The sequence below is a fragment of the Bubalus kerabau genome, chromosome 13, assembly GCF_029407905.1.
Source record: "Bubalus kerabau isolate K-KA32 ecotype Philippines breed swamp buffalo chromosome 13, PCC_UOA_SB_1v2, whole genome shotgun sequence".
Lineage (NCBI taxonomy): Eukaryota > Metazoa > Chordata > Mammalia > Artiodactyla > Bovidae > Bubalus > Bubalus kerabau.
The window spans coordinates 62110151-62166651 of record NC_073636.1 but is presented as its reverse complement, the minus strand read 5'-3'; the positions used below and the strand labels follow the sequence as shown (position 1 = coordinate 62166651).

The window sequence follows — 56501 nt, the reverse complement described above, 5'->3', positions numbered from 1 at the left end:
AAAGGAATTCTCTTCTTCAAACCCATGTTCAGTAAAAGAACAGATCTCTTCTTCTCTCTGGGGACTGGCTTCTTTCAACTGCAAAGCTGGCACCGGCAGGTCCACCATCAGGGGGGAAATAGATTTTCTTAAAGTGGGCTGAGCTGGGAGGCAGGTTGAAGAGCAATCCTGTGCTTCCGGCAGAGTTGCTATCCTCCCACGAGGCAGATTCCTGAGGATGGGTTAGGCATCTCTCTGGCTGGAGGAGACTTAGGAGGGGCTCATACTTCCCCTCAGGCTGGGGCTCCGGAACCAACTGCCCAGTGGAAAGAGCATGAGGGTAGCCAGGCTCTGGGAAGCTGGGACTGGCAAGGGAGGAGAAATGCCACAGCTCGCCAGGCTGAACAGAGGGGCCCCCAGTCAGGGACAGTGGGTATTGATCCACAGGCATGAGACCAGATCCATTCAAGCTGCAGCTGGCGGCGCCATTTGCAAAAGATACTTCCGGCTGTGGCTTTGTCCACGGAGCAGAGAAACGCCACTGATTTGGAGGCATGTCACTATCATTCCTCAGCAGCACATCTCCGCTCGGGCTGGAAGGGTTCTGTCCCTGGGGGCTCTTGACATTGCCCAGAGCTCTGGAGAAGTGTTCATCCACCACACTGCTAATGTCCCCTTGGAAATAGGTGAAAAGGACACAGCGGGAATTCCATTCAGTTTTAATAGGGCTCTGTGTGTGGACGGTGGTCTTCGTCACGTCTTCCATGGTGACTCAGGGGAGGGCTTAATTCTTGACCATCGGCGGCAGAGACACAGCAAGATGCTATGGCCAGGTGAAGGTGTGTTTTGCTGGCCAGAGCTGCCTGGCCTGCTTTAGAGCAGCTCAGTACTGGTCCGAGCAGGGCCTGGCCTACCATGAACATTCTACTTGCTTTATCACAAGTCTATCCATCTAGCTGTGCATCAATTCCTCTTTAAAAAGTATTTCAGAGTGAATTAGTTCAATCTTTGTTTACAATTTTTTGATATAAAATATATGTACAACAAACTGCATAAGATTAAGTGTTCATTTGCTGAATTTTTGCAAATGGATTGTACATTTATGTAAGTTCAACCCCATTAAAATAGACATTGCCATCAATCCTGAAAGTTCCCCTTTGTCCTATTTTAATTGCCAGCATTCTGTGAGTCAGCATTTCCTCACACAGGGCCAGGTATATAGTAAGTGCTCAATAAATGTTGGTTGAAGGATGAATGTGCACATGGCCTTCTCCCCTGAGGGCAGGATCATGTCTTTTTTTCTTGTACTCCCCACAGAATGGATACACAGTATAGCTCAGATGGTAAAGAATCTGCCTGCAATGCAGGAGACCTGGGTTAGATCCCTGGTTGGGAAGATGCCCTTGACAAGGGAATGCTACCCACTCCAGTATTCTTGCCTGGAGAATTTCAGGGACAGAGGAGCCTGGCAGGTTACAGTCCAAGGGGTCGCAGAAAGTCAGATATGACTGACATACTTTCTTACCTTACTAGATGCTTAATAAAGACCATTGACTGTACTATTTACACATTATGCTAATACTATGCTAAGTCACTTCAGTCGTGTCCGACTCTGTGCGACCCCATAGACGGCAGCCCACCAGGCTTCCCCGTCCCTGGGATTCTCCAGGCAAGAACACTGGAGTGGGTTGCCGTTTCCTTCTCCAATGCATGAAAGTGAAAAGTGAAAGGGAAGTCTCTCAGTCATGTCCGACTCTTAGTGACCCCATGGATTGCAGCCTAACAGGCTTCTCCATCCATGGGATTTTCCAAGCAAGAGTACTGGAGTGGGGTGCCATTGTCTGCTGTGTAACAAATTGCCCCTAAATTTAACAGCTTAAAACATTATAAACTGTTGTCTCATACAGTTTCTGTGGTCAGGAATCTGGAAGCCACTTAGCTTAGTGGCTCTGGCTTGGGGTCTCTCTGAAATAGGCAAGGTAAACCTGGTCTACAGTCAAATGAAGTATTGACTGGGGCTGAAGAGCCATTTCCAGGATGATTCACTCATACAGCTGTTGGCAGGAGGCCCAGAAGCTCACTACGTGAACCCCCCCATAAGGTTGCCTGAGTGTGCATATGACATGGTGGCTGGCTTCCCCTAGAGCAAGTGATTGGAGAGAGGAGGTGATGCATCACGCTGGTCACACAGGTCATCTCCATTCCATGTGGGAGTGGTCCACACAAGAGCAGGAATGCCAGGAGGTGAAACTACTTGGGGGCTTCTTGGAGAAGGAAGTCATTATGAATATGGATTCAGATTCTCTGAGCACTTGCTTTGTGTTGGATGCTGTGTTGGGCTCCAGGAGGGAGTATAAGTCACAACCAGTTCTTCCCATCCCCCTCACAAGATCAAGTTCTGTGTGTGTGTGCATGTGTTGGAGATGGAGATGGGGAGGTCAGGTAGACATTGAAACACATGGGGTTGTAGAGTATGATAAATACTGCAATAACAGGTTTTTACTTGTTTTTCTGTAATTCATATTCATGGCACAAATTTTAAGATACATCATGAAAAGAGAGTTTCTTTTCCTCCATATTTTACAACTGTACATTCCTCCAGCTCAGAGACAACAACTATTACCTATCTTGTATATCCTTCCAGAACTATGTATTCCATGCGGAGACACAAAGACATTCTCTGCCCTCTTTAAAGAAAAGGATAGCACCATCCAAAGTGCATTATTCTGCATCTTGCTTTTCTTTTTTCCAGTTACTTTATCCTGGAAACAATTCCACATCAGTACACAGAGAGCTGGGCTTCCCTGGTAGCTCAGCGGTAAAGAATCTGCCTGCCAATGCAGGAGACGCAAATTTGATGCCTGGGCTGGGAAGGAAATGGGAGGAAATGGCAACCCACTCCAATATTCTTGCCTGGGAAATCCCATGGACAGAGGAACCTGGCAGGCTACAGTCCAGGAGGTCGCAAAGAAGTCAGACATGACTGAGCAACTAAACGACAACACCACTACTACTTCATTCTTATTTGTGGCTGCATGGTATTCAGTTGTCTGCACGAGTCCCAGTTTATTTAATCAGTTCTCTATCACTGAACATTCGATTTGTTTCTAATCTCTTGTCCTTAGAAGCAAAGCTGCAGTGACTTTCCTTGTATATTCATCATTTCCATGTTGTGAGTATGAATGCAGGAGACCTTCCTGGCAGTGAAACCGTTGCATCGGAGGGTTTGTGCATTTAAAATATTGATAGATATTGTTAAGTAGGGTTTATACCAACTCGCCCTCCCACCCAAAACGTGTGAGTGTCTGTTTCCTCATACCTATCCACACTGTAAGTTGTCAGACTTTCCAAACTCTGCCAGTCTAGTAACTGAAAAAAAAAGACTTCTCAATGCAGTTTTAATTTGCATTTTTCTTATTAGAGTGAGGTTGAGCATTGTGTCACAAGTTTCAGAACCAATTATCCTTTCTGTGAACTGAAAAAAATAATTTGCCTATTTTTCTGTTGGGTTATGGGTCCTTATTATTTATTTGAATGTTCTCTTTATACATCAAAGACACTGTCTGCGTGATAAGCTTCAAAAATAATGTTTTGGAACAATTTGCTTCGAGACAGAAATGAGAAGTTTCTACCCCATGAGCTGCCAGGTTCTTCTGTCCATGGGATTTCCCAGGCAAGAATACCGAATGGGTTGCCGTTTCCTTCTCCAGGAGATCTTCCTGACCCAGGGATCAAACCTGGGTCTCCTGCATTGCAGGCAGCTTTTTTACTGTCTGAGCCACCAGGAAAGCCTGAAGTTTCTACAGGTCACATCATTTTCTGTGCATCACTGCAGGGCCACCTAAGGGTTAAGGGAGCAGCCATGCCATGTAGTGTTCTAGAAGGTGATGCTAAGACCCGGTGGTGGGGTTGCGGGGAGAAGGGTGGGCTAGGAGGCAGTTGTGAGCCCTTGTCCTAGATGGAAAGAACTGTCTCAGAAGACAGCAAGCTCTCCAATGCAAGAAGTAGACAAGACAGGCTGGCTTGGCACTAAAACATTTTGCCCTTCATCTGGAATGTCTGCGAATAGACAAGTCAGAAATGGGAGGACACAACAGTGCGTGCATATGTGGTAAGTCGCTTCAGTCATGTCCAACTCTTTGTGACCCCATGGACTGTAGCCCGCCAGGCTCCTCTGTCCATGGGATTCTCCAGGCAAGAATATTGGAGTGGTTTGCCATGCCCTCTCCAGGACACAGCAGTGGGGCTGTCAATTTCTGATCATTTGCTGGTTACTGCATCTGGAACATTAATAGCAATATGAACTCCTTAGAGAGGAAGCCCCATGAGGCCAATGTTCAAGTGCTAAATAAACAGTTGTAAAGAATGAATGAAGGAGGGAATGAGTGAGTCTAATCAAAGGATATGAGATATTACTGTCTCTCAGCTGATAGGAAGCCGTCTTCCCCTCCCTCCTTTGAACCTGCCCTCCCTTCTTCCTTCCTCTTACCGCATCTGAGCCAGTTCTTAGCATCTCTCCTCTGGTCCTTGTCCCAGCCCTCTCCCTAGGGCCCCAGGGCCCAGGTTTTTCTCCCCTCTAAGCAGCTAGATTCATTTTGAGAAAATGCAAGCCCATTAGCTCACTCCCCACTGTCTATACTTCCCAGCCTGCCCTTCTAGGGCCATCTCAGCCTGTCCACTTCTCTGATTTCCTCCTCTACAAGCCCTGCCCCTCACTGCACATACCCCATGTACCTCCCAAATAAATCATGGTCACATTGATTAAGCACTTACTAGATGCTTTTGGGGTTTTCCTGATAGCTCAACTGGTAAAGAATCTGCCTGCAATGCGGGAGACCCCAGTTCGATTCCTGGGTTGGAAAGATCCCCTGGAAGAGGGCAAGGCAAACCACTCCAGTATTCTTGCCTAGAGAATCCCATGGACAGAGGAGCCTGGCGGGCTACAGTCCCTAGGGTCACACAGAGTCAGACAGGACTGAGCGACCAAGCAGCAGCCGCAGGTGCACTTTTACGTGGATTATCTTGTTCACGCCTCACAGCAATCTACGAGACCTATGAGGCCAATTGTATTATTGCCCCATGTTATAGATGAGGAAAAAAAGACCTTTAGGGGCTTACCCCAAGGTCACCCAACTGCAGATGACAGAGTTGGGACTCAAAACCACAAGTCTGACCCTGGAGCCAGAGTGTTTAAGTGTCTCAGAGGGTTCCATATCCCCCTGCCTACACTCATGCTGGGCCCACCTGGAGGGCTCTCCCTGCTCTTGTCAACCTGCCAAAACCCACCTTGTCCTTCAAGGTCTCACTCGTAGGTCACCTCCTCCACGAAGCTTTTTCCAGCTTCCCCAGAAAGAGCCGGTTTTTCACTCTTTGATTTTACAGTTGAGAATTTTGTGTAGTGATCATTTGGGGACCATCAGCCTAGGAGCCCCCAGCAGGCAGAGATTATTCTGTATCTCCCTCTAGTGTCTAGCACAATGCCTGGCACAGAGTGGGGGCTCTCTAAATGACAGTGACTGGATGGCAGTGGTACCAGATCCCATCCCCAACACGCAGTTGCAAAGGATTGCTGGGAGTCTCCAGGGCCCCAGGTGGGAGGGACTTCAGTGGCAGTGCCAGTTGGAGACATTTGTACTGCCTGGCACTCGTCCACGGGGCAGGAGTGTCCTCAGGGGATCCAGCTGGCCGGGGAGTTCCATCCTTACACCACCCCTGCAGGTCTTTGGGAATCAGCTGTCCCTGCCCCAGGGGGGTTTCCTGTCTTGCAGTGCCAGGAACTGAACAATGATGGGAAGTGACCCTGGCAGGATTTCTGAAGGCTACAGGAGGAAGTGTGGCCAGAGTCCCCATGCTCAGAGCCTGGGTCACCCCAGCCCTCAGAAACCAAAGGGTTACATGGCTTTAGTAAGAGGATAGTTCCGGGGTGGCTAGGGACTTCCTCAGGGTATGAGGGGAAGTTGCTCCATCCTCAGAGCTGTGGGGTAAGAGCTGTCTCAGTGCCTCTCAGCAGTCCTGACTCTGTGCCAGGCTAGGACTGTGGCCAATTTCCAAGCCCGATCCTTTTGCAAAGCCCTCAGGCCTTTAAGAGGGACCCCTATCTCTTTGGTCTCTGCCCCTTGTCAATGGACTTCCCCCTCGTGGCTGCCTCATTCAGGAACTTACCAGGACACCTCATGGCCTCAGGTCTAAATACTTCAGCCTCTGATCAATGTATCCCAAAAATAGGTAGACAGGATAGCAGAGCCAGTAGGAGCCTGGGCTCTGGGGTGAGCCAGATATGGGTCCAGATCCCAGCTCGCTGTGGATCTTGGGGGTCATTCACTTCACCACTTTGAGCTCCAGTTCCCTCATCCATAAAATGAAGACAAATAAATTTGAAAATACCGACATTAAAAATTTGTTCAGAGGAAGATACCACATACCAGTGGTTTGCAGTGTGGTCCTTGAATCATCACCATCATCCAAGTACTTGTTAAAAACAGAAGTTCTTGAACTTCCCTGGTGGTACAGTGGATAAGAATCCGCCTGTCAATGCAGGAGACATGGGTTTGATTCCTGGTCTGAGAAGATTCCACATTCCACAGAACAACTAAGCCCTTGCACCTTGAGTACCGAGCCCCAGCTCTGGAGCCCATGAGCCACAACTCCGAGCCTGTGTATTGCAACTACTGAAGCCCGCGAGGCCTGGAGCCTGTGTTCCACAACAACAGAGGGCACTGCAATGAGAAGTCTGTGCACAGCAACGAAGAGGAGCCCCCATTTGCCGCCACTAGAGTAAGCCCATGCCCACCAGCAAAGACCCAGTGCAGCCAAAAATAAATAAATATTTTTAAAAGCCACAAGTTCTTAGGGCATTCCTGGTGATCCAGTGGTTAAGACTTTGCCTTCCAGGGCACAGGGTGTGAGCTCAATCCCTGGTTGAGAGCTAAGATCCCACAGGCCTCGTGGCCAAAAACCCAAAATGTAAATCAGAAACAATATTGTAAAAAAATCCAATAAAGATAAAAAAAAAAATATTAAATAAGTAAATGCTAAAAACACACAAACACACACAAGTACTTGGGCCCCATCTCTGTTCTATTGAGTCAGAAACTCTGGGGTGGGGATCAGCAATCTGTGTTTTACAGAGCCTTCCAGGAGATTCTGATGCATGCTAAGGTTTGGGAACCACTGCCATAAATAAACTTAATAGATGGGCAAGGGGCTAGGAGAAGATGTTTATAACAATATCCAACAAGGGATTAAAATCTAAAAGGTATAAACTACTCCTGCAAATCAACAAGAAAAAGACAGGGAACCCAAATGATAATGGGAAAAAGATATGAGCAGACAATACTGAAGGGGAAGCCTAAATGCCTGACAACTAAAGGAGGAGGTTCTGAATCTCAGGGTCAATAGAGAAACGCAACTTAAAGCAACCTGATGCCACCTTACACCCAAATAGGCAAAAGGTTAGAAAGTCAGATGATGGAAAAGTCGCTGATAACATGGGGAGACAGTATCCTTCACACACTACTGGTGTAGCCATTCTAGCGAATTTTAGCGAAAATGAAAACATATATACCTTATGATCTACTCTTGGGTCTAGAGCCCAAAGAAATTTTCACACAGCCCCACAAGGGTCATGCACAAAGATTTTCATCACAGTGTGGTTTATGGTAAGAGGAAATTAGAAGCAACCTGAGTGTCCATCAGTGGATACTCAGCTTGGAATATTTTGCAGTGGTTGGATGTAATAAGTTAAGTTTTTACACAGGAAGGAAACAACAGAATGAGTTTGTTACATAATACCATTTATATAATGTAAACACACACACAAGACATTATACATTTTATGTCCGGGGACATATATCAACACATAGAGATGGGTACCCATGGTGGGGAGGAGAAGGATTGTGGGGATGTGTGGATGAAGTCTGGGGAATATAAAACGAAGTAAGACATCAGTTCAGTTCAGTCAGTTGTGTCCGACTGTTTGCGATCCCATGGACTGCAGCACGCCAGGCTTCCCTGTCCATCACCAACTCCCGGAGCTTGCTCAAACTCATGTCCATAGAGTCGGTGATCAGAAGGGCCTTTTGTGGGTCAGTTATGACGGGATAGTCATTTGCCATGAACTGAGTATGAATCAGGGAACTTGCTGAATCCAAGCCCTAGTAATAATAATGATGTTACTTTAACAATGGCGATAATAGTACCTACCTCATGGTAAGTATCTTGTGTCTGGCCACGTAAAGTTCTACAGATAAATTTTAGCTCTTCTAGGCAATTCTCTTGCCTCTTCTGAGGGCTTCTTTCAGCCTCTGAGCCTTTCCTGAGGCTGTGCAAGTCCTGTCTTTATGCTGACTTTTCTCCCCCTCCAATTCTGTCTTTGGATTTCTTTGACTACCTGAGATGCGATGGCTGGTCTGCAGAATCTTTTCATTTGAACTTTGAGCATGGATGGAGTCGGGCTGTAATAGAGCTGTGAGGGGCAAGTCCTATTTTCTCCTCCCAAACTGTGAGTTCCCTGAGGGTCTTCCTACATCTCACCCTCACCTCAGTTTGTGTCCCGTTGCACACAGCTAAAGACAGGTAAACTGAGTCAGAAAGTGTTCGATGTGGAAGGGAACAGCATTTATTGATCACTTACCATGTGTTAGACCTAGCACTAAGGTCTTGACCTTCAGTAATCCCTATGACCCCCTTGTGAGGTGGGTGGGGTCAGAAGAAAAAATGGGAGAGGCAGAGAGGCTAGGAAACCTATCAGACAGGGAGCCCAGCCTGTCCTGCTCCAATTGCAAGATCTGAACAAGCAACTTGTTCATAGCCTTAGGGTGGGGGCTGGGACCCAGATCATGCACCTCTGGGTCGACTCTTGGTAGAAAGAAACCTCTATCCCACACTAAAGATCTAAGTCCATCTGCAAAGGGGAGACCCTGCCTCTTAGAGCTTCAGAAAGACCCTTTGCACGATTTAGTATGGCCAGCGTGAGGTAATATCTAAGGGGAATCAGGAGACTCCCTCCAGTTTCTTCTCTGGAACCTCAGTTTCTCAAACTGTAAAATAGGAAAAGAGGTCTTCAGGCTCGGGGAATTCTTTTCTCAACCGGCCAGCAGATGGAGCACACTCCCCATCACTCGCTTGGCCTCCAGAAAGTTGCGGAGTCTCGAGAGTACGTCCAGAGGCCTAACCTTCGGGCTATGGAGACAGAGAAGTTCGCCGCCCTCCCCGACCGGCAGAGGGAGCTACTGAGCCCCGCTTAGGGTCCCGCCCCTGCAGGACATTCTCGTAACTGCAGGGACCCGGGGCAGGGGACCGATAGGGACAGACCCCCGCCCCCGGAGCGCGGAGCCCCGGGTTGGGGTCTGGGGAGGAGATCCTGGGGATGGATCACACACACGCACAGACAAGGGCGCATGAGACTCAGAGGCGGGAGTGCGGAGCCACCCGCTTGCCCGCCCTCTGCATGGATGGCAGCACAGGCTACAGGTAGTTGTCCTCGGCCGCGTCGCCCCCGCCCGGGGAGTCCCGGGCCTCTTCATCCGTGCTTTCGTCATCGTCGGGGGCCAGCGCCTCGATGTCGTGCGTTATGTCTGTCAGCAGCCGGTGGAAGGCCTGCGCCTCCGGCCTCTGGGCGCCGTCATAGCTGCGCACCGCTGACGCCGACGTGGAGCTCATGCTGCGCTTGATGCGGCCGAAGCTGTCGGTGAGAATGCCGCCCTCGCGGATGCCCACGCCCTCCAGGAAGCCTTCGAAGTAGCCGATGTCCTGGTCCGGAATGAAGGGCCTCATCCCTGCGGGTCGAGGGCCAGGGTGATTCCTCGGGGTCAGCCCTTCCCCTCCCACCTTCGCTGGAGGGCGGAGTTCAGATCCCCGGCCCTGCCAGTCGCTGGCTGTGTGGCTTGCACAACTCTCTGAGCTGGAGAATAATGGTACAGTGCCCCGTACACATTTAAATGCTCACTGCATGTTAGCTTATTCTTGTTATCATTATTATTTCGATGGTTATATTCCTATTTATTCGTTATGTGCTGTGCTTAGTCGCTCAGTTGTGTCCCACTCTTTGCGACCCCATGGACTCAGTGCTGCTGCTGCTAAGTCGTTTCAGTCGTGTCCAACTCTGTGCGACCGCATAGACGGCAGCCCACCAGGCCCCGCCATCCCTGGGATTCTCCAGGCAAGAACACTGGAGTGGGTTGCCATTTCCTCCTCCAATGCATGAAAGTGAAAGTGAAGTCGCTCAGTCGTGTCTGACTCTTAGCGACCCCATGGACTGCAGCCTACCAGACTCCTCCGTCCATGGCAGGAGGAGCATTTTCATTTCCTCCGTCCATTTTCTAGGCAAGAATACTGGAGTGGGTTGCCATTGCCTTCTCAGATGGACTCAATAAGTATTCTGAGCCTTACTGTCCTCACCTGTAAAGCTGAGGTAATTGCACCTATTCTCCCAGGCTGTAAAGATTAAATAAGGTTCTTAGCACACACTGGGCAGCCCATTTGACTTCTGTTTTACTTCTGTCACTACTTACTAGCTTTATGACTTATGTACTTTGTTTCTCTAAGCCTCAGTTTTCTCATCTGCAAAATGGAGGCAAGTCATAGTTTCAACTTTCAGTACCGAGCGCCTTCAACCAGATGATCCTTTGGCACATGCTAACAGCCAAGTACATGTTAGCTTATTAAAATGATCATTCCTGGGACTTCCCTGGCAGTCCAGTGGTTAAGGCTTGGCCTTCCAATCAAAGGAGTGCAGATTCAATTCCTGGTCTAGGAGCTAATATCCCATATGCCTCAGGGCCAACAAAACCAAAACATAGAAGAGAAGCAATATTATAACAAGTTGAATAAAAACTTAAAGAAAAAAAGGATGATCATTCCTCTTACTGTTATCATTAGCCCTGTTCACTAGCTCCATGACCTTGGAACAGTTCCTTAGCCTCTCTGAATTTCGGATGCCTCGTGGGGTAAAATGGGAAGTGTCATGCCCTCTTGCAGCTTTGCTGTGAAGGTGAAATGGTAACACCTGTGCTCTCTTTTCTGGCTCTGTGACTGCAGACAAGTCCCTTCCCCTCTCCGCACTTTGGTTTCCTTGTTTGTCTCGTGGTTCTCATGATGTGGCTTTCAGTTCAGTTCAGTTCAGTCGCTCAGTCGTGTCTGACTCTTTGCGACCCCATGAATCGCAGCACGCCAGGCCTCCCTGTCCATCACCAACTCCCGGAGATCACTCAGACTCACGTCCATCGAGTCAGTGATGCCATCCAGCCATCTCATCCTCTGTCGTCCCCTTCTCCTCCTGCCCCCAATCCCTCCCAGCATCAGAGTCTTTTCCAATGAGTCAACTCTTCGCATGAGGTGGCCAAAGTACTGGAGTTTCAGCTTTAGCATCATTCCTTCCAAAGAAATCCCAGGGCTGATCTCCTTCAGAATGGACTGGTTGGATCTCCTTGCAGTCCAAGGGACTCTCCAGAGTCTTCTCCAACACCACAGTTCAAAAGCATCAATTCTTCGGCGTTCAGCCTTCTTCACAGTCCAACTCTCACATCCATACATGACCACAGGAAAAATCATAGCCTTGACTAGACGAACCTTTCTTGGCAAAGTAATGTCTCTGCTTTTCAATATGCTATCTAAGTTGGTCATAACTTTCTTTCCAAGGAGTAAGCGCCTTTTAATTTCATGGCTGCAGTCACCATCTGCAGTGATTTTGGAGCCCAGAAAAATAAAGTCTGACACTGTTTCCACTGTTTCCCCATCTATTTCCCATGAAGTGATGGGACCGGATGCCATGATCTTCATTTTCTGAATGTTGAGCTTTAAGCCAATTTTTTCACTCTCCTCTTTCACTTTCATCAAGAGGCTTTTGAGTTCCTCTTCACTTTCTGCCATAAAGGTGGTGTCATCTGCATATCTGAGGTTATTGATGTTTCTCCCGGCAATCTTGATTCCAGCTTGTGCTTCTTCCAGCCCAGCATTTCTCATGATGTACTCTGCATATAAGTTAAATAAGCAGGGTGACAATATACAGCCTTGACGTACTCCTTTTCCTATTTGGAACCAGTCTGTTGTTCCATGTCCAGTTCTAACTGTTGCTTCCTGACCTGCATATAGGTTTCTCAAGAGGCAGATCAGGTGGTCTGGTATTCCCATCTCTTGAAGAATTTCCCACAGTTTATTGTGATCCACACAGTCAAAGGCTTTGGCATAGTCAATAAAACAGAAATAGATGTTTTTCTGGAACTCTCTTGCTTTTTCCATGATCCAGCGGATGTTGGCAATTTGATCTCTGGTTCCTCTGCCTTTCCTAAAACTTGAACATCTGGAAGTTCACAGTTCACGTATTGCTGAAGCCTGGCTTGGAGAATTTTGAGCATTACTTTACTAGCGTGTGAGATGAGTGCAATCGTGTGGTAGTTTGAGCATTCTTTGGCATTGCCTTTCTTTGGGATTGGAATGAAAACTGACCTTTTCCAGTCCTGTGGCCACTGCTGAGTTTTCCAAATTTTCTGGCATATTGAGTGCAGCACTTTCACAGCATCTTTCAGGATTTGAAATAGCTCAACTGGATTCCATCACCTCCATTAGCTTTGTTCATAGTGATGCTTTCTAAGGCCCACTTGACTTCACATTCCAGGATGTCTGGCTCTAGGTCAGTGATCACACCATCGTGATTATCCAGGTCGTGAAAATCTTTTTTGTACAGTTCTTCTGTGTATTCTTGCCATCTCTTCTTAATATCTTCTGCTTCTGTTAGGTCCATACCATTTCTGTCCTTTATCGAGCCTATCTTTGCGTGAAATGTTCCCTTGGTATCTCTAATTTTCTTGAAGAGATCTCTAGTCTTTCCCATTCTGTTGTTTTCCTCAATTTCTTTGCATTGATCGCTGAGGAAGGCTTTCTTGTCTCTTCTTGCTATTCTTTGGAACTCTGCATTCAAATGCTTATATCTTTCCTTTTCTCCTTTGCTTTTCGCTTCTCTTCTTTTCACAGCTATTTGTAAGGCCTCCCCAGACAGCCATTTTGCTTTTTTGCATTTCTTTTCCATGGGGATGGTCTTGATCCCTGTCTCCTGTACAATGTCATGAACCTCTGTCCATAGTTCATCAGGCACTCTATCAGATCTAGGCCCTTAAATCTATTTCTCACTTCCACTGTATAATCATAAGGGATTTGATTGAGGTCATACCTGAATGGTCTAGTGGTTTTCCCTACTTTCTTCAATTTAAGTCTGAATTTGGCAATAAGGAGTTCATGATCTGAGCCACAGTCAGCTCCCGGTCTTGTTTTTGCTGACTGTATAGAGCTTCTCCATCTTTGACTGCAAAGAATATAATCAATCTGATTTCAGTGTTGACCATCTGGTGATGTCCAAATGTAGAGTCTTCTCTTGTGTTGTTGGAAGACAGTGTTTGTTATGACCAGTGCATTTTCTTGGCAAAACTCTATTAGTCTTTGCCCTGCTTCATTCTGTATTCCAAGGCCAAATTTGCCTGTTACTTCAGGTGTTTCTTGACTTCCTACTTTTGCATTCCAGTCCCCTATAATGAGAAGGACATCTTTTTTGGGTGTTAGTTCTAAAAGGTCTTGTAGGTCTTCATAGAACCATTCAACTTCAGCTTCTTCAGCATTACTGGTTGGGGCATAGACTTAGATTACTGTGATATTGAATGGTTTGCCTTGGAAACGAACAGAGATCATTCTGTCGTTTTTGAGATTGCATCCAAGTACTGCATTTTGTACTCTTTTGTTGACCATGATGGCTACTCCATTTCTTCTGAGGGATTCCTGCCCGCAGTAGTAGATATAATGGTCATCTGAGTTAAATTCACCCATTCCAGTCCATTTCAGTTCGCTGATTCCTAGAATGTCGACATTCACTCTTGCCATCTCTTGTTTGACCACTTCCAATTTGCCTTGATTCATGGACCTGACATTCCAGGTTCCTATGCAATATTGCTCTTTACAGCATCGGACCTTGCTTCTATCACCAGTCACATCCACAGCTGGGTATTGTTTTTGCTTTGGCTCCATCCCTTCATTCTTTCTGGAGTTATTTCTCCACTGATCTCCAGTAGCATATTGGGCACCTACTGACCTGGGGAGTTCCTCTTTCAGTATCGTATCATTTTGCCTTTTCATACTGTTCATGGGGTTCTCAAGGCAAGAATACTGAAGTGGTTTGCCATTCCCTTCTCCAGTGGACCACATTCTGTCAGATCTCTCCACCATGACCTGCCCATCTTGGGTTGCCCCACGGGCATGGCTTAGTTTCATTGAGTCGGACAAGGCTGTGGTCCTAGTGTGATTAGATTGACTAGTTTTCTGTGAGTATGGTTTCAGTGTGTCTGCCCTCTGATGCCCTCTCGCAACACCTACCGTCTTACTTGGGTTTCTTTTACCTTGGGCATGGGGTATCTCTTCACGGCTGCTCCAGCAAAGCGGAGCCGCTGCTCCTTACCTTGGATAAGGGGTATCTCCTCACTGCCGCCCTTCCTGACCTTCAACGTGGGATAGCTCCTCTAGGCCCTCCTGTGCCCGCGCAGCCACGGCTCCTTGGACGTGGGGTTGGTCAAAGGGTAAAGAGTGAATACTCTCAGCCTGGGCAGGGGGCTCACCAAGCAGGAGGAACTTGCGCCGGTCTCCGTAGAGCTTCAGCAGGCCTGCGCAGTAGTCCTGGATGGGCAGCCCCAGCCGGTACTCCCGAAGCAGCAGCGCAAACTGCTGGATCTCTGGGGGCCCCAGCTTAGTCCGCAACTGTGGGTGCACCATTTGAAATTACTCCCCTGCCTAAAAGACCCAGAGCTGGATGTATCCAGCCCAGCCCTCCTCTGAAAAGCTGACCTCCTGGGGGACATCCAGACCCCTTGGGCTGCATCTAAGAGTGGGATGTGGACTCAAGCTGCCTAATTTAAAATCCTGGCCCCTTTACTGACCAGCTCTGTGATCATGAGCAGATGATAACCTCCTTAACCCTTGCTTTCCTCATCCGCAAAGTGAGAATAATGATGGCACTTCCCTCTTGGGTTGTTGAAAGATGAAAGGAGATGATAGATTATAAGTGCTCAGAACAGTGCCCGGTATAAAGCCAACACTCACTGCTAGCTGACATTCATTAAGGTCTTTCATGGCTGACTCCGTTTACTCTCCGAATGTCATGCCCTGCCCTGACCTCTGAGGTCTTACACTTCAGTAATGCCCAGGATTGTTCATGATTCCTGAAATACCTGGCCACCCTGCCTGCCCCAGCTCACCGTGACCATGTAATCCTGTAACTGCTCGAGGCCCAGGCCGCTGTGGTCGCTGCTGCTGCAGTGGGAGCCATGGAAAGAGGGTGTGGACGTTCCGCTGTAACAGGCTTCAAATGTGTCCTGGGAGCTGTTGCTGCAGGAACAGAGGGAAGGGGCCTCACTCCCCCTCTCCAGCTCCTCTCCATGCGGTAGGCTGAAGGTGGGGGGGAACAGCCATCCATGCCCTGGGACTGAGCCCTCCTCCTGGACCCCATTTTGGCCCTCGAGGTCTCCTGTGATCTGGCCCTGCACCACCTCTCAAGCCTTGCCTCACCCTTGCTGCTTAGGCTCAGGCCACCTGTCTTCTTGCTTTTCCTCTAATACTCCAAGTGCCTCCTCACCTCTGGGCCTTTGGCCATGCTATTACCTCGGCCTGGAATGCCTCTCTTTCCCTGTTGTGTGCTCAGCTAACTCTTCCTCATCATTGCATTTTAAAAGTCACCTCCTCGGGAGAGTTCTCCCTGATCCCTCCCGACCGGGTTAGACCCTCTGTCCAATATGATCACAAAGTCTATAAGTCTACCCATGACATGGAGGCGTTTCCAATCCCCCCGCCAAATGTCCCTTCTAGCCACTCTGTCGCTCACATCCTCTGTCACAGCCTCAGTGGCCTCCTGGCTGCTCCTCAGCCTCACCAAGCATATCCTGCCTCAGCCTCCTTGCACTTACTGTTCCCTCTACCTGGAGTGCTCTTCCCCTTTTTATCCATCAGATCTCAGTTCAAGCGTCGTCACCTTGGAGAGGCCCTCCTGACTCCCCAAATGAGGCAGGGTTTTTGCAGCCACTCTCTGAGCTTCCCAGTAGTGTTTCTTACTGTTGATGCTTATTGCTACTAAATAATGATTTCACTGTCCTTTGCCACACTTGCAAAGCATGCATGACCAGGGACCTTGGTTTTCTCTGTTTGCTGAGTACCTCCTCTGTGCCGAGCACAGGTCTCATTCTTGCCATGCTCCCCCTGTATCCCTAGCACACAGCACAGCACACAGGGATGCTGAGGCAGGATCTGCACGGTGAGTCTGAGGAGCAGCCAGAAGGCCACTGTGGCTGCGACAGAGAGTGTGAGGGACAGAGTGGTTAGAGAGGACATTTGGTGGGGGCATCAGAAAAGCCTCTGTGTCATGGGTAGGTACAGAGTAGGTACTCAATAAATATTGCTTAAATAAAAGTCAGCCTTGGGCTCTGCCTCCCGGTCTCTACGTTGTTCCAGAACCATCGTCAATGATTAGCTCTATAGAAGCAGTGTAAGTTTAGTGTGGACTCTAAGCCTACTTGGGTTCAAACCCCAGGCCAACAACTTACTACCTTCTTGACCTTGTGTCAAATTACTTAACTTCTCTATTTTTCAATTTCTCTAGCTATAAAATGGGATGATAAAAATTGGTGTCATTGTGAGAAATATAGGTGTTCGAGTTATGGACTAAGCAATAAATAAACAGTAGTTACTGTAATGTTGCTATGTTGATTTTTAAAATGAAGTGCATTATAAAATAGCCCTTGGCACATAGCAAGTTCAAAAGTTACTCATTGTCACAATTGTTGTCTCTCTAGCATACAGCAGATTGTTTAAGGACCGGCCTAAGGGTACACAGTATTAGGCAAATATATTGCTGCTAAAAAGTTGAGGAGGGACTTACCGGCAGAGACTTACCCTCATCCAGTCAAAGGCCTTAGCAACAGAATTACGGTGACCAACGTGTCTCACTTTTTCTGGGACTTTCCTAGTTTTAGTACTGAAAATTCCATGTCCTGGGGAACACCTAAATCCTGAGCAAACTGGGGTAGTTGGTCACCCAAAATGGAACCCTGGACAATGTTCTCCACTGAGACTTTGTAAAAAACCCTGTTTTCCAGTCCTGCTTATGGCTAGCTGTGCCTATGAGACCATGTTCTGGCTGACAAGATGTAAGCAGAAGCCATCAGGTGGAAATTTTAGCAAAGAATTAAAGACCTGCTGTGATGGTTGGAGCTATTACTACTATTTTGGCCCATGAGGTGATTTGGGGGATGAAAGCAAGTGTTAGGGAGGCTGGAAAGATATGTCTGGGTCCTTGATGACCACAAGGCCATGAACTCCTGGTCTGCTTTATGTAAGAGAGAGGGGGAGGGGGAGGAAACTCTTGTTTAAGCGGCTCTTTTCAGAGTTTTCTATTCCATGAAGCCAAAATGATTTTTTGGTATTGGTTGTGATTTTGGCCTCTGCAGGCCACTGAGTGTCTGGATGACTGGGGAAGAGCAGCAGGGTCCTGTGGACCTAGTTCTGGCCTCTGGCTGCCTTATCTCTCTCTCAGGGGTTCGGATTCTATCAGCTCACTGGAGCCTCAGGCTCAGAGCCCAGTATCTCAGCACAAATCAAAGTGGAGTCACTTTCCCCCATCCTCTCTTGCCCACAGGGTCTCAAGAGTGCCCAGAGGAGCAGTCCTGTTTGTGCAGGGACAGAAGGGACCAGAGTGGGGTCCCTGGCCAGGGCAGTACCCACAAGGAGCTGCAGCAGCTGAAGTCAGCGTCGTAGGCATAGGTCCCGTCAGTGCGGCAGCTCTCACCTGGGGGCAGCAGAGAGAGAGCAGTGAGTGGTGGCAAAGCAGGGACCAATATCCCCGGCTCCCCGAGGCCCCAAGCTCAGCCCCACCCTGGAGTAAAGCTGGCGGCTGGAGCAAGGATGGCCTTGTAAGCAATCGTACAGGAGTTAGCTTACACACTGAGTGAAACGGGCAGCCACTGGAAGATTGTGACCAGGATTCCTGCCCCCACCACCAACACAGAGACAACCTTGGGCAACCCACCTGTTCCTCCTGGCCCTCACCTTCCCCAAGGTTGGGACAACACCATCTTCCTGCCTACTCATGGGGACCTTGGGGAGAGCAAGCCAGGGAACAGTTGCTGTAGGGTTTGTAAGCCATATATGTTTGAGAGAGAGAAAAAAAAAAAAGACCTTTGGAGGGAAGGAGGTCAAAATCATGAGGAGAAAGGAGCACCGGGTACAGAGAATTTGCTCTGTACCTGACCCTGTCACCCCAGTGAATCCAGGTACTGGCCTCCCCCTTGGCTCACTTGGTGGCACTTCCTCAGGATACTCCCCTGACTTTCCAGGTCAGGCTGGTTTCTCATTATACATTTTCATACTAGAGTGTGTGGTTGCATTTTATTTGTGTAACTATTTCTTTTAAAGTAGGTTCTTTTTCTTAAAAAAAAACAAAAACAGGATTTCCCTGGTAGTCCAGTGGTTGGAAATCCACCTGCCGATACAAGGGACATTGGTTCGATCCCTGGTCCAGCAAGATTCCACATGCTGCAGGGCCACTAAGACCATGCACCTTGAAGCCTGTGCTCTGCAACAAGAGACGCCATCACAATGAGAAGTGTGTGCACCACAACTAGAGAGTAGCCCCCGCTTGCTGCAACTACAGGAGGCCCACAAGCAGCAGTAAAGACCAGTATGGCCAAAAGAAATATTTTTATTTATTTATTTGAGTACATCGGGTCTTCCTTGTGGCACACGGGATCTTTAGTTAAAGCATGCGAAATTTCAGTTGCAACATGTGGGATCTAGTTCTCTGGCCAAGGATTGAACCGGAACCCCTGGATTGGGAGCATAAAGTCCTAGCCATTGAATCACCAGGGAAGTCCCTGTGTAACAATTTAATTACTGTCAGCTGATTTCAGCAATGCAAGCCTCCGAGGGAGGACCATGTCTGATTTTAGTCACCAGTGCATCCTGGGGATTAGCAGGATCTAACACTCAGGTGTTCAAGAAATATTCGTTGAATTATCTTATTTATTTCTCCATCATCCCTGGGAGAGTCAATGAACTTTCCCAGATTCTCAACAACCACAGTTCCCACAGATGGGAGTGCCTCCAGGAGGAAAGAGCCCACTCCCTGTTGCTGGAGCTATGCAAACAGGGACCACCCTGAGGGGGCTGTGGCTGAGGAAGTTCACTTTGGGGCCTTGAGGGAAGCATGGAGAGTGAAGCTGTTGCATATGGAAGCTTTAGAATCAGGTGCACTTGGGTTTGAATCCTGACTCTGTCATTTGCCAGCTGTGTGACCTTGAGACATTTATTGACTGCTCTGAGCCTTAATAGCCTCATCCATTAAAACTGGATTTATAAGGCCTCAGTTCTTTCATCCATTCAGAAAATACACCTTGAATGTCTGGCCCTGATCATCCACTAGGAACAGGGGACACAGTGGTAAACAGGACAGATGAGGTTGTTATGAGGATTATAAAACATGTGGCACGTTGGGTCTGTGCTTGGCACATAGCTGGTGCTCAGCAAATCTCTGTTGATTTCATTTGCATTCCAGCCCTTGACAGCATTCAAGGACCAGTCTTGAAATCTTGGTTTTGACCTAGAGTCCTAGTAGGGCTAGATGGCTCAGTAAACAGACAATGCCCCTGGGATGCCAAAATACAAAAGGGAGAGAGAGTTCACCTCTAAAGGGCTTATTATAAAGCTAGGCTTGAGGTCATTATGAAATTGGACATTTTATTTTAGCTATATATTGGGGGTACACTGTAATTGCTGTAGAAGTCAGGACCCCTAAAGGCTTTTGTTGGCCCCAGTCTTGGGACATATAACCCCCTACCCTGCCCCTGACCCCCACCTCCTCTGGCCTTTCAGGATGATTCACAGGAAGGTTGGCCAGGAATTGGAATACTCACTGCGGCTACAGAGCCACGGCCGTTCAGGCGTGGATGTGTAGTGGTAACCGGCCCGGTCCACACACTCAATGCTTTGGTCCCCGTAGATGATCTGGAAGACCTGACAGATGAGGGCGCAGGACTCCTCAGCAGCATCCTTGTCCAGAGAGGAGGACAGAGCTCAGTCCCTCTTCTGTGATCAGGATGCCCCTGCTTCCTGAAAACGCAGTGTGAGCGGGCTCACAGGGGCACACACTCAACTATGGGCGACTTTAGAGCCACTCTAAGGTCATTTTCCATCAAAATTATCTAGCTGTGCTCTGGGTGGCTTCTATAGAAATAGCCACTTACTGGTCTTTCTAGAATCCTGTGAAAACTGTAACTCTCGTGCTCTGAAAAGTACACACAGGTACCCCCAGTTTATGGGAGAATTATGGGCCTTCCTGAAGCTTATGCTAAATTAAATTAAGTTTACACGTAGGAAGCTGAAACCCAGAGACTAAAGTGATTAGCCAGGGCTAGAACCCTGGTATCCTAATACCTAGTAAGAGGAGAAAGAATTACACGTATGAAAATGTTAGGCTCAACATAGTTATTGTGCCATATTTAGATGTGAGCTTCCTGGCACCCAGGGCAAAAATGGAAGCAGGATGAATATATAAACTTCAGTCCCTGATAGAAGGAAGGCATTTAGGTTCTTGGGTAAGACTGTTTTGAGATGGCGAATCTGAAGAGGAATTTGCCTCTTTGGTTTACCTCTTTAAGTAAGAGATATAGAAAGACAACTAATGAAGAGTCCATCTTCATGAAGTCATTTCTCATTTTGTGCTTCTAAAAAAGTCAGCCCAGGGTGTAAATTAAAATGTAACCTCAGGATAGGTATTTTGGGATGAGGGAGTGAAATTATCATTAAACCAGGATTGATCCTTATAATAACCCTATAAGTGGACAGAGGAGAGGGGATCCTTATTTTATGACAGTGGATAAGTGACTCACACAGCAGGCTCATGGCTTTGGTTAATATTGGCACCCAGGTTTTTTGACTCTAACTCCTGTACCCTTCTTGGGACCATGATGCCTCAGATTGGAGGCCAGAGGCTCAGATACTCCCGGAAAAAAAGCCTTATTTATTTACTCATTCTACAAATTATTACTTATTTCCACTGTGTGGCAGGCACTGTGCTGGGTTCTGGAGTCTCAGAGGTGAATTAGGTAAGGCCTAAAGCCCTCCCAGCCTAGTGGAATAAACAGGGCACACTGGTACCTATGCCTGGAATGGACTTTCTTGGCTCTTTGCCCTGCTGCTTCCTTCTCTCTTCCACATTTCAGTTTAAAAGGCACAAACTCACTTTCCCTCTGAAAAATGGATCTCCTTACTCCTTATCATTTCAAGTTGCCTGTTTTTTTCTTGGTCCCTATCACAACATATCCTAATATATTATGAACGAATCCATCTACTCAATATATTTATTGAGCAGCTAGGAAATGGCAACTCACTCCAGTATTCTTGCCTGGAGAATCCCGTGGACAGAGGAGCCTGGTGGGCTATAGTCCATGGGGTTGCAAAGAGTCGGACATGACTGAAGTGACTTAGCATGAACGCATACATATGCCAGGCACTTTTTTAGGTGCCAGGGATAAATGAGAAAGTGTTTCGAGTCAGCTCCATAGCCTGAGTTTACTGGTTACTATCCACCTTTCTTTCTAAAGAGGCACCCTGTCTATTTTGTTCACCACATGGGATTTATACATAGGGGGAGTTCAAGACCCTGGGTCAGAGAAAAAGCTTACAAGTCTCAGGGTTTGAAGGTGTCTGCTAGACAGTGAGCTCGCTAAGGGAGGACACTAATTATGTCTTGTTCATTTCTGTATCCATGGCACCTAGACCAATGCCTAGCAGAAGCTGGTACTCAATGAACATGGTCAAATAAATAAAAGCAAGGGTGAATGTGGAGGATAGAGGGTGGGGCAAGAATGGCGGGAAATCTTTTGCTTTGGGTGATGACCATTGTTACCAAGAACACAGGCTCTGAACTTTTGGGTCCCAGTGTTGAAATCACCGCCTGCTTCCTGTGTGACCTTGCACAAGTTGCTTAGCCTCTGTGTCTGTTTCCTTCTCTGTAGAATAGGAGTGATGGTAATATTTGCCTCTAGGGGTTAACGTGAGAACAAAATGATTAATACTGGTTTCCTGTCTGGCACAGGTCGGGCACTCAATTCGTGCTGGAAATTACTGTCCTCATGATTCTTACTGTGGTAGTGCGGAGACTGACGACTTTGGGGAAAGAGGAGGGCTGGAGGAGAGATTAGATCAAGTCTGGGCCATTTTGAGCTTTCATCCCTCCGGGACAAGTAAGGGGAAGGTGTCCCTGAGGTGTCCCGGAGCTGGAGGGTAGAAGCCTTTTGCCGTTACGGGCACACAGTACCTGAAATCCTGGGGAGTAGGGCCAAAAGAGAGAGATGAAAAGGGGCGGGGGGACGGGGGAGTGGGGGCGGAGGGTTGCGGGGGTGGGGGCGGGGGGGCGGGGACAGAGGGATGGGGAGCGGGAGGGGGCGGTGCGGAGGGATGGGGGCGGGGGTGAAGACGTGCCCTGGAGGCAGGGTGCAGGGACTCAGGGTGCCCTCGGGCTCACCCTGTTGGCCACAGCCAGAATGACCAAGTTGCAGTAAGCGTCGGGGCTGGGGTCCTGCGGGTCGAGCGGGTTGGGGCCCGGGTGACGCCGCTCCCAGCTGCCACCGCCGCCACCCGCCTGCCTCCGCTCCCAGCTGCCGCCTGGCTTTCCTGTGCCGCCGCCGCCGCCGGCGTGCCGCCTCTCCCAGCTGCCGCTGAACGTCTGCCGCCGCTCCCAGCTGCCCGACGCCCGCGCCCCGGCGCGCTGGCGCTCCAGGCTGCCGCCGCCGCCGCCCCCGGCCCGGGCCTCGGCGCCTGCGCCGCCGCCCCACGCCATCCGCCAGTCCAGGCTGCAGATGGTGTGGCGCCGCTCGGTGGTGCCCACCCGCCGCTTCTCGGGCGCCACGCCCGGCGGGCCCGGGTCGCGCCCCGCCCCGCCGGGGCTGGCGTCTACGCCGGCTGGCACCGGGTCCACGCCCAGACCTAGGAGAGGTCGGGTGGCAGTCAGAGCAGGAGATCCAGGCTAAGCGCCCCCTCTCCCGAGGCCAGCTGAGGGTCCTGACCCGCCGCTGCGGGATGGGGATTTGGGAGTGAGTCCCCCGGCCCCTGTGCTCGGGACGCACCCCTGGCTTCAAAGTCAGGAGGCCCGCCCCCGCCCCATTCCAGGTCCCTGCTTTTGGACCCCACCCCTCAGGCTCCACCCCTGCATCTGGCCGTTCCCAACCATCCCACCCCATCCAGACGACCCTCGCCTCGGACACTGCCGTCTGGTCTGAGTAGTGGTCAGGCTATCGCCTCTCTCTTTACTGTTAATCTGACCCTGTTCTTGGTTTCGGGAACCTGTCCTTGGATCCAAGCTTCCCTTCAGCCCCGCCCCTGGCCTCAGGCCCCGCCCCTAGTTTGGCAGGGTCTCACACCTCCCACCTGGTATCTCAGCCGCGAGCTCCGCCCCCCCAGTGTACGGCTCCGCCCCTAAGTGAGACTCCACCTCTTGCCCCAGGTACCCCCACCCCCCAGCCTCAGAGTTTTGCTACCCATTAATCACGCCTTCGGGCCTCAGGATTCTGGCTTCTCCATCATTTCCGAGATGGTGGGCCAGGCCTCCCTCCTTTAAGCCTCAACACTGGGCTCCCTCTTCTTGCAAACAGCCGTGCCCTATCCCTAGTCTCGGGGTAGTTTGGTCAGGCCTTTCCATCACCCCATCCTCCAGCCTCAGGCCCCGCCCCTGCCCCAGGCCACGCCCATTCCTAGGTGTCGGGCCCGTTCTCTACCCCTTCCCCTCCCCACCCTGCCCCGCCAGGCCCCGCCCACCGTACCGGTCTTCAGCACCAGCAGGTGCAGAGCGTCGTCCTGCAGGTAGGAGGCGGCGGCAATCTCGTGCGTGGGGATACGCAAGATAAGCTCCTCGTTGTCGCGCCAGGTGAGCAGCAGGCAGCGGGCCGACAGGCTCAGGATGCTGTCTTGCTCCGCCGTGGTCTTCAGCGGCAGCTCCTTCAGCTGCTGCGGGGTGGGTCGGATCTCCTGAGTCCCGGTGGCCACGGGTGGGAAACGTAGGGGACCAGACCCTGTCCTCCCCTCTCCCGGCGCCTCACCCTGGCCGTGTCCAGCAGCTGCAGGAGCTCGTCCCGGCTGGAGGGGTTCAGTGAGGAGGTGACCCAGGTGAGGTGTCCCAGGAACTGTATAGAAATGGGGTGGGTGTGGGAGGTGGTGGGAGAAGGGCAAAGGTCACCTTGAAGCCGCGGAGGACCCTGACCTCACTGACACCGTAAGGGTAGACTGAGATAGAAATATCTGAATTAATAATAATGGCTTGGTTATAACTGTTATTAAAGCGATCCTAGGAGCCATAGTCCTGCGAGTTTTATGCACTCATTCATCCTTACTTTGAGGATGACAAAACTAAGGCACAGTCAAAATAAATAACCTGCCCAGTATTATCTATAATAGAAAGGGTGGAGCTGGACTCCACACACTAGAACCCACACTCTCACTGCTCGCTTATTTTTGCTAATATAAGCTTATTTTATGAGCATACAGTTATTTAACTATGGCAGAAGCAAAGGTCACTGTAATAGCTTGAAAGAACAGGCCACTTGCAATTTCCCACTTGGCCTGAGTGGCTCCTGTTCATCCCAAGCACCCATGTCAACAGGCCACTGGCCTTCTTTATGATCTTGTTGCAGAAATTAAGTGGGAAGGAAAGAATATTGTATCAAGTTAGTATATAATTTTGTCAGAAAAATAAGTAAATAAATCATTCATTCTTACTTATAGCTTAATGTTATCACACTTAAATGTCATTAAGTGTAAGAATTAACTTTTTTCATTATTTTTAGTCTTATTCTTACAGGTGAATTCTACCAATCATACCATTTCTCTTCTTTTTATTCTCTATAAAGTTTCAGTCCCCAGTTTTTTAAGTGGATTTGTTAGCTTTTCCCTTTATAGGGTTGCCAGATAAAATACAAGATGCCAATTAAATTTGGTTTTCATGTAAACAGCTAATTTTTTAGTTTGTTTTTAAAGTAATTTTAGTCTCATGTAACACTGGGTATATATTAACACTAAAAAATACTCATTGCCTACCTGAAATTCAAATTTTTAATAAAAACTTTATTGAAGTATAATTGATTTACAATGCTTCAGGTTTACAGCCAAGTGATTCGGCTGTATACATATATAATATATATATATATATTCTTTTTCATATTCTTTTCCATCATAGATTATTACAAAATATCAACTATGTTTCCCTGTGTTATACAATAGGTCCTTGTTGTTTATCTATTTTGTATATAATAGTGTGTGTTAATCCCAAACTCCTAATTTATCCCTCCCCCTACCAAAATTTAAATTTGACTGGGTGCCTGTTTTTGCTAAATCTGACACTCCTACCCCCATATCGATCTTTGTTGGGTATGGGTAATGAGGATTCTCCACTGCTCCTTCATGGTGTGCATGAAATAGAAGTAGAGCCCTTGAGTTGGCCCAAGTCCCTGTGACTTGCAGAACTGGCTTCCTTTAATCTGGACACCATCCAAGTAGCAGTAATGTCACTGCAGTAAAATCTCACAAGATGGACTGGCTTTTCAGTGCACAGGGCACCTTCCCATCTGCTTTGCCCTTGGGGTATAGACTTTGAGCCCCGTGTTGAGATGGGAACACTGAGGCTGAGCAGATGGAGGTCACTTGCTGAGGGTTCCCAGCAGAGTGCACGTGCAAGGCTGGGTTGACTCCAGGCCTCTTTCCCCTGAGCCTCCCCTGTGTAAGATAAGGCTGGTCATAGGTTGGTGTGCAGGAGAGGTAAAGTCTTTCCTGATGGGGTCCAGAACACGCCACCCTAAAATATGGCACCTCAGCACATTGACTATTTTAAGCTGAAGGAGTCAGAGGAAACGACAGCAGCAGGAAGGTCATTCAGAATTCCCCTGCATCATCCTTCTTCCCTGAAAGCAGGAAATAAATCTCCCTGGTGAAAGGTACCCTCTTTTCAGAGTACCAGCAGGAAGGGAGACCTCCTTATCACCAGAGACAGGGAACTGAGGGCCGAGAAGTCTGTATAAACAAATCTTGTTCCTCCTTTACCATGTACTACCCCTACTCCGAACCTCTCTGCCTTGTCAGTTCTTCACAGATTTATTGTTTCTTTGTCCAAAATGTATTAAAGTTTCCTGCTCTAGTCACTTCTCAGGGTCTTCCATTCTCTTCCTGAACGTTCTCACGTACATGTGAAAATTTAATAAAATGTGTGTGCTTTTCTCCGGTTAATCTTTGTTCAGTTTAAATTTCAGACCCAGCCAGGGACCCTAAGAGGGTCGAGGGAAACTTTCCCCCTAATTTGTTGTCCCCAGATCCTTCCCACCCCTCCCCCATCATCCCACGCATACCTTGACCTCTTTCTCCAGATAGTCACAGAGCAGAATCTGAGGGTCGATGAGGTAGTCGGGGGGATAGAGGGGCATTGAGTGCAGGGGGCGGCGGCTCACACTGCTCCGACAGGCTGCCCGGCGCGCAGCCTTGGGGAACACCAGCCTCCGGATGGGGGACACAAAGCCCTGGGGGAGGCAAGGGCATGGGGGTAAAAGCAATAATAATAGCCACTGACTTGGTCTTCTCCAGCACCAGCACTTATACGCAGCCTTGTACTTATATTATCTAATTGCATTCTGACAAAAACACTGAAGGGAGGGGCAGGTTACCTCTGTGATTTCCATTTTACAGATGGAGAAACTGAGCCTCAGAGAGAGCTAGTAAGGTTACCAGCTAGTGGCTGTAGAACCAATAGTTCACCCTGGGCAGTTTGGCTCCAAACCTTCATTCTAAATACCCAGGTGAGGGAGTTTGGGGGAGAATGGATACATGTCTGTGTATGGCTGAGTCCCTTCGCTGTTTGCCTGAAACTATCACAACATTGTTAATTGGCTAACCCCAATACAAAGTAAAAAGTTAAAAAAAATAAACACCCAGGTGACAGTAGGAACCTACCTAGGCTGGGGCAAGTACAGAAAAATATTAACATCCAATCTGGCTGAATGGTAGGTGCATAGATATTTATTAAGCTATTTTCTATGCTTTCCTTAATATTAGAAATGATTGATTTCTAACTAATGATACTGTAGTATAATCCAGTGGGCACCTGCATAAAAATGGCCTGGATCTAGATTGAAGGAGCAAATTCTAGGGCCTCAACTCAGCCCAACAGAATTTAAACTCTCAGGAAAGTGTGAGCACTGATCTAGAGCAGTAGTGCTCAGTGTGTGGTTCCTGGGTCTCCTCCACCAGCAGTAGCAGCATCACCAGGGAATTTAAGAGAAATGTACATTCTTGTGCTCCATCCCAGAACTATTGGATCAGAAACTGGGATGAGACCCCCATGATCTGTGTCTTAACAAGCACCCCAGGTGATTCTGATGCCCAGTTAAGTTTTACAATCAGTATCATGGAGCCTGGATTAAGTACAAGGAAGCTCTGAGGAATGAGATCAAGCAATCTGGGAACAAGCATTCCAAGAAGAGGGCACAGCATGTGCAAAACCCTGGGGGCTGCAAGGGCTGGATGAGCACAAGCCTGGAGAAGATATATTATAGCCATTTCGCTGTAGCCGAATGATGAGCTGAACAAGTCATAGAGGGCTTGAATGTTGGCTATGGAGCCAGCACTTTATCCCATGTATGGGAGTATGTGTGTATGCCTGAGTGGACCGAGAAAGTAATTGTTTTGCCTGTGGCCCTGAATGGTCCAGCCTTGCCCAGTTCTCCAACTTTATCTCACTGCCCCTCACTTCTGTCCTCTGGTTCTAGGGCCATCTTTCAGTTCTTCCTACTTGCTATATTCCTTCCTCCCATGGAGGGGCTTTGCACTCAGTTTCCCTGCCTGAAACATTCTTTCCTACCCCCTTTCCTTCCACCTATCAGCTCAGGCTGACCAGTCTAAGGTTTAACATTCTCCCAGCACTGCATATGGAGCCTTTTATACAATTTTACATTAATTGCTTTAAAAAAATTAATCGCTGTCTCCCTCACTAGACTGTGAGTTCCAGGGAGGGAGCAGGGACCTTGTCTGACTTTGCTCACAGTGCATCATTACCAGCACCAGGCATGGTGCCTGGCACATAATAGGTACTGAATAAATATCTGTAGAAGGAAGGAACCAAGAAGCAACAAGCCCTATGTCTTGGCTCCCTTCGGAGCTCTCATAATTCATATGCGAGCCTTTTCAAACAGTTGGATCTTGGTTTCCTGGGGGAAGAGGGTTTGGTGGGGATGGGGTTGGGAGTTGGAAGCCCAGAGGCTTCCTGGACCCCAAAGACAAACAGGTGAGATGCCCAGAGAACCAGACTAGAAAATTTCTGAGAGTCAGGAAGAAGTAAAGATCTAGGGGGTTGGGGAGTGACCCTCAGGCTGAGGCCTTTGGAGCAGAACTGGTCCTTGTATAAAGATGGGGAGAGGCCAGGCTCAGCTAGAACCTGGCAGGAGGAGGAGATAGGTGTCCCAAGCCCAGATAGGCAGCCTTGTAGCACAGACTTGCCCTACCTGAGGTCCTTCTCCCTGATGAGGCAAGGAGCAGGGGAATGGGTTTGCTTGGTGTCTGTTTTCCTGTCTGTCCTTCGGTCTGAAAAACTGCAGAGGGGAACCCCCAAGAACACCAGGGAAGCAGGTTGGGAGTGTCTCCCAGACTAATCTGGCTGGCTGGATTTTCCTGGAAGGTACCTGTCCGTCTGTTCTTTCCTGGCATGGCAGAGGCCACTAAGAGCAGGGAGACTGGTTAGAGTGTTTGAGCCCAAATGTCTGGCTGCCCGAGGGTGGAGAGGAAGGTCTTTCCAAATAAGAAGAAAGGTGCTCCTGAACACTCACTGCCCATCACCCCACCCCCAGGCTTCTCATTTCTCCAACTCCGGGTACACTTCTCTACCCCGAACCCTTTCCAAACCCCTACCTACCTTTTTCCCTTTCTTGACTTCATATTCCATGGTGAAGCGTCCCCTCTGCTCCTGCCACCCTCCTAGCCACCCCTCCACCTTCTCCCCCCACGCAGTTTCTTTGTTCTTTTTCCTGCCTGGTCGGAAACTCCACCAGCCCTGGAGTTCCTGCCCCTCCCATCTGATAGTGAGCGGCAGAGTGAGGGGTGGATGAAGGATGCAGCCTTGGAACCCTCCAGCTGAACAGTGGAAGCCCAGTCAGAGCAACAGACCAGGGAGAAAACCCCAAGATCTCCAGCCCGCATGCTTGCTACTGAGGGGGCTTGGGAACTGACTAAGGCTGGGAAGTGTCCTCTGAATTTAGAGGCAGAAAATCCCAGATTCACCCCCACTTCTGCCACCGACCTTGCTGTGTGACCTTGGCAAGGCAGGTGAGTTCCCCTTTTCACAGCCTGTTTCCCCCTCCCTTTTATAAATTAGGGGTAAACATTGCCTTCCTCTCTAGGCTACTGTGGTGAGAAAAAAAATGAAAGAGTGGGTGGGCAAATGCTTCATAAACTATGGAATATTGTGTGAAAGCAAGTTATGATTTTAAGAATTAATCATTACCAATATTAAGGGAGGCAGTATGCATGGGCTTCAGAGATAGGCCGCTTGAGTTTGAATCCTGGCTTTGCCACTTACTAGGGTTATGACCTTGGGTCTGTAACCTCTTGTGCCTCCATTTCCCCATTTGTAAAATGGGTACAATATCAGCCTGGCCCTCAGAGTGAACTTGTAAGAATTAAACTCACTTAGAAAAACTCCTGGAACATGTGAAGTACTGAATAAACATTAACTCTTCACCTATCTGTGTATCTGCGTGTTCTGGGCTGTTTTACTGTCTCTTGAGAGAATAATACTAGGGAAGCAGGGCTCACTTTGTGGTTCTGGACTGAGCCCTTTATTTCATCTCACTTATTCTTCGCAATATTGGTGTGCCATTATTATATGTGTTGTGTTTGTGTGTATATTAGTCGCTCAGTCGTGTCCAACTCTTTGTGACCCCATAGACTGTAGCTGCCAGGTTTCTCTGTCCATATAATTTTCCAGGCAAGAATACTGGAGTGGGTCACCATTCTCTTCTCCAGGAGATCTTTTCAACCCAGGGATTGAACCCAGGTCTCCAACATTTCAGGCGGATTCTTTACCATCTGAGCCACCAAGGAAGCCCTATATGTGCTACCCAGATTTTTAAAACAGACTCAAGTGCAGAGGTGAACCCAAGGAGGGCACATAGTAAATGAGACGAGGGCCTGGAGTTTCTGCCTGGTCTGGCTCTGATCTGAAGCCTGGTTACTTACCTCTCGGGCCTATGCCCTCTGCGTGGCCCACCCAGAGCAATGGGAAAGGTTCTGAGTGATCCCTCCTCACCTTGCCCCGACCACTCGGTTCTAGAGAACTAAGCCCTGGAACTGATTTGCTACATAATGCAAGCAGGCTGCTTATTGTAACCTCTCTGGGTCTCAGCTTCTTCATCTTTCCACTGGAAACAATAAGCCCCCAAACTCTGTCCTGCAGTCAGAGGTATGACAGGAGAGATATCAGGCCGTGGATAAGAAGGCAGTTGCAAACTGTGAAGTGCAGGGGCTCAAGCATAGGATTGTTTGGGAAGTTTTTTTTAAATACCCCAGTATGCCAGGCCAGTGCCCGTGGGAGCAAAGTTCATAGCTGCCTACTGCCTCTGGGTGTGAGAGCTGCAGAAGACTCTCAGACACCAGCCTTCCCTCTGTCTCTTCCTCCCTCTTTTGGAGGTGGGGAAATGGTCCAGACTGCTCAGTGATAGCTCACACAGCCACCCTCCCTGCTCCCTGACATCCTGCCCGTCATGTCCCTACGGCAGGAAGTGAAAGCCTCTGCCTGCGGGCTAACAGGAAGAGGCCAGGATGTACTAGCCAATCCCTGACCACCCTGGACACCACCCTCCCAGTTAACCCCTGAGCTGGTCCCAAATTCCCACCCTCAGATGGCAGCTGGGAATGAGACGTCGTCTCTTGCTCTGGCACCTCCATGATGGCTTTTGCAAGCCTTTTCTTCTCTCTGAGCCTCACATTCCCTCTGTGTAAAACAGGGACGTCTCTTATTCCTGGATTAACTCCAAACATCCGGGAACTTCTATGGAGCTCGAACATGACCAGTGTTCTGAATGCCACTCAAAACAACAAACCATCTCTGTATTCTCTGCAGTCCCTGCCCAGGACCATGAACATGTCAGGTGCTTAGTACAAGTCAGTGGAAAGTGTTAAGTGTTAGTTGCTCAGTTGTATCTAACTCTTTGTGACCCCATGGACTGTAGCCCACCAGGCTCTTCTGTCCATGGAATTCTCCAGGCAATAATACTGGAATGGGTAGCCATTCCCTTCTCCAGGGGGTCTTCCCAACCCAGGGATGGAACCCCTATCTTCTAGACGGTCTCCTACATTGGCAGGTAGATTCTTTACCATCTGAGCCACCAGGGAAGCCCAAAGACAGGTGGACCTAGGTTCAAATGTGTATGACCTTGAACAGATAGTTTCTCTCTTGGAGCCCTAGAATCTCATGCATCAAAAGCAGAATAATGATACTTGCCTCAGGAGGCTGCTGCAGGAATTAAATGGGATCAGAAGCATACAATGGTAACACTTAATAATAAAGCTGCTTGTGAATCAAAGAAGAGGCAGTAAAACAAAGTCTGTGCCCTGAAGACTTGACAGTCTTGGCAAATAGAATTCACCTCTTTTGAGGCACCTCCAATTGATTGGCAGGGGCTGCCCTGGAGTGCTGATTATAAAAACCAAACCTCCCAGTGGAAAGGGGATTGCCAAGGGATGGTGAGTGGGTGGGTGGAGGATGTGGCAGCCAGTGAATATGCTGACCCTTGATCTAGTGAGAAAGAAAGACAGGCAAAGAACTCTGACTCGAGGCAAGCAGCTTGTTTGGGGAAAGCAGAATCGAGAGCCATTCACCAAGCCTGTGGCAAACGAACCGGGGTTTGAAGGGAAGCAGGATTTGAAGGGCGTGTGTACAGGAAGGTCACTCCAGGCGGAAGGAATGGTGTGAACAAACAGTCAGTGCCTGAGACGTGATGCTTTGAGCTGCTAAGAATAGACTATCCGATCAAAGGTGGCTTATACATAAAGAACATTTATCATCTCCCAAGACAAAGCCCAATGATAAGTGATTTCAGGGCTGGTTAATTGAGCAGCTCAAGAATGATATCAAGTGGGAGGGGAGTTTAGGGGAGTTGAACTGTGGTGTTGGAGAAGACTCTTGAGAGTCCCTTGGACTGCAAGGAGATCCAACCAGTCCATTCTGAAGGAGATCAGCCCTGGGATTTCTTTGGAAGGAATGATGCTAAAGCTGAAACTCCAGTACTTTGGCCACCTCATGCGAAGAGTTGACTCATTGGAAAAGACTCTGATGCTGGGAGGGATTGGGGGCAGGAGGAGAAGGGGAAGACAGAGGATGAGATGGCTGGATGGCATCACCGACTCGATGGACGTGAGTCTGAGTGAACTCCGGGAGTTGGTGATGGACAGGGAGGCCTGGCGTGCTGCAATTCATGGGGTCGCAAAGAGTGAGACACAAGTGAGTGACTGATCTGATCTGATCTGGGTATAAATATACTATGGCTGAGTCCCTTCACTCTTCACCTGAAACTATCACAACATTGTTTGTTAATCAGCTATACCCCAATACAAAATTTAAAAAAACAATTTTTTTTTTAAAAGAAAAGATCAGGCTTAAGAGAGGAAAAAGTAAAATACCATTAACACCAAACCATTGAGAGAGAAACTCTACCAGGAACGTACACAGCCTCGGAACTCACTTTGAAAAGGCAGTACACATTATTTCTAAATGGGTTTTTTAAATCCCTTCTCCGGTTTAGTGTTTGTATTACTTTATATAATTAAAAGATTTCCTCATGCGAAAAAAGAAAAAAAAAAGAATGGCATCAAGTTTCTTACATCTTCTGCTTTGTTGGTGTTACAGGCTGAATTCTGTCCCTCCCACATTTGTATGTTGAAGCCGTAACACCCGGTACCCCAAGGGTGGCTGTTTGGGGAGATAAGGCTTTTAAAGAGGTGATTAAGTTGAAATGAGGCCACAGTGTGGGTTCTAATCTAATCTGACTGGTGTCCTTATAAGAAGAGGAAATTTGAAGACACAGATACCAGGGGCGCATATACACAGAGGAAAGGCCCCTGAGGACGCGGTGAGAATGCTGCCATCTGCAAGCCAAGGGGAGAGCTTCAGAAGAAATCAGTCCTGCTGACAGCTTGATGTTGGACTTCTAGTCTCCAGAACTGTGAAAAAATAAGTTTCTGTTAAATTGCCCAGTCTATCGTGTTTTGTTACGGGAATCCTAGCAAACTAGCACAGCTGGAGACAGGGTAGCAATACAGACATCACACTCTTCATCATTATTCTGGTTTTGATGCTATCAATGATTGAGGAGGCCTTCTTTCTGTTGAGAAGGAAACCTTTCCCAGAGATTCTTCAAAAGACTCCCCTTAGAAGTCCAGGGGTCAGATGTATTAGCCAAGATATATTTCTGCTGTCATGAAGACCCCCAAACAGTGGCTTAAAGATGATAGAAGTTGATCCCTTCCATCACATAAGCAGTCTAGGTAAGGTATGGCAGATCCATGTGTCCAGGACCCAGGGGCTTCCTGTCTCGCTGCTCCACCATTCTAGGATTTTGCTCTCAACTTCAAGCTGCCAGTAGGAAGGGTAAACTGAGCTAGAGGAGAGCACAGCTCCTCCCTCTTAGGGGGATGACCTGGAAGTAGCACAGTTCTACTGCTCATAACCCATTGGCTGGAACTTGTTTCCATGGCAACAACTAATTGCAAAGGAGGCTGGGAAATACAGTCCTCTGCTCTACAGTGGCCATGTGCTCAGCTAAAAAGCCCTTTATAGAGAAAAGGGTGCATGGATACTGGGGACATACAGCAGACTCTGCCTCACTGAATTGGTCACATGCCCCTGCCCCCACCAATCCTCAATCAGGGGAATTATCTTGGACCAGTGGTTCTCAAACTTGGGTGTGCATCAGAATCACCTGGAAGGCTTATAAAAAAAGTGCTGCTCCTCATCCCCACACTGGCTGATTCAGCAGGTCTGGGGTGGGCTCTGAGAATCAGCATTTCTAACAAATTTCCTGGTGATGCTGGTCTGGGGTCCACACTTTGAGATTTCTGTCTTAGGCCAATTCAATCGTGACTTGCATCCTGAGGCCAGGGAGAGGCTCTATGCCCTGAGCACTTGGGCTGTGGGCTCCTAGGAAATGGGGCTGTACCTGAGACCATGGTGAGAAAAGCCGTTGGATGACACCCAAGAGAGGCTCATAGAAACAGGAAGGTGGAGGTTTGGAGAAGCTATAAGACTGTGAAGCTATGAGGGCCAGGTATGATAATGTTGGAGACAAGGATCAAGAGATATTTTGGGTCTGGTTATGAAAAGTCAGCATCAGGCAAGGGGTTTGATCTTACCTAAAGAAAGTCACCAGCTATCTGGCAGTACAAGAATTGAATCATTAGCCAATGCAGTCACTGACCTTTAATACACCCTGAAACGAGGTTAGGAATGAGGTACTCTATGCTCTGGGAAAACTGGCAAAACAGACTTTAAGATAGTTAGATATTTTCAGGCGAAATTTTTATGAATTTGGATTCTTGCATCTTCTCATACTTAGAAAAACACTAAGACCATTAACTAAGATATCTGTTCCTTAAGTCTAGCGGCAACATTCCACAGAGTTGTGTACTTGGTTGCGCATATCCTCCCAATGCCAAAATCACAGATATACTAACCCCCAACCCTACCTCTTCGGACAGTTTCTCAGAGCTAGCTAAGGGGCTGTCTCCTGGGCTATAGTCCTCAAAAAGATGCTGAATAAACTCGACTCACAGCTTTTGCCTTGGACATTTTTTCAAAGTTGGCAATCTTTATCCTGAAGGCCCTGGGGAGCCACAGGAGATTAAAAAGTCAGGAAATGTCATAATCAGATTGGAGGGAGAAGGCATTAAAGCAGTGTCCTCAAAGAGAGGTTCTCAGACCCCCTTGCACCAGATCTGCTGGAGAGCCTTTAAAATTCATATTCCCAGGCATGCTCTATCCACCCTCCAATCATGGAGATGGAACTCTGCATTTTATTTATTTTTTATAATAATTTTAATTGCAAACTTCCCCCCATATTCCTTTTTATTTATTTATTTTTGGCTGCACCGAGTCATCATTGCTGTGCCTGGGCTTTCTCTGGAAGCGGTCTGTGGGCTTCTCGCTGAGGTGGCTTCTCTTGTGGAGCACTGGCTCGAGCTTGGATTCAGTAGTTGTGGTGCACCGGATTAGCTGCCCCGCAGCATGTGGGATCTTTCGGGACCAGGGATCAAACCTGTGTCCTGGAGCACAAAAGAAGTCCAGAAATCTGCATTTTAAATAATCCCCCTCTACTCCAAGCATTTTAAGGTTTGAGAACCACTGGATTAGAGGGTGGAAACACTGGAGGTAAGCAGATCATTTAAGGGCAATACCTTCTAGAATGTAAGCTCCATGAGGGGAGTGATCATGACTGTTTTATATCTTTCTTATTCACTGTGTCTAGAAGAGTGCCTGGAACATAGTAGGTACACAATAAACATTTATTTTAGTGGCATCAGGAACTTCAGTCTAGGTCCTGACTTTGTCCATGGACTCATCCTGTTGCCTCTAGCAAGTCTGTCCCCAGTCTCTTTTTCCCCTTATCTGTAAAATGGGGAGTTTGGTCCCACCCACCATTCTGGATGTATGGATGTGAGAGTTGGACTATAAAGAAAGCTGAGTGCCAAAGAATTGATGCTTTTGAACTGCGGTGTTGGAGAAGACTCTTGAGAGTCCCTTGAACTGCAAGGAGATCCAACCAGTCCATCCTAAAGGAAATCAGTCCTGAATATTCATTGGAAGGACTGATGCTGAAGCTGAAACCGCAATACTTTGGCCACCTGATGCAAAGAACTGACTCATTTGAAAAGACCCTGATGTTGGGAAAGATTGAAGGTAGGAGGAGAAGGGGATGACAGAGGATGAGATGGTTGGGTGTCATCACCAACTCAATGGACATGAGTTTGAGTAAACTCCGGGAGTTGGCAATGGACAGGGAGGCCTGGTGTCCTGCAGTCCATGGGGTCACAAAGAGTTAGACTCGACTGAGCAACTGAACTGAACTGAGCCATTCTGGTTGAGTGATTGAGGCTTTGTCAAAGCAACAGGGAGCTTTGTGGACTGCCACCAAGTGCCTCTGTCTCTTAACAGAGCCCCAGGAGCCACAGGGGATGTGGCAGAGGGTATCTTTCCTCCCCGCACCCTCCTTCCTCATCTCCTTTCTCTGGCCCAGAATAGCCAAAACAATAGGACACAAACAGCACGTACTGAAATGACTTTTAATATCTCATGTCGCAGCAAAATTAAAAATATACAAAAAGTTTGTGGTGTACAAAAGAGTCTCAGTACAGAAGTCCCAGCTTGGGGTCCCCTCCCCCTCCTGGGGGAAGGGCAGAAGGGTGAGTGGGGTCCAGGACTGAGGATGGCACAGATGTAGTAAATACCAGGAGGTGGGACTGGAATGGGAAGCACAAGTGGGTAAGGGTTGGGGGCCGATTAGGAGGGGCAGAAAGAACTTGGAGGGGAGAATCGCCCGGAATTGTGCTGAAGGAGGGAACTCAGCCCCTCAGGCATGGCTAGTGGTTCCTGGAGTTGGCAAAGAAATGGGAGGGGAGGCATCAGGGCTGGGGTGTTCGGATGGGACCTCAAAGAACCTGGGTTCTGGTCTTACCCTGCTATAAACTCACTGTCTGACCTTTCCTCTGGCCGTGTCTTCCGGGGCTTCTCCTTTGGTAAAACAGATGCTGGATGAACAAGCCACTAATTCCTAACTTGGGGTCCCAGAGGCAGAAATGAGGGCCCACAAATGCTCTTGTGTATTGTATATTAAACATGCCAACAGAAGGCAGATATTCCTCCCACCTTTAAGCCCTAAAAGCTAACTCAAGGCTGTGGAAGCATTTATCTGCATTCAGAAGCTCAGCTTGAGTTCATTTAATGTGGGAAAATTATTCTTCAAGAAGTGAGGCTCGTTTGGGGGGGGCGGGCGGGGTGGATCTCTCGAACTGTAGGATCCTAAGGGGTGAAAATAATAAAGAGGGCTCTGGGAATCATTTGAGTCCCTTCCAGCTAGTTTATGACTGGTTTAAAAAAAACAGTGGATTTGGGGGGCTGTTCAGATAGGGTCCCTCCAAGTTTGATTATTTAGCCCAGTGGAGACAGGTCTGTTTTGGATTCTGGGATTGGGGGAAAAGGGAGATGGAAGAACATCCTTTTTCTACCTGGTGCCATTCTCACTCACTTTGTCTCAAGCTACCCACCACTCTGGAATTATTGCAGGTGCTCCAGGGCCCCCATCCCTTCAGCCTGGCCTGGGGGTGCCCTTACAATGATTGTGCATAGAATAAAGGCCAGGATTGCTGGGAAGAAGGCAGCCCGCTTCTTGCTGGGAGAAGGGAAGGGTAAAGGAGGCAGGGCACAGCAGGACTCTGCCCCTCTCCTCTGCACTCCCTGTTGTGGGGGAGCGGGGTGGGGGGTGGCGGGGGGAAGGTTTCTACTTCCAGGAACCAGGCCATCCCTAGATCAGGACTTCCTTTCCCACTTCCACAACTTCCTGTCTTCCTCCCCCACCTCTACCTGTAGCAACTAAGAACTGGGAATGTCCTAGCCCCTCCCCAACCAGAAGGGCACATCAGCCCAGCCCCAGGGTCTCAGAAGCCCCTCTGGCTGGGAAGTGGCATCACCGGCCCCAACTCCACTGCTGCCCATATGGCTTGGCACTCACTGTAATCTTTCATTGAGATATCATGAAGCACAGAAGTACAGAAACAGATAGCTCCTCTGCCTGCAGGCCTTACCTGGGAGGGGGCCATCCTCAGGGTGCCTGTCGAAGAGTGGCATGGCCCAGCCCAGGATGGGGGCAGTTGGCTCCTGGCCTTCAGTCCTCTCTGCCTATACCCGAACTCTCTCTCAACCCAGAGCACTTTCTTCCTAACTGGGGGCCCCAAACTAGAGAAGACCCTGGGTTTTACATTGCCCCTCTCAGGCTGTGGAGGGGCCTGTAGCCCTTATTGGTAGATAGTTCCCAAACCAGGGACCTCACAGATGCCCAGACTTCCCTGGCCTTTTCAGCTGAGAGGGCACGGGGCCTGCTCTCACGTGGCTAAGCCATGGGGGTTTAGGGTTGGACTAGAAAAGTCTCAAAGGAGTTTCCAGACTCTTCAGGGCTTCCCAGAACCATATCAACATTTTGAACCAGGTTTCAAAGTGCTGGCCCATGGGTCAAATAAAAGTGTTTCAATTGGCCAGGACTGGATTTTTCAAAATTCTGAATTTTAGTTGCTATAGGCAGGGCCTGCACTCTTTGGTTTCCCAGAGTCCTAGGCATGCTTTACTGTCCATCGCCTCTACATCTCTTCTTTTCATTAATGGGAGGGATTTGAATTTGCATCCCATGCACTCCTACCCCAGAAATCTTCTCCCCACTGCCTGAGGTTTCTATGAATTCTCAGTCCGGGTGATCTCCAAGGGAAGGGACTTGTGGGACTTTAGCCCTTAGGAGGGCACTGGGGCTGCCAGGCAAGACCTTCCCTGGACACTCCTAGTCCTGCTGGCCCTGATCCTGAGACCTGGACCAGGGCTTGCTCTCCCTGCCCTCTGCTTTCTTTAACTCTCATGGGTGACATGTCTCTGCAGGACACAGGTGTAGCAGGGAGCTAGCTGGAGGTAAAGGAGATTTGGGGGAGACAGGAGGATGAGACAGATGAAAGGAGAAGACCAAGAAAAACTTCCTTGTTGGGGAGCCCCCTGCAATGGAGGGATGGAGGTCTCTGTGCTGTCCAACCGGGGTGATAGTCACAAGGCACATGGTACATCAGTGCGTGGGGGTGTGATGAGGGGGTGTGCTGCCTGGAGAGGTTTGGGGAGCACAGTCAGCAGCCTGGGGCATCAGTTCCAGACACCTGGGAGCTAGAAGTCTGCCCTGGGAAGGGAGACATGGTCTCCTAGGGGTTGAGATACTGAGGGCAAGGCAGGGCCCGGCATATTTGATACCTAGGGCATCCTGTTCTCCTCTATCCCTGACAAAATTAAGATGGACCCAACTTGGTTGGATAGCATCACCGACTCAATGGACATGAATTTTAGCAAACTCTGGGAGACAGTGAAGGACAGGGAAGCCTGGGGTGCTGCAGTCCATGGGGTCGCAAAGAGTCGGACATGATGTGGCAACTGAACAACGACTACCTCTCATCCCCAGGAAAAAACTAACTCTACCATAGGACTTCCTGTGTGGTCTTGGGCAAGTCCCTGGTGCTCTCCGGGCTTCCGTTTCCTTTCTAGTAGATGTGGAGGATAGGTGGCTTAGGGGACCCTAAAGTCCCCTCTGGGCTGTGGTTCTCACTGCAAGCACCCTCTAGAGGTTCTGGGAAGGACTGAGTCAGGCTAGGGTGGAGGACAGGGAATGGGGAGCGGGAGGCAAGGACCCAGGGTGTCCACTTCTGGCAAGGAAGAGAGACTGGCTGAGGTAGACTGTGTCACATAAAGGAAAATAAAACAGCTCGAATGGGATGGTGCCCCTTCTGCACCGACTCCTCCAACCCAATGAAACCAGCAGACCAGCAGGGACGAGATGAAGTAGGCGACAGGTCAGCAGAGAGAGGGACCCCAGGCCTGGGAGGGATGGGGTGCTGAGCTCCTAGGTATGGAGGGAGGGGGGAGTCCAAAAGAGGCCTTTCCGAGGATGAGAAGCAAAAGGTGCCTGCAGCCCCCTCCTTTGGGCCCTTTGACTATGACGGCTTCTGATGCTCAGACATCCTTGGAAGCAAATGCCTTTAAGGGAAGATTTTGTAGGATTAAGATGATGTGGGGATAGGGGTGGAGTAAGATCCAAAAATGAGAGCCTGCAGCACGAGTCAGCTCTGCCTGCTTGTCTCTACTCTGGTTCTCTGGGCAGCTCCTGGAGCCGTCAGCTCCCAGAGAGGGTCGTTTAAACTTTTCTTTCTAGAATGCTGGGGAATGGGGCAGCCAGATGGACCATTCCAGGACATCGGGGAGTAAGGTAACTTGCCAAGGCTCACCCTCATATCTCCTCTCTGAGGGGACATGTTTCTTCCTCTGTAAGATGGATTGATAACACCTCTGTTGTCAGGATGTTGCCAGCAGGGAGGAGTCAAAGTGAAACAGTCCAGGGTGAAAACTCCTGGCGCAGACAACCCAGGAGAAGCAATCAATCAGATCTGGGTCCACACCCTCAATGTGGGTGGCTCAGAGGTTAAAAAGCGTCTGGGTTCGATCCCTGGGTCGGGAAGATCCCCTGGAGAAGGAAATGGCAACCCACTCCAGTATTCTTGCCTGGAGAATCCCATGGACGGAGCAGCCTGGTGGGCTACAGTCCACGGGGTCGCAAAGAGTCGGACACGACTGAGCAGCTTCACTTTCACAAAGGGCCATGAAATTTGATCTCTGAAAACAGTTGGACAGAGGACAAGGAGGATGACGGAACCCACCAGAAAGAGTCTGAGTCAAACTTGGGCTTTCCCCAACTCCCATCACCTTGAGGCCTGGCCCCTGAGGCATCTTAGGGATCAAGGAAGTAGAAGGAAGAGAGAAGGGAAAGCACTCTTTGTATGTAGATGGGAAGGAGGTATACACCATCCTGGGCTGAAGGAGGGCTGCGGGGGGTGGAGCTGAGGTGATGTGTCACGGGGGTGCCGTGTGCTTGTGTGTGTGTGTATATCTGTGTGCAGTCCTGTCTTCTCTGCCTTTGGAGCTACCCTGCACACCCTGAGTGTGGCCCTCTTCCAGCACCTTCAGCAATTTCACCGTCACCTGTCACTATCTGATGGGCTAGCCAGGAATCTCGGACTTTGTGAGACTGGCTGCCACTCTGGGCCTCACTTCCCATCTTTAACCCACGGGAGGCTGAACTATGAAGGGCTAATTTGCCCCTCTAATTTGCATAGTCTAGGATTCTTACATCCACCTCGTCCCAGCCTAGGTCTGCATGTGTCCTTAGTATTGCCTGTCGAGCCCTTGCAGTGAACGCGCCTTAGTAGGCATGAGGGAGGAGGTTTTGAGGGGAGGGGTTCCAAGCTTCACCTAGAGGCCCTGGGCCCTCACCCCACAAAACTGCCTTCATCTCGGCTCCCATACCCCACCCCCCACACTATCCAGGACTGGCTGTCCCAGGTGGAGAGAAAGGACGCTGGGTTAGTGGTCACAAGGGTGCCCTGGGGTGTTTGGGCCATGGGAATGAATCATAGGTCCTGGAGGGTTGTCAGATCTGAGGCAAAACAAGTCAGTTTTACAGCTGCCGCTCCAGGGAGCTTCATCTGCAAGGTGGCTAAAAGCCAAGATTCATGTCATGTCCTCATAGCTAATTTTTCCCAGCTGGAAACCAGCTGGCAAATTGAAATGTCTCAGAGGTTCTGAGGACAGTTTCTTCTTGGGAAGATGGCTATGGACCAAGGTTCATAGGGGCATAGAACTCATATAAACCCTAGAATTCTAGAACTGGGGTACCCATTCCTAGAATATTCTACTCACACAGGGGTCTGGAGCCCCCACTCCCCTAGAGTCCCTGCCGCAGAGCAGGGGAAGGTTCCAGTGCCTGCACCCTTTATAACACAATACAGGTCAGAGTGACTCCCTAGGATATTTTATCAGCTACATGTCCTAGAACTTAGTCTAGAACTAAGAATGTCTCTCTAGAAGTTCCTCTGCTGAACGTGCCAGCGCCTCATCTACAATCAAACCTGAACAGAGTATCTTCCCAGGCAGTTTATCTGTTGTGTTCAAAACCTTTATCTAGATGAAATGTTCCAGAGGCTCCTTGAAACATTTCACCTGAGGTATCTGGAATCTCATCCGTAACAGCGCCCACAACAAAGGGGGTCTCCTGAGGAACATTCTCTACACTCCGGGTCAAGTTCCTCTCCCCCAAATCCGCCACCCCTTCATGCTTCTGCCAGTCTGGACCCCTCAGATGCCTCAGGGTTCTTCTTCCTGTTCACCTCCAGCACTGTCAGCCCAGCCCACCCCAACTTCCCAACCCACCCCAACTCCCTCCTTTAATTCCCCTCTTGCCCAGGCTCCAGGCTTCGACCCCCAAGGGCTGTACCAACCTTGTTCACCAGACGCTCCCACCTCACCCCACATCTTCGATGGCCTCTTCCATCCTTCTCAGAGGCAGCCCACCCCCACACCCCCTGAAGAGCATAGGGCCTAGGTCATGAACTCCCTCCTCTGCCAGATCTGCCAGGGCTGCCAGCTGGGCAACTCCAGACAGGGAGAGGGTGTGGGGCCCCTGGCACCAGCCGTGATACAGAGGCCTCCATGAAAGTGGGGCAGCTCAAGAGGAGCGTAGCACCAGTTGGTTCCCTGGGCCCTGGTTCCAAAGAGTTTAGGAAATGGGCCGCAGGGTTGAAAACAGGGCCGAGGGCTGGGGCTCCACAAGGCTGTCCCCTCCCAAGAAAGAACCCCATGATGGGGGCTGCTCTACTCTTGGACCAACAGATCCACTCGCCCTCAGCCTGGTGGCCCTGCAATTCTGGGCTCAACACTGTGGTCGATGTGGGGTCAGCCAAAGTTCATCCCTTTTCACGGGGAAACTCTGGCCTACACCGTGGTCTCGTACTCCAGCAGCTCCTGGGAGGTCCCGACGCTTCGGTACTGCAGGCGGGGCGTTGTGGGTGAGGAGTACTCCAGCGCCAGGATGGTCTTCCGGAGCCGGCGGTCAATAAAATGAGCATCCCAGGCGGGGTACTTCTTCCGAGGCAGGTCAATCCGAATGACAGGCCCCTCTGTCCGCAAGGTGCGGGCCACAGGTGTGGGAGGCAAGCCAGGCCGCACCTGGAAGACAGGTGGCGTGGGAGTCCCCGCACGCTCGCCTCCCACGGAGGCCCCATCCCGCTCAGGGCCTGTAGTCCTGGGCAGGGACCTTGGGGGACTTGTGACAGCGTCGGCTGGTGGGCCACAGGGCCCTGGGGCCTTAGGGAAGATGCAGCCGGGGGCCTGGGGACTCAGCATGGGCCCGTTGGGGTGCAAGAGACAATAGTAGACACACATGAAGAATACGCCCAGCGCGAAGCTGGAGGCCACCACACAGACCAGAATGAGCGAGTGGAAGTCAGTGGAGAAGTTGCGGCTGGAGTACCAGAAGCCGGTGAGCGCGGCGTTCTCCAGCAGAACGATGCAGTAGTAGAGGGTCACGCGGTGGCGGCTGCGGCCCTCCTTGACATTGAACCAGCAGAAGATGTAGATGATGCCCACTACCATGTTGTAGATGATCTCTTCCCACTTGGACATGCAGAAGTCCGTCTCACCCTGGATGACCCAGAAGGTCATGACACACCAGTGGGCCACGATGAAAATGCCAAAGTAGAGCTTGTAGACACTGGCGAAAAGCGCGAAGGCCAGACTGCGGGCCGCGATGGCAAACAGGTGCCACAGCACCTGGGCCACGGCGCCCTTGTAGGACAGCGGCTGCTTGTCGTCCCGTGAGTCCCGCAGCACCTTCTGGTAGGAGGCCAGCGTCCAGGCCAGGGACACGAGTGAGGCGGAGATGGAGAGGGCTGTGGAGAGAGGGTGGGGGTGGGGGGGGCTGGGTTAGGGATGGGTCTGGGTTGGGGTCTGGGGAAAGGGGGAGGGGTCTGGGTCAGGAGCAGGGCTCTGAGGAGGTGTGGGGGGCAGGGTCTCTAAATCAAGAGGGGTGTGGGGAGGGTCTGGGTAGGTGGTCTTCCAGAACATGGATGTAGGGCTGAGAGTGGTAGGGTTAGGAGCTTCCACAGGGGTGGGGACATCAAGGGAGAGGGGAGGTGGGTGATTTTGATTTCTGTAAGGGTCAGGTGCAGGTCTCTAGTAGGGGGCTGTTAGGGTGCAGGGGTCTTGGTGGGGGGTGGGAAAATAGGGTCCAGGACTCTGGGAGTGAAAAGGAGGTGAAGAGGCAGGGTCATGATTAGGGAATGGAGAGCCAGAGGGGACTGTTAGAAGCTATAGGCCACCAGGATGAGGCTGGGGCGTGGAAAGGAATATCCAAGCTGAGCACAGCTGAGGGCATGGGAAGAAAATGCCAGGTGGGAAGTTTCGATGGGGGCCCGGGACCCTGGGCAAGGGATGTCCGGGGCACCTGAGAGATGGTGATAGAGTCTTTTGAAACACTGAAGGTGTGTCAGACAAAGTCTGGGTGGGAGGAGAGTGGGGAGCCCCAGGGAGACAGGGAATATGGTTTTTTCCTCTGACACAGGTGATGCAGTGGTAAAGAATCCGCCTGCCAATGCAGGAGACTTGGGAGATGCCAGTTCAATCCCTGGGTTGGGAAGATCCCCTGCAGAAGGAAATGGCAACCCATTCTGGTATTCTCGCCTGGAAAATTCCATGTACAGAGGAGCCTGACGGGCTACAGTCCATGAAGTCTCAAAGGGTCAGACACAACTGAGTGACTGAGCACAGCTAGGTGGCTGTGTGGGGTGACTACCTGGGGACCAGGACAAAACCTGGGAGGAGTCTCCAAGAGGGCTGAAGAGCAGCCAGGGGTGATGGAAAGGCTCTCTGGAAACGGGTGGTGACTGAGAGGGTCTGAAGCAGAGCAGTCCCCAGGAGATGCAGGCTGGGATGGGGACAGTCTAGGGAAAGAAACGGACAGGGAACTTCCCTGAGAGCCTGCAGTGTGGTGATGAGGTCAGGGGCCTCTCTCGACTTGGCAGAAGTGGGGGTCTCGTCTGCCCTGGCAATGGGGAAGGGAGGGCGGGAGGGGGCCTGAAAGGAGGCAAGGAGGTGAGGTGGGCGGGGCATAGGTGTCTCCTAACATTGAGAGTAAGTGGGCCATTGCAGGGGACGTGGGGGGTCTCCAGAGGCCTGGAAGATGGGGAGAGGAGAAGGGGCGGGGCCTCTAAAACCCGGACAGTGAGTCGGCCAAGGGTGCGGGAGTGGACAGGGCCTCCGCAAGGGGCCTTAAGCCCGGGCAGCGGACCAGTGGCGCTGTCCTCTGAATCCCGGAGACAAGTGAGCCCCCGGGGGCGGGGCTCCGGGGGCGCGCAGGCGCGGGGCGGGGCTCACCGGGCAGCAGTTTGGGCGCGCCGCCTTCGTGCACCACCAGGCTGAGCTGCAGCACGAGCTGCGGCGCGCTGCGCAGGAAGGTCTCCAGCAGGCGCAGCATGCTCACGTCGGCGCTCTCGAACAGCATCCGCCAGTAGAAGTGGCGCCGCAGCCGCTCCCCGCGCCAGCGGCTCTGCAGCCCCAGGTACATGGCGCGCAGGTACCTGCGGGAGGACGCGGTGCTCAAGGCCTCGGGCTCGCGCGCGCTCGGCCCCCTCGCCCTCTCCCAACCAGCCCCTCGCTCCCGCCAGCAAGTGCAAAAGGCCGGGGCGTAGTGTAGCCCTGGGCAGGTCACTGCTCGCAGCTTGTTTCCTAGGCTGTGAAACGGACATAGCAAAAGGATCGCCTCTCAGAGCTGTTCCCAATGGGTTCACTAGCTTGAAGCACTGGCATACAGCAAGCCTTTCATACAGCATTATCAACATCACATTATTGCTGTGATGAGTTAGGTCCTGCTTTCTTTGCAGGATTCCTGACACTGTACCCTGAGCTTACACTAGCTCTATTATTGTCCCCATTTTATAGATGAGGAAACTGAGGTCTTGAGAGTTATGTCCCTTGTCCAAGGTCACACAACTAGGAAGCAGTGGAACCAGGATTCATATCTAACCATTAGACAACACTGCCTCTCACTGTAAGCCCTAAAGAGTTGCCTACATACAGGTTCAGGTGGCGTTCGGGTACCAGCCTTCAGTTCTGTTGCCAGCTTCCTGGCCTTTCCCCCAACCCCACCTCTGAGTGCCCAGTTCTCCCCGTAGGGAAGCTGCTCAGAGATCCCCTGGCATTTCAAACTTGGCTGCTTCCTCTGGTGCCAACTGCTCACAACAAACTTGACAGCTCCACCTGCTTCGCACTCATCACAGATGCTCACGATGCTCACGTTCATCTTCATGGAACACCTCGCCTTGCCCTTCAGTCCCCACCCTAGCCCTAAACCTGGACAAGTCTTGCTTTTCATCCAAGGCTAAGCTATTAGACATGACTTCTTTCAGGCAGCCTCTGCTGACCACCCCCATCTGAGGCGAGGGGCTTTCTCTAGCATCCCTCCAAGCATTGCACTTGTCACAGGAGTTGTAACTGCCTGGTTATGCATCCATCTCCCCCAGAATGAACTCCATAATGATGACTGGTTGGCTTGCTAACTGCTACACCCTCAGTTTTTTGCACATGGTAGGTGCCAATCCATGTTGGCTGCAGGATTGCAAACTTGTTTAACGGAATGGAACTCTGGTGACCCTGTAGAAGGTATGGAAGGGAGCCTGAAGACTTGACTTCAATTCCTGACTTTTCTAATTTGCTGGGTGATTTTGAAGAAGACGTGTTTCTCTGAATCCTAGCTGATCCCATCTAAAGTGGCTGTGAGGATTAAATGGATGAGAGACTTTGCAGCTATAAAGTGTAATCCCCATTAGGGTCACAAAGGACCTGTCCACACAGATCCCGGCCCTGGTTCCTTGCCCAGCAGATTCACTCCTGGCAAACTCAACTCCCAAATTCTGAAGCACAGGACAGGTGTGCCCTCTGCTGAAACCAGAGAGGGCTCCCCTAGGAGTCATATCCCCCCAGATCAGGGGAGAAAATCCCACCAGATTCAATGGCCATATCACCTGAATCTAGAATCAGGGAGCCAGGGATCTGGGGGTCTATTCCCACATGTGAAGTGCTGGCATTTCCAGGATGTTCTGTAGTCAACTATGTGTCACCAGCCCCAGGGAGGAAGCACAGTGCTCCCTGGAATTTGTGCTCAGCTAAAACCCAGAGTTTCCCCAAATGAGTGTCCTGGTCTGAGCAATGGTGTGGCCCCCTCTGGGGCTCAGCATTGCCATCTGCCGACAAGAGGGATGGCGTTGATGACACTGAAGATCCTTTCAGAGCTAATGTTCTGGGACCCAAAGTGTCCCCCCAAAACATGGCCAGAAACACCCATATAGGGCTCTCCTCCCCATCCCTGGGTCTTCCCAGGACCAATGGGTGGGGTAGACACACCCTCAGTGTGACAGGATGGCAGTGAGGACAGGGAAGAGGGCTGTTCCCTCAGAAGCTGACTCAAGAAATGCAAAGGTCCTGCAGTCTAACTCTTCCGTCCAGCACTGGAATCCCTCTGGCAGTTCCCAGCCTGTGCATTTACCCCTCTGCTCACACACTCCTCAGAACAGGGATACTCTACCTCCTGAGGCAGAGCCTTCGGTTCTAAGCCGCTCAAGAGCCAAATTGAGTTTCTTCTGATTGAGCAGGAATTTGCCTCCCTCTGATTACTATTCTTTGGACCCCTGCCTACCACCACCCGCCCCCTGCAAGGATCTCTGCAACTAGAATATTCACTTACATAGCAAGGGTATCTTGACCTCTTGCTGTGTGCTAGGCCCTGTGCCCTTAAGTATCTCATAGTCACATGAGAGAGAGAGATAAGCTAAGAGCTGAAATAGATGCTCTAAGATGCTGTGGAACTCAGAGAGGAGACGGATAACTTTAGCTGGGGAAGGGGGTCAGGAAAGATGTCCTGGAGGAAGAAACATTTGATCTGTTTTAAAGCAAGCACAGGAAGGTATACAGGAAGCACAGAAGGGCATTCCATGTGGAAGATCCAACTGAAGTGAAGGTACAGAGGCACAAGAGAACGTGGCTTTTTAGGGGAATGGCCAGTGTTTTGCCAGGCCTGGAAGTAAGGGTTTTCCTGGGCCTTTGAAAGACTAGAATTGTGAAGGGCATCGAATTTTTGGAATGAAGAGTTCATACTTCATTCTAAATCTGAATTTGGTCCCAGAATCAGGGGTGATATGATCAGCTCGGTGGCTTAGAAAGCTCACTCTGGAAGGTTGGCTTGGAGGACGGCCAGGTGAGCCTGGGGTTTGGTCCAGGCATGAGATGACAGGCCTGAGTTAAGGCAGGGCACAGAGGAAGGGGCTGAGCACAGAGCTGGAGATGCCAGAAGTGGGGGCAACTAAGAGAGAGACCAAGATGACCCCCAGAGCTTCTGAGGCCCCCCAATGCACACCAGGTGTCCCAGCCCCTGTCTCCCTGCTCCCCATTCCCTCTCCCAGTCCTGTGGCTCTGGCTTTGGACAGGAAGGAGAGACCAGCTGGTCCAATGTGAAGGGGCCTGGGGAGTTGGGGGAGGGCAACACCCTGGAAGTTTCCCTCAGGCTGGAAGACCATCTGTTTCCTGGCCTAGGTCAGCATGAGGGAGGCCCCGGCCCGGCCAGCATCCATCACCAACTGACAGGCTGCCTGCCCAATTCCCCGCCCACTCCTGCCCCCTCCCGTGCCAGCTCCCAACACCCATGCCCAAGCGAACCGCAGACAAAGGGCTCACCCAGCCCAGGGCCACTGTGGGCTGGAGCAAGGAAGCAGGAGGGGAAGAGAAAGACTTCTGAGACCCAAGAACATTGGGTCAGTGGGGAGCATGGAAAGATCATGCTACAGTCTGGGGATAAAAGGGTCTCCGTTTAGCCTCATTCTGCCCCTTTTGGCAACAGGACCAAAAACCATGGCTGTCCCTTCCAGTCTGCACTAAACACTCATTGCCAAAAGCCTGCAAGGTTTTCATGGGCCTGGGAAAACGTCTGAAGCCGGGGGGGAAAATTGGCTCTAAAACACAGGGAAAAACTGTAGAATCAAAATTAATAAATGTTTAATTAAATGTCTGCAAAACAGAACATCATATCAGCCAGTCAACTGCAATTTGGCTTTCATCTGATTATATATAATTTACACTTGATGTTTGATATGGCTGCATTTTAATATGCTTGATAGATAGATGTAGGGCCCATAAAGGTCTTAAAACAGCCCAGCCCAGGACACGTAACCTAATTTCCCTGGGCTTCAGTTTTACCTTCTCTAGAAAGGGGCCAGCACTTGCCCTCCTGTCTACATCATAGCCACTGGGGTGAGGATCAGGAGGCAAGGTGGATATGCTGGGTTTGGGGGTTTGCCCTTGCCCGGGGTGCTGTGTGGCCTTGGATATTCTCTCTCTCTAAGCCTCATTTCACCCCTTGTTGTGAGCATTTGTAAACTGTAGGGGGATGTGCACATAGAGAGGGGGAGCATATGCTAGGTGGGGGCCTCTGGCTCCTCCTGATCACCAAGCAGCCTCTCTTTTCATTAAAATGTGGTTGACGTACTAGCAGCCTCCCTTAAAACCTCCTCCAGGAAGCCCACCCAATTCCATTCTATGTGGAAGAAGTTCACCACAAATGGGACTGATGCCATCCACACAGGACATCCCGTCTTGGGGAAAGGAACCCAGCCTCGGGGCAGTGCCTCTGGTCTCCTGCAAAACATATCCTCAGTCTGTCCATTCGCTGCCACCACCCTGGTCCCGGCCATCATTATCCTCTGCTTTCTCAGACCTATATTCATTCCTGCCCCCCACCCCTGCCTCCTGCCCCAACCCTGTTGCCGTAATCCATTATCCACATGGCAACCAATGGAATATTTTAAAAACTAATCATGTCAGATCATGTTATTCCCCATCTCAAACCCTCCCACTTGGAGTAAAATCCAAGCATCTCCCCTTGGCTTGCAGGCCCTAAACCATCTGGTCCTGCCTGTTTCTCTTACCTCATCTCAAACCACTGTTTCATTCGTGCCCTAGAGGTTCCTGGAACCCAGCCCAATTTGTTCCTGACTTCCAACCTTTGCACTTGCTGCCTGTTCTGCCTGGAGCCCCCTTTCCCCAGATCCTCCTGTGACTCCCAGGTCACCTTCTCAGAGAGGCGCCCCCAGGCCACCCATCCCATGTTGCCCCTCCACTCTTGCTGAATCCCTCTCGTCTCTCATGTCACTCTGTCATTTTCTTCTTAACGTACCTTATGATACAATCTTATTTATTAATTTACACTACTGTGGTTCACTGAGGGTTGGGACCTCATCCATTTTGGTCCCCACTATATCCTCAGCATCAGTACGTGTAGTCGGCACTCGATAAATATTTGTTGAATGAATACACGTGCATGAGTGTTTGCAAGCATCTCCCTCCTGACCCTGGCAGCCCTGGGGCTTCTTTGCCTGAGTCTGCATAGAGCTGGGATATCTGTCCTTCTTCTTCCAGGAAGCCTTCCCTGATGTTCCTCGCTAACGCTGACATCCCCCCTTCCCCACAGCCTTAAACTGCCTGAGGCTGGTGTGCACCGAACCTAACAGACAGTTTCTACCACCCCCATTTTACCGGTGAGGAAACAGGTGCTCAGAAGTCTTATTTTAGATCTAATTTGCTGACTCCCAGTCTTGGGCTCAGAGAAGAAGACTGTCTGGGAGGAAATTGGAACAGTAAGTGTTTATAGTTAAGACTGGGGTTGGGAGCAAAACAAGCAAGCCTGGAGAAAAGAGAAATCTGCAGTGGAGGTGTGACATCCCTCCACTCAAGGATCCAAAAGGCTGTCCCCCGCCACGAGCAGGCAGCTGGCAGGAGATGGACAGAGCTCATTCCCTTCTCCCTAGGCCCAGCATACCCCAGCACTGAGGGCTCCTCTCTAAGAAGCAGAAGGGAGAAGGATGAGGGATCCCACATCCCTGAGAAGCCCAGAAGCTTCTGGGCCCAGTGTCAGGGTCACCCTGTCTGTCTCCTGTGCTCCTGGGTTACCCCGAGTCTCTGGCACTAATCAGGGTTGCTGGCATTGGCCTTAGTCTCCGTGCAGATGGTCAGCCTGGACCCGTCTCTCTGTGGTCCTCAGTCCCACTTCTTTGTGGGTCATTGTCTCCGTCTCTGGCTCAGATCAGCCTGTTGTTGTGTCTTTCCTGTGAATGCAGGGTCAACCTATTTATGTGTCTGTTCTTCCATTACTGTCAATCAATCTACTTGTCTGTCAGTCAGTGTCACCCTGGGACCTTGGGTCAGTCCTTGGACTACAGGTCACCTAGTCTTTCAGATACCATGTCCATCTATTAGTCAGCTTGACGCTGGGGTCCTCAGTCAGCCTATCTGTCTTTCTGTCCCTTGGATGTCAGGATAGTCTGTCTGTCCCCTTGGATACCAGGTCTGCTCTTCTGTCTGTCTTTCTGGCTGTTTCGTGGCTACTGCCTGTTAGTCTGTCTGTCTTTCCGTCTCTCCATGGCTTGGTCCATCTGCTGGTCTGTTGCTCAGCTCGTGGCTCGCGTGACTGCCAGTTTTCCGGCCGCCCTCCCCTGCCTGCTCCCCCTCTCCCGACTCCAGGGCTCTCTCTGTCTGTCTGCGTCTCTCACATCCTCGGCGCCTCCATCTGTCGATCTCGGTGTTTCCGAGTGTGTGTTCTCGTCCCTCTCCACGCCCCCTCATAGCTCTGGGCCAAAAAACACAGCAGCTTCCAGCGGCTCCCCCGCTCCTGCTCCATCCAGGAACAGCCCTGCACCACAGCCAGCTCTCTGGTCTTCAGTGTGGGTCCGGCTTGCAGGCTCTGGAGGGTGACCAGGCAAGGTTGATGGGAAGGAACAGGAACGCTGGACCAACTGAGCCCACTGCCGCTCTGGCAGTCTGTATGGGGATAGTGTGCAGGCATTAATAACAATAATAGCTCACACTTATTGAGCACCAACTGTATGACAGGCTGTGCTTTTTATACATAGTGTCCATTCCTCACAGCAAATCTTTGGAGTGGACACTATTACTATCCTTATTTGATAGTATCCCTATTACTATCCTTATGAAGAAGCTGAGACCCAGAAAGGGATGGCGACTTGTATAAAGTCACCCAGCAAGTTTGCACCAGACTTAGGACTCAGACTTGGCTCTCCATGGGCCCCAGCTCCAGGGAAGGTGCTTCGGTTGCCTGGAGGGTATGCAGAGTGCTGTCCGGGAGGACCCATGTCGGACGGGGCTGGACCTAAAAGCTTTGTCTGGAATTACGTGGGGGGGGGGGGCGGGAATTACCTGAGGGGGAAGAAACAATTTTGGTTGGAGAGTCAGGAGACCCAGACTCAAGGCTGGGTCTTTCTGGGAAAGTCCAGCCCCTCTGTGGGCTTTAGTCTTCCTATAAAATAGGTCCCAGAAACCTGATTCTTGCTTGCCCCAGGGAGTTTTCATTAGGCCCATCTCCCCACCAATCTAGTTCTGATAACACTAAGACCCTACTGCTGTGTCCTGAACCCAAGCATTTCTCTCCATTTCTGTTATTTCTCTGGTCCAAGCCACCCAACCCCAAGCAGCGGTAGCCTCTGTGCACCTTGATCTCCTTCCCTCCATCCTTGCCCTCTTAGACCAGATACTTCACACAGCAGCCTGAGGGGTTCTGCAAAACCCTCCATCAGGTCATGTCACTCACTACTCCCCTTAGAATAAAATCCTCACCATAATCTTTGGGGCCCAGTGTGATCCAGCCCCTGCCCACCTCTAGGACCTCATCTCCCACTACCCTCCCCATCTCCCCCTACCCTCCCCATCTCCCCCTACCCTCCCCATCTCCCCCATCACCAGCTACACTGGTCTTGCTTCTTCGTGAATACTCCAAGCTCTTTCCAGCCTCAGGGCCTCTGCCTAAAAAGGGCTTTAACAACACCTGGCAAATTCTATTCTTTCCACCTCAGCACAGTGTCACCTCCTCAGAGAGTCCTTCCCAGATCTTCCCTGCCCCGCCTTCCAAAGCACTTCTGCCCCTCTGGCCACTTTCTGGTCAAGTTACCCTATTTTCTTAATAATATACATCACAACTGGAGATGATCTGATTTACTTACTTACATATTTCTTGTCTGTCTCTCCATGAGTGTGGGGACCACGCTTGTCCTCTTCTCTGCTATGCCACCAGTGCCTGGCACATTGTTAATTCAGTATATATTTGTTGAATTCTTGAATGGATGAATAAGGAGTATGAATGTATTTTATAAGCCCCCAGTTGAAGGCTGTCAAGCGCAGAGGGAAAGAGTCAACCTTTAGAGTCAGGGAGCTCTGAGTTCAGATCCTGATGCCGTCATTTATTGTCTGTGTAGTTTTGGGCAAGTTGTGTCCCTCTCTGAACCCCTCTGTTCAATGCTCACCTTTTCTGGGTAGCTATGAAATCAGAAAGTGTTGAGACTTCCGTGGTGGCACAGTGGCTAGGAGTCCACTTGCCAACGCAGGGGACATGGGTTCGATCCCTGGTCTGAGAAGATTCCATATGCCTTGGTGAAATTAAGCCCATGTGCCACAACTACTGAAGCCTGCGTGCCTAGAGCCTGTGCTCTGCAACAAGAGAAGTCACCACAATGAGAAGCCTGCACATCACAACCAAGGAGTAGCCCCTGCTTGCTGCAACTAGACAAAGCCTGCACAAAGCAATGAAGACTCAGGGCAACCAAAAATAAAATAAATAAAAACCATTAAAAAAAAGAAAGAAAGTGGTGATTTGTATAAAATGCCCAGCCCAGTGCGGAGCACTCAGCCAATAAGAAGTTTTAAGAAGCAGACACTCAGAGGCTCCAGCAAGAAGAGGAGGTCTTGTAGTTTCTGGTGGGGCTGAAACCTATTCCTCGCTGACTTTCCCTGGTGCTGACTCAATCTGTCCTCAGAAGACAGAGGGCCAGGGACTTTCCTTCAGGGCAAGGTATTCTTCAGGGCATTTGCCCTCCTCCAGAAAACAAGAACCACTCACTGAAGACCTTCTGTAGGTACTTTGCTAACATCCTCAGTGCGGCTTATGACATTTTGTGGGCATGATTCCCATTTTCCAGATGAGGAAACTGAGTCTCAGAAAAGAGGAGGTTCACTGACATTTATTCACCCAGCATTTTTGAGTACCTACTGTATGCCAGGAGCTGTACTAAGCACTCTCAGGAGCGAGACAGACCTGATGGAGGACCTGGACGTTAATGAAATCATCATGTAAACCTGAAACAACAGACATCCTGTGGCTTCTACACGTGCTCCAGCCAGCTTCTGTGCTCCAGCGCTGAGGAAGGCAGTGCTATTAGAGAAGGGCCCAGCTGGGGAAGAGCGTGGCAGTCAGGGAAGGCTTTCTGAAGGAGGTGGCTACTGAACCATGATCTGAAGCAGGCACAGGAGTTAACCAGGTAAAGGGAAGAAAGGGGGTTTCTGGCAGAAGAACAACATGGGCAGAGGTCCTGAGTTGGGAGGGAGAAGTAAGTAGTCAGAACAGCTATAGCTCCCGAAAAGGAGACAAGGAAGCAAGGGATGAGGGGTCCATGGTGAAGCATTTAGTCTTTATCTGAAGTCAAAGAGAGGTTTTAAGCAAGAGGATGAAGATCACGTGAGATAGCACTTCTGCATTTTAGAGGGAGTACCTTGGCTGTAGGGAACAGATTGGAGGGAGGCAAGGGTGGAGGGTGGGAGACCAGGTACCAGGTGAGAGGTGAGGATGGCCCAGACAGAAGAGATGAGCCTCAGAAATGTTTAGCAGGCACTTGGAGAAGTGATTTGCCCAGGGTCAATAGCAAGAAGCATCAGAATTGCACCTCAGGTTAGGGATGGACAACTCCCCCATTTCACGGCAGGACACGAATCAGGCTGAGGACCTAGATGTGATCTGTATGTTCCCTGGGAAACACTGGGCCTCCAATTACATAGCTACCTCACCTGTACTGTGGCCAAGTACACTCTTGGGGGGAATGGCCTTGCGGCTCCCTCCCCATCTGTCCACCCGTCAATGCCGTGTGCTCCTGCAAGGATGCAAAATGGGACCTTCCTGGAGCTGGCAGCCCAATGAGTCATAAATGTCAGTAAAGGATGCGATCTTACACGTTTGGCTCCCGTTTCGTATGGTGCTGAGAGCTAGGCTGTCTCCTTCCTCCTCAGCAGCCCCCTGCAGAGACACAGCACTTTTTTTTGCTGGGCTAAGGCCAAACATCTCCCTGCCACTAATTTTAGGCTCTGGCTGAAAAGCTGAGACCCTCTCTCAACCCACCCACTGAAGTCAGCTCCCAACCAGTGCTTCTCTCTTTGCCTTGCAGAGAAGCAGGTGGCTCTTCTCCAGCAAAGTGTTTGGGACCAGGTTCCTGCCTCATGTCCTTCACTGTGTGAGCACAGCCAGATCTCCTTCCTTCTCAGGGCCTCACTTTCCCCATCTGTGAAATGGGTGCACATCAGAGACTAAAATCCAGGACTCCATACTCTAGCCCAAGGCTCTTTGTTCCCCCTTTTCCTGAAATCCTTGTACAACATTGGGATGATGTGAGACTGTGAGGGAGAGGGAGTTAGATCCTGGTCTCCTGGTGACATTTGAAGTTGCTTGAAGATCAAGGCAGGGAAAAAAAGCACCATTTTGTTTGTCTGGTCTGATGGATCCTAGATGGTAGAGCGGCTGAGCTGATATTATTAGGTACTCTGGGGAATGATAGAGTGGTGTCCTGTCTAAAAAGGCAGCTGTCCCTCAGCTCCAACTGATTGCTGCCTTTGGAAGGGAGAATGTGAGGCCAGTATGGCTGGAATTTCAATTTTTCAAGAAGAGCTGGGAATTAGGATACTTATGCAAAAAAACAAAAAACGAAACAAAACTCAATTTGGAAATGTTGGCAACAAATTTTAAAGCTACCATGTGAATTTAAAAGAAATTATTATTTCTTTTTTAGGTATGGTGACAGTATTACATATTTTAGTTAAATTTTAAAAGTCTATTTTTTAATGTACTGAAATATTTATGGATGCAATGATACCACACACACACACACACACACACACACACACACACACACGAAATTTCCATCACTGCAGAAAGTTCTTTCAGATGGTGCTGGCCAGGAGTTGATCATTCTTGGAACAGGCTGGTGGTACATGGAGGAATCATTATCCTGTTCCCTCTGCTTTTATATACTTAAATTATCTCCATAATAAAGTTTCATTAAACAGGAAGGGAAAAGGTACGATGTGGGCCAAATGAACACAGTCTTAGGCTGGACTTGCTGTTGGGCCACTGATTTGCAACCTGTGGTCTGGCAGATAAGTGTCACAAAGCCCTCAAGTCAGATCCACAGACTCAGAACTGTGAGGGGCTGTAGAGATGACTGGTTTATCCTCCAAACTGAAGACAGGAGGCCCTGCTCAGCTCCCCTGCCAAAGTCAGCCACTTTTGTCTGCATCCATGTCTGGTGATGTGGAGTTCACACGCTTGGGGCAACCCACTTTCTTAGGGGCAGCTTGATTGTCAAGGTGATCTTCCTTCTTATCAAACAGCTTCTGCCTCCCTTTAACCTCCTGTCACCTATCCTCACACTGTCTCTGAGTCACAGATAAGTCTCCTTCCTTGCAAGAGAGGTCTGGGGGTGAGAGGTAGTAAGCGTCAGGTCCCTTGATGCCCTTCTCCCAACCCCTGTCTTCTTACTAAGCAAGTAGGATGGGCTGCTACTTGGGCCAATAATGAAGTAAAGTGAAGTGAAGTGAAGTCGCTTAGTTGTGTCCGACTCTTTGCGACCCTGTGGACTGTAGCCCACCAGGCTCCTCCGTCCATGGGATTCTCCAGGCAAGAATACTGGAGTGGGTTGCCATTTCCTTC

General features: G+C 50.0%; 3 protein-coding genes across 5 annotated transcripts in view; all 3 read right to left on the bottom strand.

Annotated features, from left to right (window-relative positions):
- Positions 1–28: 28 nt before the first annotated feature.
- LOC129625215 (transcription cofactor vestigial-like protein 1) lies at positions 29–882 on the bottom strand. Its single transcript, XM_055543331.1, has one exon. The coding sequence runs from the start codon at positions 743–745 to the stop codon at positions 29–31; it is 717 nt and encodes a 238-aa protein (XP_055399306.1). The 5' UTR covers positions 746–882.
- A 6904-nt stretch (positions 883–7786) lies between these two features.
- On the bottom strand, positions 7787–29010 carry CCM2L (CCM2 like scaffold protein). 3 transcript variants are annotated; one of them, XM_055544723.1, is made up of 10 exons: positions 28940–29010; positions 26388–26555; positions 24093–24176; positions 23817–24000; positions 22523–22983; positions 19911–20046; positions 17725–17788; positions 15210–15339; positions 14574–14712; positions 7787–9755 (listed from the first exon to the last, which is right to left on the bottom strand). In XM_055544723.1, exons 1-10 carry the CDS (start codon positions 28967–28969, stop codon positions 9445–9447), a joined length of 1707 nt encoding a protein of 568 aa, XP_055400698.1. In that variant the 5' UTR covers positions 28970–29010; the 3' UTR covers positions 7787–9444. The 3 variants fall into 3 exon arrangements, with proteins under 3 accessions (XP_055400698.1, XP_055400699.1, XP_055400700.1); XM_055544724.1 differs by having other exon boundaries at positions 23817–23997; XM_055544725.1 differs by lacking the exons at positions 7787–9755; positions 17725–17788 and having other exon boundaries at positions 14610–14712.
- A 13499-nt stretch (positions 29011–42509) lies between these two features.
- XKR7 (XK related 7) overlaps positions 42510–56501 on the bottom strand; it is a 24476-nt gene continuing 10484 nt past the window's right edge. Inside the window, exons 2-3 of the mRNA XM_055544722.1 lie at positions 45074–45276; positions 42510–43590 (exon numbers count right to left, since the gene is read on the bottom strand). Of these exons, the coding sequence (XP_055400697.1) occupies positions 42635–43590; positions 45074–45276 (1159 nt within the window). The 3' untranslated portion in view covers positions 42510–42634. The remainder of the gene's footprint in view (positions 43591–45073; positions 45277–56501) is intronic.

Excerpts from the sequence above, each read along its gene's own strand:
- LOC129625215 (XM_055543331.1), bottom strand. The coding sequence starts at position 745 with ATGGAAGACGTGACGAAGACCACCGTCCACACACAGAGCCCTATTAAA.
- CCM2L (XM_055544723.1), bottom strand. The coding sequence starts at position 28,969 with ATGGAATATGAAGTCAAGAAAGGGAAAAAG. Across the intron at positions 24,001-24,092 it reads AGCTGCTGGACACGGCCAGG|CAGCTGAAGGAGCTGCCGCT; the intron begins GTGAGGCGCCGG and ends CCCACCCCGCAG. Across the intron at positions 9,756-14,573 it reads GCGCAAGTTCCTCCTGCTTG|GGATGAGGCCCTTCATTCCG; the intron begins GTGAGCCCCCTG and ends CTCGACCCGCAG.